This window comes from Dendrobates tinctorius, unplaced genomic scaffold (genome assembly GCF_039654945.1).
Source record: "Dendrobates tinctorius isolate UK_male_01 unplaced genomic scaffold, ASM3965494v1 ptg000073l, whole genome shotgun sequence".
Taxonomy (NCBI): domain Eukaryota; kingdom Metazoa; phylum Chordata; class Amphibia; order Anura; family Dendrobatidae; genus Dendrobates; species Dendrobates tinctorius.
In genome coordinates, this window is record NW_027361741.1 from 22,732,300 (window position 1) to 22,804,388 (window position 72,089).

Genomic DNA, 72,089 nt, shown 5'->3' on the forward strand with positions numbered 1-72,089 from the left:
TAAGCTTTACATCTTCATTAATTTTTGCATAGATTTAATGGAGAAATAAAGACAATTAAAAAAGAGAAAAAAATACATCAGCTCACCCTGCTTGAAGATTCAATAGCACGGATCCCACGGTGCTGCAGGGAAATTGACAAAGAGAAACAAGGTCCATCATACTGAAGATCTTTCTTAAGGCTATGTGCCCACGGTGCGTGTTAAAACGCACACCAAAAACCGGACTCCTTCCCAGAAATCGTGCATTTTTTTCAGATTGTGATCGCGATTTTGCCGCGATTTTCGTGTGCGATATTCAAGCACTTTCCAAGCGATTTGAAGCATCGCTTGGAAAGTGATTGACAGGTTGGTCACACTCGTCAAACATAGTGTTTGACAAGTGTGATCAGGTTTCTACTATTGAGACTGCCTATGCGGCATCAATAGTTAAAGATAGAATGTTAAAATGCTAAAAAAAATTAAAAAGTCGGTGTATATTTACCTTCCGGCGTCCCGCGCTGCATTCCCTGGCCACAGCGCTCCCAGTAATGCCTTGCGAGACCTGTGATGATGTAGTTTCGCGTTGCTATAGCGATCTCGCGAGACCGCTAGAGTCACGCGAGACTACGTCATCACTGGGCCATGCCGCAAGGCATTACTGGGAACGCTTAGGCCGGGAATGCAGCGCGGGACGCCGGAAGGTAAATATACCCCGATTTTTTATTTTTTATTCTTTTTTTTACAGGGGTATGGTACCCAGGGCCTGGAGGACAGTCTCCTCTCCTCCACACCGTGGCTACCAACCGCACATGAGACGCTTAACTTCCCGCATGGTGGGCATAGCCACATGCGGGAAGTAAGCGATTCTCATGCCTTCCTATGGGTGCGGAATCACGGTAATTCTTTGCGATTCCGCACAAAAGAATGAGCATGCTGCGATTTTTTCCGCGATGCGATTCCGCCGCGGAAAAAAGCGCAGCATTAGCACAGTATGTGCGGAATGCCATAGGAATGCATGGGGGGGCGTTCTGTACATGATTTGTAAAAGTTTTCGCTGCGTTTTCGCGCCGAAAATCGCGGCAAAAACGCTTAAAAAATGCTACGTGGGCACACAGCCTAAAAGTCCATGTTTGTTAGCAAAAGATTAAAAGGATGCATAATCCATGTGAATGAAATGATATGATAAAAAGTGGAATAAAATTTTAATAAAATGATTTATCATATGATTTCATTCACATGAATTATATATCCTTTTAATGTTTTGCTAATAAACATGGACTTTTAACAAAAATGTTCAGTGTACTAGACATTGTTTCTCTTTCTTACATAAAAACAATTAATCCATTTTTTACAATAATTTTGAAGATGGGTAGATAAATAATCTAATCACTGTTTTGCACTGGCTTTTGTTTTGATACAGGAATGTTAAATATGTCTTGGTTATTTACTAGTTTGCCACATTTACTTTTAAAAAATGTGTTAAAATGTGATTATTTTAAATGTTGTTTGTCAATTTTTCGTAATTTTATAGGAAAACAACATCCTGACTTTTATTTCACCTTAATTTGTATAGAGATATACTAGTATATTTAAATATATCTCTATATACTATACAATATGCCTGTAATGGAGAATACCATTTAGATCAGTGTTTCCCAAACTCCAGTCCTCACGGCCCCCAAACATAACATGTTTTCAGAATTTCCTTAGTATTGCACAGGTGATCGAATGATTAAGGCATCAGAAATTGTCACAGGTTTTCTCTTCTGTGCAAAACTAAGGAAGTCATGAAAACATGATCTGTTGAGGGGCCCTCAGGACTGGAGTTGGGAAACACTGACTTAGATCTTTAGGCTATGTGCACACATCCGGAATTTCCGCGGATTTTATGCATTTTTGCCGAAAACGCTGCAAAAACACATAAAATAAGCAACCCATTGATTTCAACGGCATTACGCACATGCTGTGCTAATGCTGCATATTTTTCCGCAGCATAATTGCATCACGGAAAAATACACAGCAGGCTCATTCTTTGTGCGAAATCGCAAGGATTCTGCACACATAGGAATGCATTGTTCCGCTTACTTTCCGCATGTGGCTATGCCCACCATGCGCAAAGTAAGTGGAAAATGTGCGGATGGTACCCAGGGTCTGGAGGAGAAGAGACTCTCCTCCAGGCCCTGGGTACCATATCCCTGTAAAAAACAGAAGTATAATAAAAAGTTGTGTTATTCTCACCTTCCGGCGTCCCACGCAGCGTCCCCAGGCCTCAGCGATGCTCCCGGTAAGTCCCGTTCCCAGTGATGCCAATGACCTTTGATGACGTAGCGGTCTCACGAGACCGCTACAGTATCGCGAGACCGCTATGTCAGCAAAGGTCATTGCCACAAGGCATTGCTGGGAACGGGACTTACCGGGAGCATCGCTGAAGCCTGGGGACGCTGCGTGGGACGCCGGAAGGTGAGAATAGCACAACTTTTTATTTTTTTATTATTTTAAACTTTATATCTTTTTACTACTGATGCTGCATAGGCGGCCTCAATAGTAAAAAGTTGGTCACACTCGTCAAACACTATGTTCGACGAGTGTGACCAACTTGTCAATCAGTTTTCCAAGCAATGCTACAGATCGCTTGGAAAACGCTAGAATTCTACAAGCTAATTACGCTTGCAAAATGCTAGTTTTTCACGGGAAATATGTGGGAATTACGCATGCGGATTTCTCGCGGATTTCTCACGTATTTCCCGTGGCAGGGAGTTGCGGAATTACTGTGGAAAACTCCTCGAAAAATCCGCACGTGTGCACATAGCCTTAAGCAGAAAAAATTCCTCCCATGGCTCACTGCTAAAGCTGTTGTTTTCCATAATAGAATTTCTAAATTTTAATCTCGGAAAGATCACAATTCAAGAAAGTAACAAGATATGAAGGTGTCTAATAAACACATACAAGTGCAGAGACCGCTCCTTCCTATTTCCTGAATCAGAGTGGGAGAGGAGAAAAAGGGAAGGAACATATAAGTGTTCTGACTGAATAACATGCAGTGCATCTGGGCCTATGGGCTGCACATGCAGTATGTCTGCTCCTTCTCAAAAGTTATAAAAGGCTATGAAAATTTATAAAGAAATATCCATTACTTATATTTTGTCTCCCTTACACACGTGGTCAAAGTTGCTGGTACCACTCGTTTAATGACAGAAAAACCCACAATAATGACAGAAATAATTTGAATCTGACAAAAGTAATAATAAATCAAAAAACTATGAAAATTAACAAATGAAAGGCAGACATTGATTTTTAACCATGCTTCCACAGATATTTTTAAAAAATAAAACTCATGACATAGGCCTGGACAGAAATGATGGTACCCTTAGCTTAATATTTTGTTGCACAACGTTTTCATCCAATTGCTACAATCAAACGATTCCTGTAACTGTCAATCAGACCTCTGCACCTCTCGACAGGTATTTTGGCCCACTCCTCAAGAGCAAACTGCTCCAGTTGTCTCGTATATGAAGGTTGCCTTTTCCAGACGGCATGTTTCAGCTCTTTCCAAAGATGCTCAATAGGATTTAGGTCAGGGCTCATAGAAGGCCACTTCAGAATAGTCCAATGTTTTCCTCTTGCGTTTTCATTGTTTTCCTCTACTTTTTCCAAGAGTCATAACGTTTTTTTATTATTCCATCAAAATATCTATTGAGGGCTTACTTAGTGCTGTAGAAGTTGAATTTTTGTATTACACTATTCATTTTACTAAGTAATGTACTAGAAATCGCTAAAAAAAATTCAAGTGCTGCGAAACTGAGAAGAAAGTGCAATTTCACGATTGTTTTTTGTTTTATTTATTTATTATGTTCAATATATCGTAAAAATAGCCTAGCAATATGTTTCTCCAGGTAAGCATGATTGCGTAGATACCAAAAATGCATATTTTTTTAATATAAAAAACATTCAGAAATTTGTAGAAAACAATATTTTGTGTTCCATTTAACAAGACCTTTCATGTTTTCATTTTTTGCCAATAGAGCCATAGTATAAGGGATTTTTTTTGCACCCTGACTGGATGTCTTTATTAATACCATTTGGGATAGATACGATGCTTTGATCACTTTACATTGCATTCTTTGCAGTACTGCAGAGTACAAGAAGCCATAATTTAGATTTTTATTCTGTTTACACCATTTAAGGGGCAAGTTAATTAATTATATATTTTTATAGATTGGACTTTTACAGACATAGCATACCAAATATGAGTATTGTATGTACAGTATATGTATTGTTTTATTTCTTTATTTTAAAGCATGAAAGGGGGGTTACTTGAACTTTAATTTTTTTTATTTTTTTACCTTTTCAAAACTTTTTCACTCTTTTTTTACTGTCTTTGTTAGTCCCCTTAGAGGACTTGAACCAGCGATCATCCAATTACTTGTTCTATACACAGAAATTCTATAGCACTGCTGTGTAAAGCAAAAATCACGGTCTCTTATAAGACGGGCTGGCTTTCGCAGAAGAACTGTTATGCCAGGTACAGGGTACTTCTTGCATCATGGCAATCCATTGGTACTTTGTGATTGCGTCACAGGTAATGTGATTATGCATAGAGTGACATGCCCACTGTCAGCGAATAGTAAATGCTGCTGTCAGAGATAGACAGAGGCGCTTAACAGGTTTCCAGCTGCAATCAGAGCTCTAATCCACCCATGGCTGTTAGAGGCAGATAATGGCTGATTATCTCAACCATCATTTACTGGGCAAGATACGGACTCAGCTTGAGAGCCTGCATAAAATTCAGGGAGTCTGCATATGATGTAAGTGGCAGCGCATGCGCAGTGTGAGTCGGAGTCCTATGTGCAGGACTTCAATAAAATGGAGGAGATTTCGGCTCAGTACATTTTTATCAAGCTGAAATCTTAATCTGCACATGTGCCTCATCCGGCTCCACAATGATGGTGGCGGCACTGAATAGTCAGTGACCTGTACAAGAAGCAGAGGAGGCTGGTGGGGGGCTGAGATTCAGAAGAAGACCCTGCCACCACGTCTTGCCACAAAGCACACATGACACCATTTTATGAAAACTTCAGAAGATGAGCATTCAACAGCCACTGAGTGGATCACTTTTCATCAGGTATCAGATTAATCAGCATCACAGCGCCGTTATGGCCATGTCTTTAGTTTATAGGGCAAAATCCTGCTGACCGGTTCTCTAAGTAATTCAAAGAATTTTGGCTTAATAATTTTAAACAATGTTGTTTTTCTGTACTCTGTGCAGAGAAGTGTTGCCTCTATTTATAGCATATTGTGATCACCTGTAGAGATGAGCCAATATGTTCGGGAATATATTTTTGGTAACACATGCATTTTTCTTAAAATCTGAAAAAGTTGATAAGTACATTTGGTGAAAGATAGAATAAAAGCCAGCAAATCATATGCTGCAAACATTAAAATCACAGAGTGACAGGCTAGAATAGAAGAGATAGAATATACAGTGTCTTGCGAAAGTATTTGGCCCCCTGGAACTTTTCAGCCTTTTCCCACATATAATGCTTCAAACATAAAGATACCATATGTAAATTTTTGATGAAGAATCAACAACAAGTGGGACACAATTGTGAAGTTGAACAAAATTTATTGGCTATTTCAAATTTTTGAGGCAAGTCAAAAACTTAAAAGTGGGGCGTGCAATATTATTCGGCCCCTTTACTTTCAGTGCAGCAAACTCACTCCAGAAGTTCATTGTGGATCTCTGAATGATCCAATGTTGTCCTAAATGACTAATGATGATAAATATAATCCACCTGTGTGTAATCAAGTCTCCGTATAAATGCACCTGCTCTGTGATAGTCTCAGGGTTCTGTTTGAAGCACAGAGAGCATCACTTTGCAACAAGCCACCTGGGAGACACACCAAACATGTGAAAGAAGGTGCTCTGGTCAGGAAGAAGGTGCTCTGGTCAGAGGAAACCAAAATCAAACTTTTTGGCAACAATGCCAAATGATATGTTTGGCGTAAAGGCAACACAGCTCATCACCCTGAACACACCATCCCCACTGTCAAACATTGTGGTGGCAGCATCATGGTTTGGGGCTGCTTTTCTTCAGCAGGGACAGGGAAGATGGTTAAAATTGATGGGAAGATGGATGGAGCCAAATACAGGACCATTCTTAAAAAACACCTGTTGGAGTATGCAAAAGACCTGAGACTGGGACGGAGATTTGTCTTCCAACAAGACAATGATCCCAAACATAAAGCAAAACCTACAATGGAATGGTTTACAAATAAATGTATCCAGGTGTTAGAATGGCCAAGGCAAAGTCCAGACCTGAATCCATTCGAGAATCTGTGGAAAGAGCTGAAAACTGCTGTTCACAAAAGATCTCCATCAAACCTCACTGAGCTCGAGCTGTTTGCCAAGGAAAAATGGGCAAGAATTTCAGTCTCTCGATGTAGAAAACTGATAGAGACATACCCCAAGTGACTTGCAGCTGTAATCGCAGCAAAAGGTGGTGCAACAAAGTATTAAGTTAAAGGGGCCGAATAATATTGCACGCCCCACTTTTCAGTTTTTGACTTTCCACAAAAATTTTAAATAACCAATAAATTTCGTTAAACTTCAGAATTGTGTCCCACTTGTTGTTGATTCTTCACCAAAAATTTACATTTGGTATCTTTATGTTTGAAGCATGATATGTGAGAAAAGGTTGAAAAGTTCCAGGGGGCCGAATACTTTCGCAAGGCACTGTATATACACATAGAATACATAGATACTGTATATAGATGTCAGTGACACTCACATATATATAAGTATATATATATATTACATAGACAGAAGAAAAAAAAGGCAATACAGCAGCTGTGTAGTGTAAAATCACAGCAGGAGCCGACATGATAGAAAAGATGGATTGCATACAGTAAATACGCAAAGAATAGGTAGATATAAAGATGTTAGTGCCAAACACGATTAGTACAGTGTGTGGGTAGCTTATTGTATATGTATTTAATTAATAAAAAACTATTTTTGGGAAAAAAATGGTGCGGACACCTGCATAATTTTAGTAACCAGCGGAGTGAAAGCCAACGGCTGGGGGCCGGATGTTTATAGCCTGGGAAGGGGTAATATCCATGGAGCTTCCCAGGCTATTATTATCAGCTCACAACTGCATTCTTAGCCTTTACTGGCTATTAAAATGAGGGACCCTAAAAAAAGTGACGTAGGGTCTCCCTATTATTAATAACCAGCAAAGGCTATGCAGACAGTTACGTGCTGATCTTGATAGCCTAGGAAGGGGCCATGAATACTGCCCCTCAGGCTAAAAACATCAGCTCTCAGCCACCCCAGAAAAGGTGCATTTTTAAGATGCGCCAATTCTAGCACTTTGCCTTGCTCTTCCTACTTGCCCTGTAGCGGTGGCAAAGTGGGGTAATAAGTGGGGAGGGTTGATGCCACCTTTGTATTGTCAGGTGACATAAAGCCCTGAGGTTAGTATTGGAGAGGTGTCAATAAGGTGCCCCCATTACTAACGCCATAGTCACATTGAATAAAAAAACACATTCAGAAAAAAGTTCTTTATTTGAAAGAAAGATACAGACTCCTTGAATAATCTTAAATAAGCCATACTTACGAGTTTGCCAATTCACTCAACACCCTTGTCATCCACAAAAGAGGTAAAAAACAAACAGCAATATTCCTCATCTTTCCACAGAAATGTTATTAATCCATTTTTTCCATTTGGCCCCTTACCAGCATTTGAATAGCAGCCTCCACCTGTCTGTTTCAGCAAGGCTGGTTGTCAAAAAATGGGTGGAACCCACACTGTTTTTTAAAATTATTTATTTAAATAATTAAAAATATGGCATGGGGACACTTCTATTCTTGATAACCAACCTTGCTGAACCTGACAGCTGTGAGTTTTGCCTGGCTGGTTATCAAAAATACAGTGGAACTCATGCAGGTTTTTTTATTTTTTATTTACAGCGCAGGAGCGGCTGATGAACATTCCCATCCACCTCTCCTGCTCTCACTTTTATTAGCAGCAGCAGGTGTCCAGGTAATGGGAGCTGTGGTCACATCAGCTGACACCAGTGACCGGATGAAAACTTTACACCTCCGATCACAGCTGAGCACTCACGCTGTCTTCTGACAGTGTGGGAACCACAGCTCTCTGACTGGTGAGGATAATTTCACCACAGATCAGAAGCGCCACGCCGGTGTTTCCCATGCTTTCATACAGCATGGGAAACACCAGCTTTTGTGCTGTGTATGTTTGGCTATATTCAAGGATTAAATTGATGATTAAATTAGCAAATATTGCAAATTCGGCGATCATGAGCCAAAATGAACATTAAAATATTTGCTCCTATCTAGTCATCTGGTCATACATGCTGTTGACAAACATTGCTTGTGCAAAATAGTCACCGATTAAGTAGCACAGATTTCCCTGCAAATACGTTAATTCAATTGCCTTAAACATTTCTAATCAATTTTGTAAAAATATATAATTTTGGTAAAAAAGATTTCAGTTAATTTAGTCAAATAATTTTGATTTGATAATTTTCAAAAAATTTGCTATTTCTGATAATTCTTTCTCCTTGCCCCCTCCCCTTCCTTATACCCACCTCGAGGTATGCCCTGCCACAGATTGCTACTGTCATGGACAGTGTCCCTATCACCTCAGTTTCCAGAGCCCGTTACATAGATTGGCATTAGAATCATTTTCCATCTCCTCTGGCAGATTTTTTCTGAGACCAAAGGCTGGCTGTTCATGTCTTCCAAAATATCAACTGGTGGAAGTTTTTCTGGTGTGGTATATTTCTTAGCCCCCAGGGTACTGTGAGTTAGGGGACTTTTAGGCAGAAAAGAAACAGGAGGCCAAATGTAGCTAGTGATTGGTATCATTACTGCCAGGATGAAAGCTGCCAACACTATTAGTGTTGGAAGAGCTACTGCTAGCAGCAACCACATTCTTATCCATCATATTATTGTTTTTTTCATCTATCACCCTGCCATATCTGTTGACCATGCCATGTTTGGGTTTACAATACATATTGGACGAAAGCAGAAAATCCTTTACGCCCCAAGGTGATTTGCATGTTAATGACCAAGCCCCATTTTTTATAATTCTGACCAGTGTCACTTTATGAGGTCATAACTCTTGATCTCTTTAACAGATCCCACTGATTCTTAGATCATTTTTTCGTGACATATTGTAGTTCATGATAGGGGCAAAAATTTCTTTGATATACATAACATGCATTTATTTGTGAAAAAAATGGAAAATTGGTAAAAAATTTCAAACTTTGATCCCCTTAAATCAGAGAAATGTGTCACACAAAAAGTTAATAAATAACATTTCCAACATGAATTTACATCAGTACAACGTTTGAAACTTTTTTCATAGAAAGTTATAAGGGTTAAAATTTGACCAGGGATTTCTCCTTTATTCAACAAAATTAATAGAACCATTTTTTTAGGGACCACCTCACATTTGAAGAGCCTTTGAGGCATCTATATGATAGACAATACCCAGAAGTGACACCATACTAAAAACTATACCCCTCAAGCTGCTCAAAACCACATTCAAGAAGCTTATTAACTCTCCAGGTGCTTCACAGGAATTTTTGGAATGTGGAAAAAAATTAACATTTAACTTTTTTTCACAAAAAAATTAATTTAGACAGGAATTTTTATTTTCACAAGGATATCAGGTAAAAATGGATAATAAACTTTATTTTGCAATTTCTCCTGAACATACCTATATCTCATACATTGGGGAAAACTACTGTTTGGGCACACGGTAGAGTTCAGAAGGGAAGGAGTGCCATTTGACTTTTTGAATGCACAATTTGCTGGAACAATTAGCGGATGCCATGTTGCATTTGGAGAGCCCCTGATGTGCTTAAACAGTGAAAATCCACCACAACTGTCACCATTTTAGAAACTAGACCCCTGATGGAACTGATATAGATGTGTCCATAACCCCATCTGTGGACGTCGGGCCCTCAGACCATACTCATGGAGTCGGTTTCTAACTGTTTGTGCAGACACTTGCACATTTGTGGCCTGCTGGAGGTCATTTTGCAGGGCTCTGGCAGTGCTACTCTTGTTCCTCCTTGCACAAAAGCTGAGGTAGCGATCCTGCTTTTGGGTTGTTGCCCACCTATGGCCCCCTCTACATATCCTGGTGTGCTGGCCTGTCTCCTGGTAGCGCCTCCAGCTTCTGGGCACTATGCTGACAGACACAGCAAACCTTCTTGCCACAGCTTGCATTGATGTGCCATCCTGGATGAGCTGCACTACCTGAGCCACTTGTGTGGGTTGTAGCGTCTGTCTCATGCTACCACGAGTGTGAAAGCACAACCAACATTCAAAAGTGACCAAAACATCAGGCAGAAAGCATTGGTACTGAGATGTGGTCTGTGGTCCCCACCTGCCGAACCACTCCTTTATTGAGGGTGTTCTGATAATTGGCAATAATTTCCATCTGTTGTCTATTCCATTTGCACAACAGCATGTGAAATTGATTGTCAATCAGTGTTGTTTCCTAAGTGAACAGTTTGATTTCACAGAAGTTTGATTTACTTGGAGTTATATTCTGTTGTCTAAATGTTCCCTTTTTTTAGCAGTGTATATATATACATACCTGTAGCTTTGTCTCCATAAAAGGAGAGGGGCCCAAACACATTTCTTGCACAGGGGCACCAAGCTGTCAGTGTCCACCCATGGATTAGCTTGTTGATAACTTAGATCATTTTGGGTCTGCCTACTCAGGAACAGACATGGGAGGGAGGGATGTGTGTAGCGCTGAGAAGCAAAGTGGTGTGGAAAATAAAGTTTTAGAAATGTAAGAAAGCAATCGCCTATTCATCTATAAGAAGTTGGAAGCACTGAGGGCAGATATGGATGAAAAAAGACACAAAGGTACAAGAAAGAAAATTTGTTATCTGTATGCATTGTAAATGCATACATTAAGTATGCATTTACAATGCCTTGTGAAAAATAATACAATTGTGGAATTAACCCTTTAAGAACTAGTTACACTCTCGAATCCCTCTCTAGCAGTCACAAGATAATGTAAAGATATAAAACTGTAATGTGCAAAAAGTTGAACATTGCTATGTTGCTACATTCCATAGATCATTCATTCTTTATGATCTTTGCCATTGCTGTTTTAGAGTGAACGTGGGAGATTTCTTTCCCTACCATGTACTCCTGATGATAAGACATGATATACTATCAGAAAGCATTGTTCTTCAGTTCTAGTTTTAAAAACTTTACAGGAAACCTAATAGACACACATTCCTTTATACAGTATATCCTCTGAGAAAAACAATAAATCAAACAATTCAGCATTCTCTTGCTACCATGGCTTTAAATAAATCCAAATGTGTTTTGTCTACTTCTGTCAGTAGTCTGCTTCAGTTTGACTACAAAAGCAAGTATATTTCAATGAGGCATCACATTTTTTGCATGCCGAATTAAACACAGATGAAGTATGGAATGCTCACTGTTTTCTATGTCAGATTTTGGCAAAATCCATAGGCCAAAGTAATTTCTAGCAATCACTTTGTATATAGTTGTTCGTTATTACATTATAGCAAAAGTCATAGGTTTTTCATGCACACATTTATGCATGTAAATTACACGGCAAAAGGAAAATTTATTTGTCCCAAATTACTCAAATCTGAAATACAACTGTACTGTATATTGTAAATTAGAATAGCTATATAAGAATAGTCATCTTTTAACAATGTTATTAAAGAAATGTATATGAAATCCCATGCTTACTCCGTATGAAAAAGAAGTGGAAAGATACTTAACAAGTTTGTTAACCGTGGAAATCTACTTTATAAAAGGAGAAAATAAGCTTAATCTAAATAGCGATCTTTATCCTGCATAATATTTAGAATTGAACTGCTGGATTATTTTTTTCTTGTCTGCTCTGTTCCTCTTTCACTTTACTTTTTCAGTCCAGAGGATCATTTTTCAGACAGCCCTAGTTCTCTACCCTGCAGTCAGACTGTTTAGTCTGGCTTTGGTGACCCTGTCTGACAGTCAGAAAATATGCTCTCTGGTTACTTTACTTCTGCAGTCACCATTCTGTTTTATCAATATAATAATGTCTTTTTTTTATTATAGGGGCATTCTGTGAATCAGAAAAGTTGTAGGAAGTGGGGGCTTGTGATAGAAAAGCCATGTGTTGTCACAACCAGAGAAATGTTTGCTGCCTAGCAATAAACAGAAGTTCTCGTGATTGGAGTGCTGTCACTTTGTAGACATGGTGCTGCCTTAAATACGACAAGGTGTAAATGTTTAGATTCAAGCTTGATCAGTAGCTCAAAGCGTTGGCACAGCTCCCAAGAGATTCTAACCATTCAATACGCAGCATAAACTTTCAAAGATAACTACCCTCAAAGAAATCCTGGTCAACTAAAATGAGTAACTGGAACTAATAATGTAATATGCAGGTTTTACTGTGTCCTGATAATGTGAAAATTGTACTGTATATGACACTGCTAAACTGTAGAAATTACGGTAAATGACATCTAGTGTAAATGCCACTGCATTTAATACAAAATAATAATTCACCTATTACTAGAGATGAGAGGATCAGGCAAAATTCTAATTCATTTGTTGCCATGTTTTTTCTGAGAGGAACCTGCAGATGTGTCAGTTGTAAACATACAAAGCTCTGCAAAGAGATAAGGAGAGCAGACAGCGGCCTTTACACATCACACTGCTAAATCCCCCTTCATGTAAAATAAGCTCTGGAGGCAGAGTTATCTTCCTAGGCAGTGCTCCAGCCAGGGGAGGACACTGACAGGCCCTGTGCAAGAAATATATAGCTAAACACATACAGTGGATACAGAAAGTATTCAGACCCATTTAAATTTTTCACTCTTTGTTTCATTGCAGCCATTTGGTAAATTCAAAAAAGTTCATTTTTTCTCATTAATGCACACTCTGCACCCCATCTTGACTGAAAAAAAAACAGAAATTTAGAAATGTTTGCATAGTTATTAAGACAGAAAAACTAAAATATCACATGGTCATAAGTATTCAGACCCTTTGCTCAGTATTGAGTAGAAGAACCCTTTTGAGCTAGTACAGCCATGAGTCTTCTTGGGAATGATGCAACAAGTTTTTAAGACCTGGATTTGGGGATCCTCTGCCATTTTTCCTTGCAGATCCTCTCCAGTTTCATCAGGTTGGATAGTGAACATTGGTAGACAGCCATTTCAGGTCTCTCCAGAGAATCTCAATTGGATTTAGGTCAGGGTTCTGGCTGGGCCAGTCAAGAATGTTCACAGAGTTGTTCTGAAGCCACTCCTTTGCTATTTTAGCTGTGTGCTTAGGGTCTTTGCCTTGTTGGAAGGTGAACCTTCAGCCAAGTCTGAGGTCCAGAGCATTCTGGAAAAGGTTTTCATCCAGGATATTTCTGTACTTGGGCGCATTCATGTTTTCTTCAGTTGCAACCAGTTGTCCTGTCCCTGCAGCTGAAAACACCCCCATAGCAAGATGTTGTCACCACCATGCTTCACTGTTGGGATTGTATTGGGCTGGTGATGAGCAGTGGCTGGTTTTCTCCACTCATACCACTTAGAATTTTTTGGTAATAATTCTATCTTTGTCTCATCAGACAAGAGAATCTTATTTCTCATAGACCGGGAGTCTTTCATGTGTTTTTTAGCAAACTCTATGCGGGCTTTAATATGTGTGGCACTAAGTAGAGGCTTCCATCAGGCCTCTCTGCCATATGGACCCAACTTGTCTAGGGTTGCAGTGATAGTTGACTTTGTGGAACTTTCTCCCATCTTCCTACTGCATCTGTGGAGCTCAACCACAGTGATCTTGGGGTTCTTCTTTACCTCTCTCACCAGGGCTGTTCTCTCATGATTGCGCAGTTTGACTGGATGCCAGGTCTAGGAAGACTTCTGGTGGTCCCAAACGTCTTCTATTTAAGGATTATGGAGGCCACTGTGCTTTTAGGAACCTTTAGTACTGCAGAAATTCTTTTGTGACCTTGGTCAGATTTGTGCCTTGTCACAATTCTGTCTGTGAGCTCCTTGACCAGTTCCTTTGACCTCATGATTCTCATTTGGTCTGACATGCACTGTGATCTGTGAGGTCTTATATAGACAGGTGTGTGCCTTTACAAATCAAGTCATATCAGTTTCATTAAACAGCTGGACTCCAATGAAGGAGTAGAACCATCTCAAGGAGGATCACAAGGAAATGGACAGCATGTGACTTAGAGTGTCTTGCGAAAGTATTCGGCCCCCTGGAACATTTCAACCTTTTCCCACATATCATGCTTCAAACATAAAGATACCAAATGTAAATATTTGGTGAAGAATCAACAAGTGGGACACAATTGAAAAGTTGAATGAAATTTATTGGTTATTTTAAATTTTTGTTGAAATTCAAAAACTGAAAAGTGGGGCGTGCAATATTATTTGGCCCCTTTAACTTAATACTTTGTTGCGCCACCTTTTGCTGCGATTACAGCTGCAAGTCGCTTGGGGTATGTCTCTATCAGTTTTTTACATCATGAGAAATTCTTGCCCATTCTTCCATGGCAAACAGCTTGAGCTCAGTGAGGTTTGATGGAGATCGATTGTGAACAGTAGTTTTCAGCTCTTTCCACAGATTCTCGATTGAATTCAGGTCTGGACTTTGACTTGGCCATTATAACACCTGGATACATTTATTTGTGAACCATTCCATTGTAGATTTTGCTGTATGTTTGCCATCATTGTCTTGTTTGAAGACAAATCTCCGTCCCAGTCTCAGGTCTTTTGCAGACTCCAACAGGTGTTTTTTAAGAATGGTCCTGTATTTGGCTCCATCCATCTTCCCATCAATTTTAACCATCTTCCCTGTCCCTGCTGAAGAAAATCAGGCCCAATCCATGATGCTGCCACCACAATGTTTGACAGTGGGGAAGGTGTGTTCAGGGTGATGAGCTGTGTTGCCTTTACGCCAAACATATCGTTTGTCATTGTTGCCAAAAAAGTTTGATTTTGGTTTCATCTGACCAGAGCACCTTCTTCCACATGTTTGGTGTGTCTCCCAGGTGGCTTATTGCAAACTTTAAATGACACTTTTTATGGATATCTTTGAGAAATGGCTTTCTTCTTGCCACTCTTCCATAAAGGCCAGATTTGTGCAGTGAATAACTTATTGTTGTCCTATGGACAGACTGTCCCACCTCAGCTGTAGATCTCTTCAGTTTATCCAAAGTGATCATGGGCCTCATGGCTGCATCTCTAATCAGTCTTCTCCTTGTTTGAGATGAAAGTTTAGAGGGACGGCCAGGTCTTGGGAGATTTGCAGTGTTATGATACTCCTTCCATTTCAATATAATCGCTTGCACAGTGCTCCTTGGGATGTTTAAAGTTTTGGAAATCATTTTGTATCCAAATCCAGCTTTAAACTTCTCCACAACAGTATCACGGACCTGCCTGTTGTGTTCCTTGGTCTTCATGATGCTATCTGTGCTTCAAACAGAACCCTAAGACTATCACAGAGCAGGTGCATTTATACGGAGACTTGATTACACACAGATGGAATATATTTATCATCATTAGACATTTAGGACAACAGATCATTCTGAGATCCACAATGAACTTCTGGAGTGAGTTTGCTGCACTGAATGTAAAGGGGCCGAATAATATTGCACGCCCCACTTTTCAGTTTTTGACTTTCCACAAAAATTTAAAATAACCAATAAATTCTGTTCGACTTCACAATTGTGTTCCACTTGTTGTTGATTCTTCACCAAAAATTTACATTTGGTATCTTTATGTTTGATGCATGATATGTGGGAAAAGGTTGAAAAGTTCCAGGGGGCCGAATACTTTTGCAAGGCACTGTAAATATGACTGTCTAAGCAAAGGGTCTGAATACTTATGACCATGTGCTATTTCAGTTTTTCTTTTTTAATAAATTTGCAAAAATTTCTGCGTTTCTGTTTTTCAGGCAAGATGGGGTGCAGAGTGTACATTAAGGAGAAAAAAATGAACTTTTTTGAATAAACGAAATGGCTGCAAAGAAACAATGGCTGCTTGAAAAAGGTTCACTCCCTTTGAACTGAAACGTTGCTGCATGGGCACATAGCCATATGGGCTATTAAAAAAACACTTTATTGAAAACCAACATGGTGTGCTACCTTCTTTTTTGATGGACTATTTGGAGGTTTGGTATGTACCTGGAGGGCCTGCACCCGAATCTTTTTCCTATTTTGTGCTGTTTTTTCAATTTTGGTCTATGCAAAGAAACAAAGAGAGAACAATTTAAAGGGGTCTGAATACTTTCCGTACCCACGCTACATGTATATATATATATATATTACATAGTCTCCTTTATTATGTATATTGCTGTCTCTTATTGCACTTGCACAGAGCCCTCTCTTGTTATGTACAGTACCATCCCTTACACATCAGATTATATGGAGCCTTGTCTTTATTACATACTGTCCGATCTTGTAAGACCTGGTCACCAGCTGCTCCATCAGCTGTCATTTTTTTTCTAATAAGAGAGGGAACTATAGTAAGGTCCATATATATTTGGACAGAGACAATATTTTTCTAATTTTGGTTCTAGACATTACCACAATGAATTTTAAACAAAGCAATTCAGATGCAGTTGAAGTTCAGACTTTCAGCTTTCATTTGAGGGTATCCACATTAAAATTGGATGAAGGGTTTAGGAGTTTCAGCTCCTTAACATGTGCCACCCTGTTTTTAAAGGGACCAAAAGTAATTGTACAGATTAAATAATTGAAATTAAAATGTTCATTTCTAGTACTTGGTTGAAAAGTACTTGGTTGAAGTCTTGAACTCATGGACATCACCAGACGCTGTGTTTCCTCCTTTTTGATGCTCTGCCAGGCCTTCACTGCGGTGGTTTTCAGTTGCTGTTGTTTGTGGGCCTTTCTGTCTGAAGTTTAGTCTTTAACAAGTGAAATGCATGTTCAATTGGTTTGAGATCAGGTGACTGACTTGGCCATTCAAGAATATTCCACTTCTTTGCTTTAATAAACTCCTGGGTTGCTTTGGCTTTATGTTTTGGGTCATTGTCCATCTGTAGTATGAAACAATGACCAATCAGTTTGGCTGCATTTTGCTGCATCTGAGCACACAGTATGGCTCTGAATACCTCAGAATTCATTCGGCTGCTTCTGTCCTGTGTCACATCATCAATAAACACTAGTGACCCAGTGCCACTCACAGCCATGCATGCCCAAGCCATCACACTGCCTCTGCCGTGTTTTACATATGATGTGATATGCTTTGGATCTTGAGTTGTACCATGCCTTTGACATACTTTTCTCTTTCCATCATTCTGGTAGAGGTTGATCTTGGTTTCATCTGTCCAAAGAATGTTCTTCCAGAACTGTGCTGGCTTGGCTATTGTGAAGGGGTTTCTCATCCACCACTGTTGTCTTCCGTGGGTGCCCAGGTCTTTTTGCATTGATGAGTTCACCAGTGCTTTCTTTCTTTCTTTCTCAGGATGTACCAAACTGTAGATTTTGCCACTCCTAATGTTGTAGCAATTTCTCGGATGGGTTTTTTTCTGTTTTTGCAGCTTAAGGATGGCTTGTTTCACCTGCATGGAGAGCTCCTTTGACCGCATGTTTCCTTCACAGCAAAACCTTCCTAATGCAAGCACCACACCTCAAATCAACTCCAGGCCTTTTATCTGCATAATTGAGAATGACATAACGAAGGGATTGCCCTCACCTGTCCATGAAATAGCCTTGGAGTCAATTACTTTTGGTCCCTTTAAAAACAGGGTGGCACATGTTAAGGAGCTGAAACTCCTAAACCCTTCATCCAATTTTAATGTGGATACCCTCAAATGAAAGCTGAAAGTCTAAACTTCAACTGCATATGAATTATTTTGTTTAAAATTCATTGTGGTAATGTCTAGAACCAAAATTAGAAAAATGTTGTCTCTGTCCAAATATATATGGACCTAACTGTATGTTATAAAAGAGGGTGATGTGAGTAGCAAAAATAACAAGAATAAACTATGTAAGAGACAGCACTGTACATAACAGCAGAGGAAGCTACATAATAAGGGACAGCACCTTATTTAACTAGAGAGGATGGTAAAAAGGACGGTGTTATATATAGTAAAAGAGGAAACTATGTAACTAAAGACAGTGCTATACATAATATTTGAGTACACTATATACTAAGGGACTCTGCTATACATAAGTGAGTACACTATATACTGAGGGACTGTGCTATACATAAAAGGCTACATTCCTGTATCCGTGTGCACTATCGGTGTGCTGTGAGCTTTTACAGACACATTGAGCTTGTCTTATTCTGATCCTCAAAATCAGATCAGAACAGAACATTTTCTGACCCTCATGGATCTCATTCATAGATCTGAGATTTTCATTTATGTGTGAATGGACCTATAAAACTCTACGAGCCCATGTGCCAATAAAAAAAACCTGGAAGCGCACGGACATTTCACGCAATTGTAAAAATGTAGAATAAGGGATTTTACAAATTACATTATCACTTCAAATCAAACTTCAGATACAGAATAATATTTACATCCAGGCACTTACTGCTGATGAGAAAAGGAAAATATCCAGCTCAACGATATAGTGAAACCAAAATTTTTTTCACCATGCAGCGTCATGATTAAGGGTGCTAATCCACCAGAAACGCATTGATATCGCACTTCCATCTTGATTTATGCTGATGCTTTTATCCTCAATCTGTCACTTTGCATGGTGAATAAAATATTGGTTTCACTATATCGTTGAGCTGGATATTTTACTTTCTGCATTGCTGCATGTCTAACACAATGGATCCGTGCTCAGATCATCAAGATGCCTGTAACGGTGAGCTGAATTTTTTCTACTTACTGCTGATGCCTGTTGATTAGAGCTACTTTCTCCTGTTACTTCTCCATCTGGTTAGACCTTCATATCAACATCTCCCAGCCACTACTCATCTTCTCACAATGATCTTTGCAGCACTGAAAATAACAAGGTCACACACGTGTCTACCCCTGAATACAGTTATGTACCTCACCATTAGGCTAAGTGCACCCATAGCAGAAAATTTCTGTTCAAAAACCTGACTCCCTTCCCAGAAATCGCGCCTTTTTTGTCTTTGCGTTTTCCACGCATTTTCATCACGGTTTTTGCGCGTTTTTTGCATGGTTTTGATGCGTTTTTTTCCGCGCGTTTTCAAAACGCATTGAACAAGCCAGAAACGTGGAAAAATCCGCGAAATTAATGAGCATGCTGCGTTTTCTACCGCGATGCATTTTTTTCGTGGTAAAAAACGCATCAATGTGCACAAAAAGTGTAAAATGCATAGAAATGAATGGGAAGCTTCTTTTTCACGTTTTTCCCATGGATTTTTTGGCAAATCCACGGGAAAAACCGCGAAAAAAACGCTGTGTGTGAACACAGCCTTAAAAATATAAAGTGATAAGCAGCACTGTTCCCTCCATTAACTATAATCTCTGACTCCTAATAGTATAAATTATTCAATCTGTGACTCTTCCAATTACGTGCACATGGAATGTACGCAAGGTATTATTTACAGTACATGCGAAGTGAATGAGATCCCTGAAGTCTCATGCACACGTTGCTGATTTTTTCCTAGCAGATCTGCAGCAGATTAAAATCTGCATAATGTAAAATCTTTCAGCATATTTCACCCATTTTAAAGGGGAAAAATGCGTAACAAAATCATGGTAAAAATGTGGAAAAAAATTAATGTAATTTATGCAAAATTGTTCCTGCCAACACAATAGGATATGCAGCAGAATTTTCTCCTGCAAATCTTGAACATGTGCACATAGCCTTGATCCCTGTCCTGTGTCCCCATCATTCATTATAAGTACTTCATAGCATCATAATGAATCTGGAAGAAGTTATCAGGTACTGAATATCTTCCGCAACCTCCCAATACATTACAAGTTCATGACAGCGTCTTCTCCCACCTTTCAATTCATTACAAAGGGTCCTATGCACCTTATCGCCTCCTCTACCACTCTCCAATAAATTTTAAGCCCCCAATAGCATCATAATGAATTGTGAGATGGAGGAGGAGCTACAAGAGAATTATCACCCTCCTCCTCCACCCAGTTTATTTTACATCTATATTTAACATCTCCCCCAAGTCCATTATAAGTCCCCCTACCCTCCCATCCCAATCCACGACATCACTCATTGTCCTCCTCCCTCCCTCACCCCATCATTGTCCTCTCCCCACCTCCATCATTGCTCTATCATCACCTCCATCATTGCCTTCTCCACCACCCCATCATTTCCCTCTCCACCACCCTCATCATTGCCCTCTCCACCACCCAATCATTACCCTCCCCATCACCATTATCAATGCCTTCAGCACTTCCATCGTTGCCCTCCCCACCACAACAATAATTGCCCTCTCCAACCACTTCCATCATTGTCCCCTCCATCACCAAAATCATTGTTTTCCCCACTACACCATCATTGCTCTCTCTCCCACCACCTGCATCATTACCCTCTCCACCAACTCCATTATTTTTCTCCTCCACCACCTCCATGATTGCCCTCTCCCCCATCACCTTCATCATTGTCCTCTCCACCACCTCCATCATTGTTCTCCCCACTACCTCCATCATTGCCCTCTCCACCAACTTCTTCATTGTTGTCCCCCAGCAACTCCATCATTTACCTCTACACCACCTCCATATACACATAGAACCACACACACACATCACCACTCACCTCTGCACACGTTCACAAACACACACCATCGTTCACTTCGCACGTTCCCCCACAGCCGCTGCATCATCGTCGCCGGCAGCGTTCTCTTTGACACAGATGCGTGCTGAATGCTGATGTCATCCAGCCACGTGCTGTGTCAGATAGGAAGTGTGAGCAGGATGCAGAGGAAGGATTCCTGCAGCATTGCTGCCATTTTCTCCTGAAGGCAGCGGGGCTGCGAGGATCATGTAAGTGCCCGCAAAAGTAATGGCACAAAATGTGGGCAGCAACCTTTACACGTGCATGCACTGAACCCTTTTAGGCCTATAAAAAATGTAAACCTCAGCCTAGCAAACAAGACATCAGGGATTTCTGCTATATATCATTCAGCTCCATGTTACTGATTGCTTTTAATTCCATTTACCATTACATTAGCATGAACACTAGTGCTGAACTAATCCTTTGTGATTGAAATGCACTGGCTTTGCCATTTTTTTATTCAGTTACAATTCCTCTGAAAATACATGTGGGTTAGAGAAGAGAAAGTGAAACCTGCTGACCAAAAGAACTTCCATCCTATAGGAGAAAGAGGACCCTGCTGATCATAAGAGGTACACACTATAGGAAAGACAGGACCATGCTGACCATGAAAGCTTACACATTACAGAAGAGACAAAGAAGACATGCTAATCATAAGAGCTTATATTTTACAGAAGAGAGAGAGAACCTTGATGACGTTAAGAGCCTTTACTGCACAGAAGAGATTTACCCAGAAACTCTGCATTGGAAAACAACTCTGCCATACAAACTGTGCTTCACTGGGAACAACTGATCTGTTTTGGCCCTGGTTTTAACTAATAATATACAAGGTATGATAATCATATAGGTGCCACCCATAGCTACTATGGGGAAGCCTATGTGACCACCCAGAAAGACATTAACCCATTCTCTAACTGGCAAGCTTTATTTTTTTGAAAATGGTGAATCTCAAGGTTGTTGAATGCACTTGAAAACTAATATTTTAGGAAATTCAACTTAAACTTGATCTGCTTTTCTCTAATAGAGGGCCATTTTGAATGCTGTCATTACTACCTTTCAGGGCAAGCAACAAAAAAGTTTAAAGAGATTTACCAAGATAGGTGTTGCTTTCACCTATCCTCCTTGCTGGTCTTTTGTTTACCTTGGCTGCAGCAGTAATGTCCTGCATAACTCAGGCTGGTTTCACATTTGCGTTTTTTAGCGCCGGAAAAAAACGCACACCTGCGCATGCGTTTTTTCCCCTATATTTAACATGGGTGCGCATACCTGCGCGCTGGTAAGCGCATGTATGCGATTTTCATGCGCTGCGTTTTTTTGGGGTGTGCGTTGGGATTTTCCAGACGCAGCATGTTGCATTTTTTGGCCCTGCAAAAAAGCGCATGCGCACATATGCGCACGTTTTGCGCTAAAAATGGCCATTATAGCCTATGGATGCGCATATGTGCGCACTGGCATGCTCATGTATGCGTTTTTTTGCATATGCGTTTTTTTTTTTAAACCATGGAATTTAGGGGTTTGGGTTAGAGTTAGGGTTAGTTAAGGGGGTTTAGGGTTAGGGTTATGGTCAGGGTCAGGGTTAGGGTTGGGGTTTGGGTCAGGGTTAGGGTTAAGTATGGTTTTGTTAAGGATTAGGGTCATGGTTAGGGTCAGGATTAGGGTTAAGTATGGTTTTGTTAAGGGTTAGGGTCAGGGTTAGGGTTAGGGTTAGGGTCAGGGTTAGGGTTAGGGTTAGGGTTAGGGTCAGGGTTAGGGTCAGGATTAGGGTTAAGTATGGTTTTGTTAAGGATTAGGGTCATGGTTAGGGTCAGGATTAGGGTTAAGTATGGTTTTGTTAAGGGTTAGGGTCAGGGTTAGGGTTAGGGTTAGGGTTAGGGTCAGGGTTAGGGTTAGGGTCAGGGTTAGGGTCAGGATTAGGGTTAAGTATGGTTTTGTTAAGGATTAGGGTCAGGGTTAGGGTCAGGATTAGGGTTAGTATGGTTTTGTTAAGGGTTAGGGTCAGGGTTAGGGTTAGGGTTAGGGTTAGGGTCAGGGTTAGGGTTAGGGTTAGGGTTAGGGTCAGGGTTAGGGTCAGGATTAGGGTTAAGTATGGTTTTGTTAAGGATTAGGGTCAGGGTTAGGGTCAGGATTAGGGTTAGTATGGTTTTGTTAAGGGTTAGGGTCAGGGTTAGGGTTAGGGTTAGGGTTAGGGTCAGGGTTAGGGTCAGGATTAGGGTTAAGTATGGTTTGGTTAAGGGTTAGGGTCAGGGTCAGGGTTAGGGTTAGGGTTAGGGTTAGGGTCAGGGTTAGGGTTAAGTATGGTTTTGTTAAGGGTTAGGGTCAGGGTTAGGGTTAGGGTTAGGGTCAGGGTTAGGGTTAGGGTTAGGGTTAGGGTCAGGGTTAGGGTTAGGGTTAGGGTTAGTTAGGGTTTAGGGTTTGGGTTAGGGTTAAGTATGATTTGGTTAAGGGTTAGGGTCAGGGTTAGGGTTAGGGTTAGGGTCAGGGTTAGGGTTAGGGTTAGGGTCAGGGTTAGGGTTAGTAAAGTCATGGTTTGGGTAGTGTGAGGGGCCACCTAAAAATGTTGGAAAAAAACGCAAACGCGGTAAAAACGCGCTAAAAACGCATACAAACGCATAAAAACGCTGCGTTTTTTTCATGCATGCTCATAAAAATGCTTGAAAAAAATGCAGCAGTTGTATGCTTATGTATGCGTTTTTTCAATGCGTTTTTTTGCGGGAAAAACGCGCTGCAAAAAAAAGCAAGTGTGAAACTAGCCTCATATGGCCGATTCAACCAATTACAGTCCTCAGAAGTAATTGTTAGGTATTGGACTGTATGTACCAGATTTTATATTACAAGTATTCATAAATCCATAATAATTTCACAAAATAAGTTTCATAAAATGATATCCTTATATATTTAAATATAATATGCTTATGTATTTTATATATATGTAGTGGTATGAAAAAGTGTTTGCTCCTTCCTGATTCCCAATTCTTTTTCATGTTTATCACACCAAACAAATTTAAATATTAGACAAAGATGACACAAGTAAGCACAAAATGCAGTTGTTAAATTAAGGTCTTTATTAAGGTAAAAAGAAATCCAAATCTACAGGGCCCTGTTTTAAAAAGTGATTGCCCCCTTACCTAATAACTGTTTTGGCCACCCTTAGCAGCATCAACTGCAATAGTATTTGTGATGATTGGCAATGAGTCTTTTACAATGCTCTGGAGAAATTTTGGCCCACTTATCTTTGCAGAATTGTTGTAATTCAGCCACATTGGAGGATTTCTGAACATAGACCATCTTTTAAGGTCATGCCAAAGCATCTCAATCAGATTAAGGTCAGGACTTTGTCAAGGCCACTCCATAATCTTAATTTTGTTTTATTTTAAGCCATTCAGAGGTGGATGTGCTGGTGTGTTTTGGATCATTGTCCTGCTGCATAACACAAATGCATTTCAGCTTGAGGTCACGAACAGATGACCGGACATTCTCCTTCAGGATTTTTTGACAGACAGCAGAATTCGTTGTTACATTTACAACAGCAAGTCTTTCAGGTCCTAAAGCAGCAAAACAGCCCCAGACTATGACACTACCAACACCATATTTTACTGTTGTTATGATGTTCCTTTTTGGAAATGCTGTGTCAGATGTAATAGGACAAATGTTCTTACTGCTCAGCAGTGGTTTTCATCTTGGAACTCTGCCTTACATGCCATCTTTAGCCAGTTTCTATCTTAAGGTGGAGTCATGAACACTGACTTTAACTAAGGCAAATGAGACCTGCAGTTTTTTGAATGTTGCTATGGGTTCTTTTGTGACCTCTTGGATGAGTCATTGATGCACTCTTGAGGTAATTTTGGTCGGGCGGCCACTCCTGGGAAGGATCCCCACTGTTCCCTGTTTTCATCATTTGTGGATAATGGCTCTCACTGTGGGTCACTGGAGTACCAAAGCTTTAGAAGTGGCTATATAACCTTTTACAGACTGATACATCTCAATTACTTTGTTTCTCTTTTTTTCCAGAGTGTCTTTGGATTGCGGCATAATCTCTAGCTTTTGAGGATCTTTTGATCTACTTTACTTTGTCAGACAGGTCCTATTTAAGTGATTTCTTGATTGAGAACAGATGTTGCAGTAATCAGGAATGGGTGTGGCTCGTGAACTTGTACTCAGCTGCCCAAAGATGTGATAAACCACAGTTGATTTATGTTTAATGGGGGGTGGGAATTACTTTTTCACACAGGGCCCTGAAGATTTGGATTTATTTTTCACTTAATAATAAAGACTTTAATTTATAAACTGCACTTTTTGTTTACTTGTGTTATCTTTGTCTAATATTTAACTTTGATTGGTGATCTGAAACATGTAAGTATGACAATAATGCAAAAGAAAAGAAAATCTGGAAAGGGCAAACACTTTTTGACACCACTGTAGAGTCATTAGAGTCACTTGAGGAACGAAGTTACATGAGCCTAAAACCCAGATATATTAAAGGTTGATAAACATATACTTACATGCAAAAGTTAATTTAACATGGTGATTTTCAATTTTTCCGCTATATGTGATCAAAAAGCAATAAAATTTTCCAGAACCTTGCACAAAGGTAAGACTGATAACACTAGAAAACAAATTCCTATTTTAGCCAATAAAATAAAATGAGAACTTAAAATATAAGCAAAATAATGATCCATTATTTAGTACTATTCTCAATGTCATATAAATCAGTGCAATATGTCAGCATGTTCCTTGTATTTGAAATTTATGTACCAGAAACTAAGGTTGTTATTTGATCTGATTAAGCCATTAAACCAAAAAGAAAATGTTTGTGATTTCTTAAGTGATTCAATGAAATATAATCTCTTCATCTTTCTACAACCACCTTGAAATCTTTTCAAGTGGAGGTGCCTGAAGCTAAAACAATAAACACCTCAACCACAACCTGTGCCTCATTTGCATAGCAGCAGCTTTAATTTTGATGAAATATGCAAATATATGCAAAATGAAATTCATCTTCTAATGACACAAGACGATTAAACAATTTTTATGCTTAAATATTCTGTTTAATGAAATCAAACAGACCTGTGCGTGTGTGACAAATTTGCCTCAGTGTGGCTGAAATTAAGGGAAATCAAAAACTAAAGCAGAATCACAAGCACTTTTACTGATGTGATAGGCATTTAAATGCATTTGCCTTGTAAAAATAAACCTAATTTTGTTAATTAAATGATCTCAGTTTGCATTATTAAATATATAATTTCATGTTAGTATATCTATATGTGTTATCTCACAAGCCTGATGTGTACTATGCCAACATAATATCATTTCACCAAGTTTTGTTTTCTATTTTATGCACATACTGTATATACATAGCAAAATACTTGAAAATAAGTTTAGGCTAAAAATTCTATATTTCTAAATATTTTATTTGAATTTAGATAGCTGTTCCCTTTTTTGTAAAATTGACCTCAATATTTTTTCTTTTTAGCACATACGCTGGTCAGCCATGACATGTAAGCCACTTGCCTAATATTGTGCACTTTACTCTTGCGTCATGAAAACAGCACTGACCCATTGGAGCATGGACTCTACAAAAATGCTGAATGAAAATTTCATAGGTATCTTCCATTAAGAATTTAGAAGTAGGCCCTTTAAATCTTGTATATTGTGAAGTGGGCCTTTCATGGATTGCACTTGTTTTTTCAAGCACATCCCAATTATGCTTGTTAAATTAAGGTCTTATCAATTTGAAGGCTATTCCAACACATTGAATATTTGCTATGTTCCTCAAATAATTCCTGAATAACTTTTTGTCTTGAGGTAGGATGCAATATTTTTCAATACACTACAAATGAGGAAAACCAGTCTGAAACTCTGCTTAAGTAAGGTGGTTTCACATTAGCGTTTCAGGCCACAGCGTTGGCCTGTGCACGGCCGCCGCTAAGCCCTGTCCCCTGCCGGGCCTCTTCCGGTAGCTCCTCCTATGGGTGCATGGCGCTGCATGCGACCTACGTCCCGTAATTTTAGCACTGGGGACGCAGGCCGTGCGCAGGTATGCGTTTGGAGGCGCATGCGTCCTTTTGATGGTTGCACCGGGCGCACCAAATTGCAACATGCGCACGGCCTGGGTCCCCAGTGCTAAAGATAGGGGATGCAGGTCGCATGCAGCGTCATGCGCCCATAGGCGGAGCTATCGAAGGAGGCACGGCAGAGGCGGGGCTTAGCGGCGGCCGTGCGCAGGCCGACACTGCGGCCTGAAATGCTAATGTGAAACCACCCTTACTGGTACATGTAAGAAAGATTCCAGTAGATTATTGGCCTTAGCCTTAAACTGCCTTCACCAGTTTGTCTTTTTTGCATGGACTATCCTGGTGCCCTCAATTCTTGCAATATACTGTGATGACTGTACACCCATCAATTCTTGGTTGTACAGCATTTTTACGCCATGGCCCATGTTTCTACTTCCTGGCATTTGTTATTACATGATACTTTTTTGCAACAGGAATTAATCTCCACATAAATTTATTACACTAAATTGAGACCTTTAACTGCATATGTTTGTTTTGGCACACCTGTTTCTTTTGTCATATTGGAGACACATACACACCACACCAATATTACAGGAAGGCTGGTGTAGAAGCCTTTTTGACTTTCACGTGAACCCTGTCTAGCATCTTTGATTGATTGAATAGTTTTCTAGAATTGGCTAAGGAAGGTAAACATTTTTTTGTAAATGATTTATTATTATTATTTATTTATATGGCGCCATTAATTCCATGGTGCTGAACATGGGAAGGGGGGTTACATACAAAGTTATAGATATCGTTACATGCAAAGTTATAGATATCGTTAACAGTAAACAAATTTACAATGATGGACTGGTATAGAGGGAAGAGGACCCTGTCTTTGCGGACTTACATTCTACGGGATAGTGGGGAAGAGACAGAAGGTCGGGGGTGCAGCAGCTCAGGCGGTGGTGAGGTGGCAGAATGGTTATTGCAGGCTGTAAGCTTTCCTGAAAAGATGGGTTTTCAGGTTCCGTTTGAAGGATCCGAGGGTGGTGGATAATCGGACGCGTTGAGGCATGGTATTCCAGAGGATAGGGGAGAAATCTTGGACACGGTTGTGTGAGGACCAAATAAGTGTGGAGGAGAGAAGGAGGTCTTGAGAGGATCGAAGATTATGGGAGGGAAGATATTGGGAGATTAGTTCAGAGATATAGGGAGGGGAAAGGTTGTGGATGGTTTTGTAGGTCAGTGTTAGTAGTTTGAACTGGATTCATTGGGGAATTGGGAGTCAATGGAGGGATTTGCAGAGGGGAGAGACAGGGGAGTAGTGAGGAGAGAGGTGGATTAGTCGGGCAGCAGAATTGAGGACAGACTGGAGTGGTGCAAGAGAGTTGGCAGGGAGGCCACAGAGGAGAGTGTTGCAGTAGTCAAGCGGGAGATGATGAGGGCATGTACAAGAGTTTTAGTAGATTGAGAACTGAGGAAGGGACGGATTCTGGAAATGATTTAAAAGTTATTCCTGGGTGTGAGAAGTAAGATAAAGGTTAAACCAAAAAATGGCATTTGCAATGGGCATAGTAGTGACACAGTGAATGAAATATACCATGGCAAAAAATGTGGGATTCTCTGGAAATAAAACTCCCAGAAATGCTGCCAGCAACCATTCCAACAGTAGTATCAAAAACACAGGAAAAACTTGGCATCCTTTGTATGTGGCAAATATATTATTGGGGAGGAAGCAGAAGGCATAATGGGCTATATGTCACATCACTTGTCTCAGCCACAACAAAATCATTAAACCTCTGACAGCGACACCATCAGATTGAGTGTGTGTTATGTTCAGTCCACCTCCTCTGTTGCCATAATGCTGTCATCAATGACATCTGTTTCTGTTCTGTCTCTTGGTCCCCAAACCCAAATCCAACTGGGGCATAAGGAAATCATTTCACCAGAATAACTTCTTCCAATTGATTTATTGTAACAACTGATCGATCAGTCAGCTTTTGCAGTCAGGTAATATTGGGAAAGAGGAGATATAAGTTTCTATTCTAATTGCAAGCTGTGTTCTTCACTCTGCAAGTCTCACAGGAGAACATCAGTGGCAGTGACAATCTGAGTCAGTATAAATATCAAATTAGGAGGAGAGAAAAGAGCTCAAGTAAAATCTCACACAGGCAACTGTCAGCTGATTCAGACATGACAATGATGATGATGTTTCTGTGGTGAACAAGAACTAGGAATCAGACATTGGTGACAAGGAGTTTATGTCATCAGAGGAGGAGTATTCTTGCCTAAGTTATACACCATTCCTGTGATATGTGGCTAACAAAATCATTTGGGTTAAATTCTGCTTATTCTGTAGTTAGCTACAGAGACGGTGATATATGACAGTTGTTGGTGTTTGAGGCTCAGCAGTGCCTTAAAGCTGTGGTGGTGGCAATTCCCAAGTGTGGGGATCTTGGGTGTTGAATTATTTTCCATGATGATGGAGTACCAATTTATTGCAGTATGCAGGCCAGGCTGCTTGAAAATGATCCATGTACGTACTGGCACACATCAACAAGGAACTATATCACTCCATCAGCACAAGTAACAGCTTCATCTGCTCATTTCAGGAAAGCAAGCTGACCTGCAAGATATGTAAGGCTCAAGTTGTCCTCTATCGTTGTTACGGGGCTGGCGGAACGCACCAAATAATAGAGATGAAATAATATATAAGGTGCGTTCGCAGCCCAGGGCTCACCATTCAGAGGTGACCAACTGCTGCTAAACAATGAGGGAAAGGCGTGTAGGAGTAAAGCTGGACACCAGTGCATAACCACAGCACTGGTGCTAACAGACACGTGCGTCGTTACTTCACGTAGCACGTGCCTGCCGGCGAACAACCGCAACCTGTTAACATCACAGGTCACAGGGTGTGAACCACTGCTGCAACGTGTGCAGTATCCAGCCTGACGGACGCCACTAATCAGCCTAATAACCGGGCTGGAAAGCGCTACTAAAGCGCATGGCGTAACTAGTGGACCCTGCAATAGTAGTTGCCAAGAAAGCCTTTAATGGCCGACGCCCTAGGCACTAGCGGTGAATGTGGAGCAACACTGCGGCGCTATGCAGTGTAGAGCTAATGTGCTGACTCTAATCCCTCACCCTAACACATACGATATATCCAAGGAGGATATTATAATGCGTCAGTCACCAGGCTCATTCATCCATCATCACACATACACTAAATGCATTAGCCTCAGAGTCTATCATAGCGCATGGCGGGGTGGCCATGCGTGCCTTTTATAGCCATGCCCTTCCGGGACCTTGCTGATCCTCCAGATGGACCAATCAGAACTGGAGAAGGACTTGAGCATGTAACTCCTGATCCCCAATGGGAGATCATCTCCTGAGCATGCTCAGTGGTGCGAAGGGAGAACTTAGACTCTGGAGTCTTTTGGTGCTGGACAGGCTGCATTGCCATAACTGGACCAAAGGTGACAGCAACAACCAAACCCACGATGCTGGTGTGGGCAGAACGCCGGGATCGTGGAGTCTGCTGAGCAGGCTCCACTGCGGCCGGAGGGAAATGGGAGACCGCAGATGGCAAGGATCGGGATTCCCGCTGTGCAGCGCCTGGAACCTGACGCCTAACATTACCCTCCTCCTAGGGCCCACTCTCCTCTGAGCCTCGCTGTGCTCAAATGGATATTCTCCACTGGCTCCCAGGTCCGAGCCTCTGGACCATGACCCTTCCAGTCCACCAAATAACATTTTTTTACCACGCACCACCCTGCATCCCTCGATAGCATTGACCTCGAACTCGTCCGAAGACAGGATGGATGTCCTGGCAGATGACCCGTAAAACCGGGACAAGTGGGCAGGCTTAAGGAGGGACACGTGAAAGGTGTCAGAAATGGCCAAGTGGGGATGAAGAGCCAGGCGATAAACCACAGGGTTGACCTGCTCCAGGACCTTGAAGGGACCGATGTATCACGGCGCATACTTGGTGGACTCGGCCCGCAGCCTGATATTTCAGGCAGAGAGCCACACCAAGTCGCCAGGGGCAAAAGTTGGAGCGGGATGCCGATGAGTGTTGGCGGACGCCCTCATTCTCTCCTTAGAGGCCCAAATGGCATCCTGAGTGCGATCCCAGATGTCGCGAGCCTCCACTGCCCAGTCTGCCACCCTGGAATCAGTGGAAGATACTGGCATCGGAACGGGAACGCGCGGATGCTGGCCGTAATTAAGGAGGAATGGGGTCTGACCGGTGGAATCAGCCACTGCATTATTCAGAGCAAATTCTGCCCACGGTAGTAAGGAAGCCCAGTCATCCTGCCTGGCTGAGACAAAATGTCGCAGGTATGTGACCAGAGTTTGGTTAGCTCTCTCAACCAACTCGTTTGTCTCGGGGTGATAGGTGGAAGACAAATTTAGCTCAATGCTGAGCAGACTGCAGAGCTCCCTCCAAAACCGAGACACAAATTGGGGACCCCCGTCACTATCTTGTCCGGCATACGGTGCAGACGAAATATGTGCTTTATGAACAGCGTGGCGAGACCACGAGCAGAAGGCAGCCGCGCGAGTGGCAGCAGATGCTCCATTTTAGAAAAATGATCGGTGACCACCCAGATGACCGTGCTGCCACTGGATTTGGGCAGTCCGACCTCAAAATCCATGTCGACCATCTCACAGGGTCTGTCTGCCACCAGCAAGGGGTACAGTAACCTAGCCAGCCTCTGCCTAGAGGACCTGTTCATGCCCGAATGTACTCTCTCATGTCCCGAGCCATGTGCGGCCACCAATAGGTCCTTGACCACCCAATCTGGAGGCGTGAGCCCGCGCAAGAACCTCTGGCCGCAGGCGGCCAGGGGCAAAGGTCTTGCCCGGCAGCACTGACTCAAGAGCAACCGGGGCAATGGTCCTCAGACTCTCATAGGGGATGAATAGCAGAGGCTCAGCCTCCTCCTCCTCCACTGACACCACCGAGCAAGAGAGAGCATCAGCCCAGACGTTCTTCTCACCGGAAAGATAGTGCAGGGTGAAGCGGAAGAAGAAAAGTGACCACCTGGCTTGACCAGAGTTTAACCGCTGGGCCATTGGTAAGTACACCAGGTTTTTATGGTCGGTGTATACCTGGAACGGAAACCGGGCTCCCTCCAGGAGATGTCTCCATTCAGAGAAGGCCAACTTCATTTCCAGCAACTCCCTGTCCCCAATGGAGTAGTTTCTCTCCACAGGTAAGAAGGTCTTGGAGAAAAAGAAGCAGGAATGCTTCCGACCTTGGGCATCCTTCTGGAAAAGGACTGCCCCTGCACCGACGGAGGAGGCATCCACCTCTAGAATAAAGGGTTTATCCACATCGGGACGATGGAGGATAGGGGTGCCAGCAAAATGCATCTTAAGAGACGAGCAGGCCACGGAGACCTGTTCAGACCAAACCTTTGGATTGGCTCCCATTTTGGTGAGGGCGACCAAAGTAGCCACCAGTGTGGAGAAGTGGGGAATGAACTGGCGGTAATAAATAATGAAGCCCAAAAAATGCTGCACCGCTTTAAGAGAGTGGGGCTCCTGCCAGTCCATTACTGCCTACAATTTGGCAGGATCCATAGCCAACCCCTGGGCCGAGATGATATAGCCCAAGAATGGCAAGGACTCCTGCTCAAATTGACACTTCTCCAACTTGGCGAAGAGAGAATTCGCCCACAAACGGTCGAAGACCTTACAGACATCTCTCCGGTGACAGGCCAAATCTGGAGAGAAGATGAGGATGTCATCCAGATAGACCACCACAGAGGTGGAGAGCATATCACGAAAGACATCATTCTCGAAGTCCTGGAAGACAGCAGGTGCGTTACAGAGGCCGAAGGGCATGACCAGATACTCATAGTGGCCATCCCTGGTATTAAAGGCTGTCTTCCCCTTGTCCCCTTCCCGTATGTGGATCAAGTTGTTAGCCCCACTTAGATCTAGCCTAGTGAAGATCCGGGCCCCCCGCAACCTGTCAAACAACTCAGAGAACAGGGGAAGAGGGTACTTGTTTTTCACAGTATAGCATTGAGACCTCTGAAATCAATGCAAGGACGCAGTTCTCCACTCTTCTTCTGTACGAAGAAGAACCCTGCCCCTGCTGGTGACACAGACTTCCTAATAAACCCTTTTGCCAGGATCTCCCGGATATATTGTGACATGGCCTCCATCTCCGGGAGGGATAGAGGGTGCACGTGGCCTCGAGGAGGCTCCGCGCCTGGCAAAAGGTCTATTGGACAGTCGTAGGGGCGATGAGGCGGAAGCGTCTCAGCAGATTTTTAAGAAAAGACGTCCGCATACTGCTTGTAGTGTCTGGGAAGTGCGGAGAGATCCTCAGGCACTTCGGTAGAGGCTACTTGAATGCTGCCCCTAATGCACCTTCCCTCACAGTCCTTGCTCCAACCCAGTATTCTTCCTGAGGACCACTCAATATGAGGAGATTGGCAATGGAGCCAGGGAACTCCTAAGAGAACCTGGTCGATGCCCTCGGGCATAATGAGCAAAGACAACGTCTCGTGGTGGGATGGCGAGATTGAGAGCCCCAAGGGTGCTGTCTGGTGTGTAATCTGGGACGGTAGGGTTGAACCGTTGACCACCCTGATGATCACGGGGTGAGGAGGTGGCACCAAAGGAATTGCATGCTGTTGGGCGAAGGCAGAGGACATAAAGTTTCCCTCTGCCCTGGAGTCCATGCAGACCTCTACCTCCCAGGTGGAAGCACTGCTATCTAACGTCCCTCGGAAGGACAGCTTGGAGGAGAAAGTTCCTTTGTCAAGTATACCTCCTCCAACTACCACTGGAAGCGATCGTTTTTCCCACCGCTGAGGGCACCTGTTAGCCAGGTGACCAGACTGTCGACACCGGAAACAGTGAGCAGGGATTCACACCAGGCGTGACTTGGGACCGGTGCGAGGCACCTCCATAGGCTCTGGAGGCATGACACCCATAGCGGGGGGTTCAAGAGGTTTAGAGAAGGCGGGAGCCAGCCTAACCCTCTTTCTGAATTGTGCACGCTCCAACCCGCGCTCTGTAAAATGGAGATCTATGCAGGTGGAAAGGGTAATCATCTCCTCCAGACTAACGGGAACCTCCCTGGTAGCTAGAGCATCTTTAACCCCTTTACTCCCAAGGGTGGTTTGCATGTTAATGCCCGGGCCAATTTTTACAATTCTGACCACTGTCGCCTTATGAGGTAATAACTCTGGAACGCTTCTATGGATCCTGGTGATTCTGACATTGTTTTCTCGGGACACATTGTACTTCATGTTAGTGGTAAAATTTCATTCATATAACTTGAGTTTATTTGTGAAAAAAACAGAAATTTGGCGAAAATTTTGAAAATTTCGCAAATTTCAATTTTTATGCTCTTAAATCTCAGTGATATGGCACTCAAAAAACTTAACAAGTAATATTTCCCACATGTTTACTTTACATCAGCACAATTTTGGAACCAATTTTTTTTGTTAGGAAGTTATAAGGGTTAAAAGTTGACCAGCGATTTCTCATTTTTCCAACACCATTTTATTTGTATCGACCACATCACATTTGAAGTCACTTTGAGGGGTCTATATGACAGAAAGTACCCAAATGTGACACCATTCTAAAAACTGCACCCCTCAAGGTGCTCAAAACCAGATTCAAGAAGTTTATTAACCCTTCAAGTGCTTCACAGGAATTTTTTGAATGTTTAAAAAAAATGAAAAATTTAACTTTTTTTCACAAAAAAAATTACTTCAGGTTCAATTTTTTTATTTTACCAATGGTAATAGGAGAAATTGGACTGGAAAAGTTATTGTGCAATTTGTCCTGAGTATGCCAATACCTGATATGTGGAGGGGTACCACTGTTTGGGCGCATGCCTGAGCTCGGTAGGGAAGGAGCGCCGTTTGACTTTTTCAATGCAAAATTGGCTGGAATTCAGATCAGATGCCATGTCAAGTTTGGAGAGCTCCTGATGTGCCTAAACAGTGGAAACCACCCACAAGTGACCCCATTTTGGAAACTAGACCACCCAAGGAACTTATCTAGATATGTGGTGAGCACTTTGAACCCCCAAGGGCTTCACAGAAGTTTATAACGTACAGCCGTACAATTGAAAAATCATATTTTTTCCACAAAAATGATCTTCTCACCCCCAATTTTTATTTTCCGAAGAGTAACAGGACCCCAAAAGTTTTTGTGCAATTTGTCATGAGTACGCTGATACCCCATATGTGGGGGTAAACCACTATTTGGGCACGTGGCAGAGCTCAGAAGGGAAGCAGCGCCATTTGACGTTTTTGGCTGGAATTGAGATCGGACGCCATGTCGCGTTTGGAAAGCCCCTGATGTGCCAAAACAGAGAAAAAACCCCAATTCTAACTCCAACCCTAACCCCAACACACTCCTAACCCTAACCCTAACCCTAGCTGTAACCCTAGCCCTAACCCTAGCCCTAATCCTAGCACTAAGGCTGTGTTCACACGTAGTGTTTTTTTCGCGTTTTTTTCACGGATTTACCAAATAAACCGTGTCAAAAACGCTTAAAAGAAGCTTACCATTCATTTGAATGAATATCGCAATTTTTGTGCAGCATGCTCATTAATTCGTGGAAAATTCCGCATTTTTAGCTATTTTCTATGGGTCTGGAACTGCGCGGAAATAAACCGCAAAAAAAGCGCGTTTTTAGAGCAAAAAAAGTGCAAAAACCACACATTAGGATTCAGGATTTTATGCAGAAATTTTCTGCATATGTGTGCACATAGCCTAATGGGAAAATGGAAATAAATACTTTTTTTATTTTATTATTTTTCCCTAACTAAGGGGGTGATAACGGGGGTTTGATTTACTATTTATGGCGGGTTTTTATGTTTGGCAGCTGTCATACGCTAAAAGACACTTTTTATTGTAAAAATAGTTTATGCATCACCACATTTTGAGAGCTATAATTTTTCCATATTTAGAGCTACCGAGTTATGTGAGGTCTTTTTTTTTGCTGGACGAGTTGATGTTTTTATTGGTACCATTTTCGGGCACGTGACTTTTTGATCGCTTTTTATTCCGATTTTTGGGGCACAGAATGAACAAAAACCAGCATTTCATGAATTTCATTTGAGGGGTGCGTTTACACCGTTCTGCGTGCAGTAAAATTGATAAAGCAGTTTTATTCTTTGTGTCACTACGGTTACAGCGATACCTTATTTATGTCTTTTTTTATGTTTTGGCTCTTTTATGCAATGAAAACAATTTTATATAGAAAATTATTATTTTTGCATCGATTTATTCTGCGAGCTATCACTTTTTTATTTTTTCGCTGATGATGCTGTATGGCAGCTTGTTTTTTGCGGGACAAGATGACGTTTTCAGCGGTACCATGATTATTTATATCCGTCTTTTTGATCGCGCGTTATTGCACTTTTTTGTTCGGCGGTATGATAAAGCATTATTTTTTGCTTTTTTTTTTATTTTTATTTTTTAAGGGGTTCAATAAAGGGGTTAACTAATGGGACAGTTTTATAGGGCGGGTCTTTATGGATGCGGCATTTCCAAATATGTGTACTTTTATTGTTTTTATTGAATTTATTAGGGAATTTTTTTTTAACTTATTTAGCGATTTTTTATAAATTAATTTTACACTTTTTTTTTAACTTTATTACATTGCCCCAGGGGGGACACCACTGTCATATGACAGATCGCTGATGCAGTGCTGGAGGCTTCCTCATGCCGGCGCTTTGCAGGCATGAGGAAGCCGGCTTCCTGCAGGCTCTCGAAGGTCCCTGCTGCCATATTGGATCCGAGGACCTGCAGGGAAGGAGACCTCTCAGGAAAGCATGGAGGGAGCCCCCTCCCTGCGCGCTTCTCTCCTATGCTGACGGTACACTGCGATCATGTTTGATCGCAGTGTGCCGGGGGTTAATGTGTTGGGGGCGGTCCATGACCGCCCCCGACACATAGTGCTGGTTGTCAGCTGTGATAGTCAGCTGACACCCGGCCGCGATCAGCTGCGCTCCCCCCGTGAGTGCAGCTGATCACACAAGATGTACTATTCCATCCTTGGGACTTAGGTCCCAGGTCACATGGACGGAATAGTACGTCTTAATGTAGGAAAGCGGTTAACATGCTCCACCAAACCTCTCCAGAACACAGGGATGAGTGTCTTATCAGGCCATTCCACCTCGGAAGCCAGTGTCCGGAAGTGGATGGCATAATGGCTGACCAAGAGGGATACATGTGTTAGTGCTAATAACTAGAGAGAGAGGTGTCGTGAGTGACCCATGGCCCCCAAAAGACCTGCTTTAGGGACATTAGAAACTGAGCAGTGCTCAGAACTACGGGGTCACCACGCTCCCACAGTGGAGTAGCCCATTCTAATGCCCTGCCTGACAGGAGGGAGATGATAAACCCCACCTTAGCCACTTGGAAAGGGAATCGCGTGGCCAGTAACACAAGCTGGATAGAGCACTGACTCACGAATCCCCTACAGGTGGCGCTGTTGCCCGAGAACTTGTCGGGCAATGGGAGACGGGATAATGTCGGGGCAGGAATGGACGTAGAGGCGCGGGAGACCACCTCTGTTGCCGCCTGGACGGCGACTGCAGTGATGTCCGCAGCTGAGGCTGAGCGCTCGAGAGTGGACAATCTGCCCTCCAGCTGCTGGATGTCATGATCCAGGATGGGGTTTCACTTTGGCCCGTCCTGGTCAGACTGGGGGTTAATTGTTCTGCCTCTCTCTGGCAGAGGGCGGCTATTTAACGCTCACTGGACCTAGGTCCGGTGTCAGTTATACTCCTGCCCTTGGCTGAGTTAGTTGACCTCTTGTATACGTGTGCCTTGTGCCTGATTACTTGTTGCTTGTTTGGTTGTGATCCGGTTCTGTCCCTGTTACGAGTTCTGCCTGCCCCTCTTGTACCGCACCGCTCTCTCGTGTATGACTCTCTGCTTGTGACTCGACTGCTCTCTGCCTGTCCCTTTGGTACCGCACCGCCCTCTTGTGTATGATCTTTGGCTTTGTCTGACCTTCCGTCTGTTTATCCCTCCTGTACCTCATTTGCCTGTACTGTGTATGACCTCCATTTTGCCCGACTCTGAGTTTTCTACCTTCTCTGGAAGCAGGATGCTAAGCCCCACCCCCTTGCAGTCACATGACCGTAGGTCCCTTGCTGGCTTGCTAAACTTCAGCGTTCAGGGCCAGTGCATCTGTATTTTCCGACTGTTCTTGTCCCCAGGGGTCCCTACAGTACGGGTGAGTCCCTGCTTAGCGGAAGCTGTACGCCGGCGCTGTCAGGATCCTGATACTGGACATATCGCTGCAGGCACTGCTCGTCAGTCATTGTTAGCCAGGCCCTGGCGTTATGATAAAGTTATGGGGCTGGCGGAACGCACCAAATAATAAAGATGAAATAATATATAAGGTGCGTTCGCAGCCCAGGGCCCACAGTGCAGAGGTGACCAACTGCTGCTAAACAATGAGGGAACGGCATGTAGGAGTAAAGCTGGATATCAGTGCGTAACCACTGCAGCAGTGCTAACAGACATGTGCGCCGTTACTTCATGTAACACGTGCCTGCCGGCGAACAACCACAAGAAACATTATCAATTCTTGCTTTTACCTACATAGTGGTCTCCCCCACATAGAGGAGGTCACATGGGCAACTCAGAACATAAACAACAAAACTGCTAGTGCAGGTATATCGTTTCCGGATCTCATACTTCTTTCCTGTTTGAGGATGATAAAAATAGGCCCCTTTCAGCAAATTGTTGCAACAAGCACACCAAAGACAAGGGAAATTACCAAGGCTTGGGCAGCTCAAGTTAGTTTGTAAATTAAGAATTAGTAAACACAAGAGCATGATCAGGACTGGGCTGATAGAACTTCCTGTACCGAGACATTTTCGTGATATGGGTCACTCTGTTAATCAATTAAGGTACAGGGTAATTGATGATGTGCCTGTACTGAGGCGGGGTGGGGATCGGATCATCCTCCTGAAAAAGAAGGAACTGATGTGGATCTTTGAGTTGGATACCCATCAACCAAAGGGCATGAATATCGAATATAATCAGAGTTGCTTTTTGTATAGGAATGTGGCATTGGTGGTTCAGTGGTAGAATTCTCACCTACCACGTGGGAGGCCTGGGTTCGATTCCTGGCAAATGGGCTTCTGGGATGATTGTGGTACTTCATCAGGATGCTGTTTTTAACCTCTTACTTTGTGTACTTTCCTTGTTTCCTGTCTGAGCTTCAATGGTTTTTTGAAGATTGTATTTATATTGCTACATTGCTCTTGTAGGTATATATATCATGGGATGGTTTTATATGGACTTTTTTATGGTAGTATTTTTCTGTGGGATATATATGGATTGGAGGTTTCTGCGGTATTGGGGACCACTTGTGAAATTTGTAAATTTATAAATATTGTTTGGAATCTTAGATTCCTTAATTTGCTTGAAATCTTGTCCATATGGGATTATTCGAGATGTATTGTTTTTTGGTACTGTACCTTTAAGAGATTTTGTCTATATAATGTCATTGGTAGAGCTTGATATATTTATGCTTGTCTTAATGATATGTTCCAGATTTATATCCCTCTAGGTATCCCAATAATATATGTGATTGTGCTACTGGATACCGTTATCTCCCATAATATATGCGGGTTTGCTGCTTTGTATATATTTGTTACTATTATGATGGACGTTTTTTTGACCAATCATATTGAAACATCTGAAACATTGCTGGAAAAGGACGCTGTGACATACGCAATGGAGAAAGGCACAACAACATGAGATTAACTGATGTCGGACGTCATGACATGCGCAGTGCTGTGGAGCAACATGAAGCAGGAACAATGTGTGATGCCTGGATTTGTAAAACACTGTGGGAGATTGAGACATTCACAGTGTTCTGGGTTAATGAAACGCCAAGCTATGAGCCTACTGTGCTTAGCTATAATTGGATTGGGAGCTGTGAGATCACATCTGAGGAGTGGCTGCAACCATGACAATGGGGGATGCTATGCATTGATTGGTGGGGGAGTGTCTGTTTACATTTTACCATCAGGAAGTTATTTGTGCAAACTCTGCTCTACCTTACAGGTATAATACCGATCAGAGCTAGTGATCTGATGTTAGATTAGCTAGTAATGCAATGGATGCTCAGTGGGATTGTTTTAACCCCTTTCTGCCATATGACATACTATCCCGTCCATGTGCCCTGGGACTTAATTCCCAGAGATGGGATAGTACATCATAGCGATCAGCGGTGCTCACGTGGTGAGCGCCGCTGATCGCGGCTAGGTGTCAGCTGATTATCACAGCTGGCACTATGTGTCATGGGTGGTCACGGACCACCCCCGACACGTTAACCCTTGGCACACTGTGATCAAACACGATCGCAGTGTACCGGGGGTTTAGGGAAGCATCGACAGGGAGGGGGCTCCCTCTGTGCTTCCCTGAGCCCCCCGAAGCAGCGCAATGTGGCTGGGACCTTCAGGGGCCTGCAGGGAGACAGCTTCCTCACTGCCTGCATAGCCCAGGCATGAGGAAGCCTGTGAAGTGCCTATGTCAGATCACTGATCTGTCACCGCGATCTGTGATGTGACAGATCAGCGATCTGTCACAAGACAGTGATGTCCCCCTGGGACAATATAATAAAGTTAATAAAAAAAGTGTAAAAATAATTTATAAAAAAATCGCTAATTAATTAAAAAAAAAATATTCCCTAATAAGTTCATAATTTGGAAATGAAAAAAAACAATGAAAGTACACATATTTGGTATCGCCGCGTCTGTAACGACCCGCCCTATAAAACTGTCCCATTAGTACTGTCCCATTAGTTAAACCCCTAAGTTAACCCCCTTAGCGAACCCCTTAAAAAATAAAAATAAAGAAACAAAGCAAAAAATAATGCTTTATTATCATATCGCCGAACAAATAGTGCAATAACGCGCGATCAAAAAGACGGATATAAATAACCATGGTACCGCTGAAAACATCATCTTGTCCCGCAAAAAATGAGCCACCATACAGCATCATCAGTGAAAAAATAAAAAAGTAATAGCTCGCAGAATAAAGCGATGCAAAAATAATTATTTTTTTATAAAATTGTTTTCATTGCATAAAAGCATAAAACCATAAAAAAATACATAAATGAGGTATCGCTGTAATCGTACTGACCCGAAGAATAAAACCGCCTTATCAATTTTACCGCACACGGAACGGTGTAAACGCACCCCCCAAAAGAAATTCTTGAAATGCTGGTGTTTGTTCATTCTGCATTCCAGAAATCAGAATAAAAAGCGATCAAAAAATGTCATGTGCCCGAAAATGGTACCAGTAAAAACACCAACTCGTCACGCAAAAAATAAGACCTCACATGACTTGGTGGGTCAAAATACGGAAAAATTATAGCTCTCAAAATGTGATGATGCAAAAACTATTTTTACAATAAAAAGCATCTTTTAGTGTGTGACAGCTGCCAAACATAAAAACCGCTATAAATAGTAAATCAAACCCCCCTTTATTACCCCCTTAGTTAGGGAAAAATAATAAAATTAAAAAAATGTATTAATTTCCATTTTCCCATTAGGGTTATGGCTAGGTTTAGGGCTAGGGTTAGGGTTAGGGCTAGGGTTAGGGCTGAGATTAGGGTTAGGGGTGTGTTGGGGTAAGGTCTGGAGTTAGAAATGGGGGTTTCCACTGTTTGGGCACATCAGATGCTCTCCCAACGCAACATGGCTTCTGATCTCAATTCCAGCCAATTCTGCATTGAAAAAGTCAAATGGTGCTCCTTCCCTTCCAAGCTCTGCCATGCCCCCAAACAGTGTTTTACACCCACATATGGAGTGTCAGCCTACTCAGGACAAATTGCAAAACAACTTTTCAGGTCCAATTTCTCCTGTTACCCTTAGGAAAATAAAAAATTGGGGGCAAAAATATTATTTTTGTGGAAAAAAAATATGATTTTTTTATTTTCACGCCCGGGCGTTATAAACTTTTGTGAAACACTTGGGGGTTCAAAGTGCTCACCACACATCTAGATAAGTTCCGTGGGGGGGTCTAGTTTCCAAAATGGGGTCACTTGTGGGGAGTTTTCACAGTTTAGGCACATCAGAGGCTCTCCAAAAGCGACATGACACCCGCAGACCATTCCATCAAAGTCTGCATTCCAAAATTCCTTCTGAGCCCTGACATGTGCCCATACAGTAGTTTTCTCCCACATATGGGGTATCAACACACTCAGGACAAATTGGACAACAACTTTTGGGGTCCAATTTCTCCTGTCGCCATTGGGAAAATAAAAAAATTGGGGACTAAAAGACCATGTTAGTGGAAAAAATATGATTTTTTTTATTTTCACGCCCGGGCATTATAAACTTCTGTGAAGCACTTGGGGGTTCAAAGTGCTCACCACACATCTAGATAAGTTCCTTGGGAGGTCTAGTTTCCAAAATGGTGTGAGTTGTGGGGGGTTTCCACTGTTTAGGCACATCAGGGGCTTTCCAAAAGCGGCATGGCGTCCAATCTCAATTCCAGACAAAAAAGTCAACTGGCACTGCTTCCCTTCCGAGCTCTGCCATGCGCCCAAATAGTGGTTTACCCCCACATATGGGATATCAGCGTACTCAGGACAAATTGCTCAATAACTTTGGAGTCCTGTTACCCTTGGAAAAATAAAAATTGAGGGTGAAAAGATTATTTTTGTGGAAAAAATATGATTTTTTAATTGTACGGCTGTATGTTATAAACTTCTGTGAAGCCCTTGGGGGTTCAAAGTGCTCACCACATATCTATATAAGTTCCATGGGGGGTATAGTTTCCAAAATGGGGTTACTTGTGGGGAGTTTCCACTGTTTAGGTACATCAGGGGCTCTCCAAACAAGACATGGCATCCGATCTGAATTCCAGCCAATTTTGCACTGAAAAAGTCAAACGGTGCTCCTTCCCTTCTGAGCTCTGCCATGCGCCGAAACAGTGGTTCCCCCCCACATATCAGGTATCAGCGTACTCAGGACAAGTTGCACAATAACTTTTGCAGTCCACAATGACTTTTGGTGTCACTTTTTGGGTATTTTCTATCATATAGACCCTTCAAAGAGCAAATTTTCTTTATATTTCATGACTCTCATCTTCTTCATACTTTTCATTAATATTAAATGTTATTCTGCCTACATATGGGGTGACTCTTCAGTAGCACCCTGTTTAAGAATGGGCCTTTGTGCAGAGTCATATAAATGAAACAAAGAAAGGCACTCCATGTGTGGGTCAATCAGACTGATAAATTGCGTAGAGAAGAAAGGTGCTCAGCTGGAGAAATTGAGCCCACTATATACAACACTAGTATGTGCTTGGGAGCTATCCCTGAGCTATAGCTGCATCAACCACAGGCTCACAATGCTGTTCACAAAGAGAAGAGGAAATGGAAAACAAAGAAGCAGGAAGCGGTATAGTCTGGGCACTGCACAGGAAAACACACCGATAAGCCAGCTCCAGGCAGTGAAACTGAATAATTCTCTATGCATTTCAAGGATGGTCCATCCTCTTTATCAGGGACATTCACACAATAGAAAACCCATGACCTTTATAAAAGCCTATATTGATGTCACAATTAGATACATTATGATTTAAAAACATATAAAATTTATATATTTTAATAAATTTATCTGCTGTTTACTTATAAGATTCCCCACTCCATTTGCAGCAAAATTATTCACCAGAGCAATCACTTGTAACAATGCACCCCAGATTTTTGTTGGTCTATATAAACCCAACTGCACAACTCAATATTCAATCACATATCACATGCAATTTACTTGTATTTAGATTATGTAAGCCCTGCATTCCCTGTGTGAACACTGCCACATGCGGATTATTTTTTCTGCACTGGTGTACGACACGGCCAATCCCTGATTGTAGGCTGGCTGTTTCATTTGGTATTTATGCACCTGTGCAGCTGCCATTTTACTTGGGTCCGCTGCACCCTGGATTAGTGCAGTTGCATTTGTCTGGTTTGTAACTGAATTTTTTGGAGGATTTTTTTTTCCTCTTTTTGAGGTTTTCATGCTAGAAACTGACTCCAAGAAGATGGTCTGAGTGCCCGACATCCACAGATGGGGGTGGTGCTCACAGCCCAAAGCCGTACGGCCCTCCAAAGAAATGGCACCCCACACCATTACTGACCCACTGCCAATCCGGTCATGCTGAAGGATGTTGCAGGCAGCAGATCGCTCTCCACGGCATCTTCAGGCTGTCACATCTGTCACATGTGCTCAGTGTAAACCTGCTTTCATCTGTGAAGAGCACAGGGTGCCAGTGGCAAATTTGCCAATCCTTGTGTCCTGTGGCAAATGCCAAGCATCCTGCACGGTGTTGTAGAGCAGAGCGCCTGCGCAGGAGCCACAATGGGAAGCAAAGAAGAGGACGTCACCATTAGAACATGGGAGGCGCCGGACTGGACAGCGACACCCATCGGGTGAAAACTGGACCCGGACTGCCCCTTGGTGAGTATAATATAACTTGTTTTTCTTATGTTACATCTGGGGCTTATCTACAACATTGCAGAATGCTGTAGATAAGCCCCTGATGGCGGTGCTGGCAGCTGATACTCGAAAAATGAGGTGACAGATTCTCTTTAAATACAGTTAGGTCCATATATATTTGGACAGAGGCAACATTTTACTAATTTTGGTTCTAGACATTACCACAATGAATTTTAAACAAAACAATTCAGATGCAGTTGAAGTTCAGACTTTCAGCTTTCATTTGAGGGTATCCAGATTAAAACTGGATGAACGGTTTAGGAGTTTCAGGTCCTTAACATGAGCCACCCTGTTTTTAAAGGGACCAAAAGTAATTTAACAATTGACTCCAAGGCTAATTCATGGACAGGTGTGGGCAATCCCTTTGTTATGTAATTCTCAATTAAGCAGATAAAATGCAAGGAGTTGATTTGAGGTGTTGTGCTTGCATTTGGATGGTTTTGCTGTGAAGGAAACATGCGGTCATGTAGGTGAAACAAGCCATCCTTAAGCTGCAAAAACAGAAAGAACCCATCCGAGAAATTGCTACAACATTAGGAGTGGCAAAATCTACGGTTATTACATCCTGAGAAAGAAAGAAAGCACTGTTGAACTCATCAATGCAAAAAGACCTGGGCACCCACGGAAGACAACAGTGGAGGATGATCGCAGAATAATCTCCATGGTGAAGAGAAACCCCTTCACAATAGCCAACCAAGTGAACAACACTCTCCAGGAGGTAGGCGCATCAATATCCAAATCAACCAGAAAGAGAAGACTGCATGAAAGTAAATACAGAGGGTTCACTGCACGGTGCAAGCCACTCATAAGCATCAAGAATAAAAAGGTTAGACTGGACTTTGCTAAAAAACAACTAAAAAAGCCAGCACAGTTCTGGAAGAACATTCTTTGGACGGATGAAACCAAGATCAACCTCTACCAGAATGATGGAAAGAGAAAAGTATGGCAAAGGCGTGGTACAACTCATGATCCAAAGCATTCCACATCATCTGTAAAACACGGCGGAGGCAGTGTGATGGCTTGGGCATGCATGGCTGCCAGTGGCACTGGGTCACTAGTGTTTATTGATGATATGACACAGGACAGAAGCAGCCGAATGAATTCTGTGGTTTTCAGAGCCATAATGTGTGCTCAGATCCAGCCAAATGCAGCCAAACTGATTGGCCGTCGTTTCATACTACAGATGGACAATGACCCAAAACATAAAGCCAAAGCAACCCAGGAGTTTATTAAAGCAAAGAAGTGGAATATTCTTGAATGGCCTAGTCAGTCACCTGATCTCAACCCAATTGAGCATGCATTTCACTTGTTAAAGACTAAGCTTCAGACAGAAAGGCCCACAAACAAAACAGCAAATGAAAACCACCGCAGTGAAGGCCTGGCAGAGCATCAAAAAGGAGGAAACACAGCATCTGGTGATGTCCATGAGTTCAAGACTTCAGGCAGTCATTGCCAACAAAGGGTTTTCAACCAAGTACTAGAAATCAACATTTTATTTACAATTATTTAATCTGTCCAATTACTTTTGGTCCCATTAAAAACAGGGTGGCATATGTTAAGGTGCTGAAACTCCTAAACCCTTCATCCAATTTTAATCTGGATACCCTCAAATGAAAGCTGAAAGTCTGAACTTCAACTGCATCTGAATTGTTTTGCTTAAAATTCATTGTGGTAATGTCTAGAGCCAAAATTAGAAAAATGTTGTCTCTGTCTTAATATATATGGACCTAACTGTAAGTGACATTTAGCATACGTCATTTTACGTCACAAGATGGAAAAATTCTGACGTAATGCCATGCTAAAAAAACCACGAGAGCAAAAAGAATTTGACCCTAAAAATTAACTTTTATTCCAATATTAAAAACCTGGATAGTACCAATATAGGGAGCAGGGTACATAATATTTTGAACATACAAATTGTGCAATATATCAGGGCACTACACTCGCCCTAATAGGCCCTAGTGCGTCCCTTCCTTGCCGCGGAGGTTGGCACCCTAATATATGCGATATGGCGTCCCCGCTCAACGTCGGTGACCCTAATAGCACCCTGTACAACCCTAGTCGATGAAGAGGATACACAAAAAAACACAAACACACACAAATCCCGAAAAAATGACCCCTAGTGGAGAGACCATGTACTGTCTCTAGGAGTACACCTAATCTTAACACAGAGTGGAGGGTATATATCCACCCTAATATCTCGTAGTAAAAAATGCTTATGGTTGCAGCTCAATTAGAACCTTATCTCGTAGGAAAAAATGCCAAATGCTGCATAGATGACAGACTGTAGCTTTCTAAAAAAGCGTTTACACATAGCAATAATGCATAGATCATTCGGCTGGGGTGATGAGACCCCTTGCGCTCTTTTGCCCCTGATGAACCCTCAACATCTAAGAGGGGGAAACGCGTTGGGCTGGGCTCGTTATCATCTGTTGGCTGATAAGTATTTTTTGATTTTTTTATGCTGACAGACTGATGGATGGCAATTTGTTTATTGGGTAATTGGGTCATCCCATGAATGAATTTAATGGTGCTTTTTGCCATACTTGTTTATAAAAGAGATTATTGTGTCTATTGTGATTTTTGAGGACTATTATGTCCCTTGGACACGCTAGATCAGCAAATATGTTTTCCTGATGAACTCCTGTTGGATTTAATCTATGCATTATTGCTATGTGCCTAAATACCCATCACACATCCTCCATCCCATAGGTACATCTTCCCTCTTAAAGGGATCATTGGTATAGAAGTCAGTGCAAATCAATCCAGCGCTTTGGTTCTGACCCCATGCCTCTCTTAAAGGGATCCCCGGTACGGAAGTCAGGACAGTTGCCTTCAAATGCTGGTACTGACCCCGGGCTCTCTTAAAGGGATCTCCTGTATGGAAGTTAGGGCAAGTCCCTCAGTGCTCTGTTTCTGACCCCAGGGTTCTATTAAAGGGAAAATTGGTATGCATGTCAGAGCAAATCCACTCAATGCTCTGGTTCTGATCACAGGCTCTCTTAAAGGGATCCCCGGTATGGAAGTTAGGGCAAATCTACTCAGCACTCTGGTTCTGACCCAAGGCCCCTTTTAAAAGGATCCACGGTATGGAAGTAAGGGCAAATCAACTCTGCTCTTTGGTTCTGCCCTCAGGCCTCTCTTAAAGGAATCTCCTGTATGGAAGTTAGGATAAATCCCTCAGCACTCTGATTATCACCCCAGGCTTCTATTAAAGGGATCATTGGTATGGAAGTCAGGGCAAATCCACTCAGCGCTCTGGTTTTGATGCCAGGCCTCTATTAAAGTGATCCCTGGTATGGAAGTTAGGACTGTTCCACTCAGCGCTCTGGTTCTGACCCCAGACTGAAGGGATGATGTGGGATATTAGGGGAAGTAGTCTGGTGGCCCTGGCTGATGGGATGATGTGGGATATTAGCGGGAGTAGTCCGGTGGCTCTGGCTGCCGGGATGATATGGGATATTAGTGGTAATTGTCCCGTGACTCTTGCTGATGGGATGATGTGGGATATTAGAGGTAGTAGTCCGGTGGCTCTGGCTGATGGGATGATGTGGGATATTAGGGGTAGTAGTCCGGTAGCTCTGGCTGATGGGATGATATGGGATATTGTACTGAATGTGGCTATGCTTAGTGGGTGGGGCTCTACACTCAGCTTTATATATATTGTCTGCATTTCTCTAGTTGATTGGTATTAACAAATGTTGACTACAATTAATAAAGTTCTATCCATACTGCAGCAAGTGATTGTCATAATGTACAGTGTGTCAGCTCTCGCTAGTGCTGCACAATACATAAAACTCCAACTGCAAAGTGTCAAGGCCAGTTGGAAGTTGTCACCACAACATTTTCCACCAAGTACACCCATATGTACTTACCTTTTCATTGTAGAAAACAATTTTTTTACGAACTATTATAATGGCTTCATCATAAAATATAGGTTAGAATATTTAAAAATATTTCTTGAAATATGAACTACTATATTTTATAAATGTCATCTCAAATAAATTGATATGTTGGTATATGTTATTGCTAATGTTACAATTGCAATGTATAAATTCCATATCCATCACTAAAATAATATTTATCATGCAGCAAACTGGCCTAACTTGGAATCAATTCAAATATTTTAGAATTCTGTAATTGGACATTAGCTACTATTTGGCTTTTTGCTGTTCTAAAATCTAAACTATGTTATGATGTCCATATACAGTGGTAATAGAGTAGTCCTTACAAGTGGAAAGAGCGTGGAAAGAAACACAATAAGGGCTCAGTCCATGGAAAAAGTCTATATAAGGTTTTCTTGGAAATAGCAGAGCAAAATAACATTCTCACACTAATGTTATTGTTGTTGTGTATGATTTTGATTCTGTTTAAAGCCAAAAGACATGGTGCAGAAAATCATTTTTCACAGTTTTCCCATGACTTACTAAGATGTATCATTCAAGCATCAAAACATAAGTGAAGTTTAAACTGCCAAAGGTGTTCACTCACCCTTTGTGTCCCAGCATCATAAAGAATGCCTTGCCAGTTCTTGGCATTTCCCCAAATGAGAATGGGATCTCTAATGTTTCAGGAGACAGTAAAAAGTGGTGAAAGGCAAAGATGCAGCAGAGCGAATGGGATTTTTCTTCTTGAGAGCGAGAAGGTCACAGCTCTTTAAATCAAGTTGCACGGTTGGCAAATTCCTTTATTAATATGTGCCTCAGTCTGGATTTAAGGGGGTACCATCAAGTATTCATTTGAAATCTTGACATCAGAAATAGCATTACTGGCCACATGCTGTGTAACCACAGGATAATGTTTTTTGTTGTCAGCCAGTTTCTTATACTGAACATTTATACTGTAATTCCACAGACCTTTTTGTTCCCAAACTGTGACAAGTTAGAGGATGAGTTGCTTATTAGAAAAACTAAAGATTTATATTTATGATTAGGTTTTCCAGTGGATATTGTGGAAAATACATGATTTTTGGTGTTTGTTATCTAAAGTTTGATAAAAGCTTTTTGTCACTGTATACAAGAAGTTCATGCAATTACAGTAAAGATTTCATTTGTAGCAACATTACTTTATACTGTATGGGTTTGCTAATTACACTTCCCAATGATATATTATGGTTACTACTAGATTTTACAAACTTCCAATGTGCACTTGACTGCAAATTCTTCATAAGTTTCTGAGTGTTAATGGCACATATATTTCTATTATTGTGAAAAGCGGAGGAGTCCTGATCGGTGTGACAGCTCTTGACAGAGAATGAAAGGAGGCTGTGGTCAAAGAGTGGAAGAGAGGAGTTAGTAAAATAACGCACTGAGCAGAGTCGGGAGAAGACCAGGTCCAGCGTATTCTCGTCTGAATGTGTAGGAGTTAGTAAGTTGTGAAGGGTCGAAGGAGAAGGATAGAGATAAAAGGTTAGTAGCCGATAGGGAGAGGGGATCACCAATTGGGATGTTAAAGTCTCCCATGATGAGGGTGGGGATGTCACAGGATAGAAAATGTGGAAGCCAGGTGACAAAGTGATCCAGGAACTGACAGGAGGTGCCCAGAGGAATATACACAACCGCTACTCCAAGGGAGAAGGGGCTGTAGAGTATGACAGCGTGGATCTCAAATGAAGGGAAGATGACTGAGGGTACTTGGGGGATAACCTGAAAATTACATTTGGTTGATAGGAGCAGACCAACACATTCATCTGATCTATTGTCAAATTTCAGTATGTGAGAGAAATGTTGGCCACCATATAAAAAAACAGCAGCGGTGGTGGTGTCATACTTCTGAATCCAGGTTTTAGAAAGAGGCAGAAGGCTAAGAGAATCATAAAGGAAGTGTAATGACACCGATGGTGTCACTGGGCAGCCTGGGGGGTGCTATCAGGGGGCATGTGAATGAGCGCAGGGAGTGGAGTAGCCAGGCACACAGTGTGCACGGACCTGAGACTAAGCAGTGAGCACAGGACCCGGAACTAAGCAGTCACGTGACCAGGGGGAGGAGTCACCATGCATGAGGACAGGAAAGGCAGCTGATTGCGAGGAGTACATGGCACACAAAGTTAACATGGGCAAAGGAGAGCCCAGTGTCAAAAACCAGATGAGAGTGTGGTACCTAGGGATAAGACAGAGAGTAAACAGAGATGAGCCAAGGGGTCAGATAACCAGGAGGGAAAGGGAAGTACAAAGCAGGATACAGAGGCAAAAGTAAGGGGACAAACCGGGTCATACACAGCAAACCACACACGCACAGAGGCACAATGTTTACAGACGAGTAACCTGTGTCAGCAACCACAAACTGAGCCTACGGAAGTATCACCGACACCAAATACAGGAACTGCCGACATTAAATAGCTGCCACAGAACCAAAGAGAGGCGAACTAGAATTAACCCTGACCTGACCAAAATGGAGGCAGAACCATCCTGTCCAGAGTCATGACAGGAAGAAGTCATGTATGTAGGAGAGTTTGCTACAGGCTCTATTTCAGAGGGCACAATTAAAAGAGACAGAAGGTATACAGGGAATGTTAATGAAATTTGCTGGATTTCTGAGTGTAGTAGGGGAGGGGTTCAATTTACTATTACAAGAAGGGCCAGAGTTGGGAGAGATACAGTGGGTATAGAAAGTATTCAGACCCCTTTAAATTTCTCACTCTTTGTTTCATTACAGCCATTTCGTAAATTCAAAAAAGTTAATTTTTTTCTCAATAATATACATCCCATCTTGACTGAAATAAAACACAAATGTAGAAATTTTTGTAAATTTATAAAAAAAGAAAAACTGAAATATCACATGGTCATAAGTATTCATACCCTTTTCAGACACACATATTTAAGTCACATCCTGTTTCCTTGTGATCCTCCTTGTGATGGTTCTACTCCTTCATTTGAGTCCAGCTGTGTTTAATTAAACTGATAGGACTTGATTTGTAAAGTCACACACCTGTTTACATAAGACTTCACAGCTCACAGTGCATGTCATGTCAGACCAAATGAGAATTATGAGTTCAAAGGAACTGGCCAAGGAGCTCAGAGACAGACTTGTGGCAAGGCACAGATATGGCCAAGGTTACAAAAGAATTTTTGCAGTACTCAAGAATCCTAAGAGCACAGTGGCCTCCATGATCCTTAAATGGAAAAAGTTTGGGACCACTAGAAGTCTTACTACCTGGCCATCCAGCCAAACTGAGCAATCGTGGGAGAAGAGCCTAGGTGAGAGGTAAATAAGAACCCCAAGAGCACTGTGCTAAGATCCACAGACGCAGTAGGGAGATGGGAGAAAGTTCCACAAAGTCAACTATCACTGCAGCCCTCCACCAGTCGGGCCTTTATGGCAGAGTGGCCCAATGGAAGCCTCTCCTCAGTGTCAGACATATGAAAGCTCGCATAGAGTTTGCTAAAAAACACATGAAGGATTCCCAGACTATGAGAATTAAGATTTTCTGGTTTGTTGAGATGAAGATAGAACTTTTGTGTGATAATTCTAAGCAGTATGTGTGGCGAAAACCAGGCACTGCTCATCACCTGCCCAATACAAACCCAGCAGTGAAACATGATGGTGGCAGCATCATGTTATGGGGGAGTTTTTCAGCTGCAGGGACAGGATGATTGGTTGCAATTGAAGGAAACATGAATGCAGCCAAGTACAGAGATATCCTGGATGAAAACCTCTTCCAGAGTGCTCTGGACTAGTGATGAGCGAGCATGCTCATGACTACTCAGTACAAACTCGAGCATCTCGGCTCAAGATGCTCAGAGCTCCCTGAGTATTTCCGGAGTTGTTCAACGGGAGTTTGGGTCAACCTTCTCCTGCATGTTTGGCGCTCTTAAGAGTACCAATGAACATGCAGGGATTGTTTGGCACATACTGTAAAGCCACAGCCATGTTGGTTGTGGCATTACAGTGATTGGTTGGCTACACAGCATCATCAGGTGTATATCAGACCTGGCACCGCCATGCTCGTCACAGTCTACTCCGGAATCAGGCAGTGTAAGGTGAGTTGCTACTGAACTAGGGAGAGATTTGCTTGTTTCTTAGCGTAGGTATACCACAATATATTCTACACATATTCATCTCAATTAACAGTCCTTATGAGGACTAATCCAGCTGCATAGTTATCAGTGTTAGGCAGGCAGGCAGTGTATGTGATAAACACACCAAGTTTGACATGGACACATGGTTTAAATTATTACTCAATATCCCATACATTCCATGTGTCCGTTAGGATTACTACACCTATCATCACTATCTGATAGAGCCATAAACAAAAAAAGGATGACCAGAAGGCTGTGTTTTTTATCAATAACCATACAAATGTTATCATTTAAAGAAAATTGCTTTCTTTTAAAACTTACACAATATTAATAGGTGAAAATAGGAAGATTGTACAGTACATCTGTAGAATGTGTTTATACTGACGCATTCATTCAGATACACAGCATGTATATACTCTTTCATAGGGATACATATGCACTCATTTCATTTCTGTCTATAAATATATATGCATAGATAGTTAACATATATGGCTCATGTATATTATCATGCCGCTATCCTTGATTCAGAACTCTACCCATAATTACAGAGCAAAGTGGCCCATGCATAGAGATCATACCTCCTATCAGCCACTCAGATCTACTATAATAGGCATCACAATAGAACAGAGATGCACTTTTCGGACCTCACCTTTCTCAAGGGGCCCTGTTATGAGCTCATTTTCTGCTCCACCAGTTGAGAGTTCTCCTTCCGCTCTCCCTCTGGTGGTGACAGGAGGTAGTGAGGTTGGTTTAAGTGGTAATGATCTGCCACCTGATGAGGAGGATAACGATTGGATCTCTGGAGTATCAGACTGGATATAAGACAGCTGACGCCCTATCCTGGTTCTGGTGATTCAGTCTGCTTCTCAGGTCTTGGACTTCAGCTCTCTTCCAGTCTTCTCAAGTTAATTTTGTTTTTTGCTAATGTTCACACTTGCGCTTGTTGGTCAATTCAGTATCTTGTGTGGTCAGCTTGCCCCTGCTGGGGCTATGCTGAACTTTCACTCCTATTTATCTGTATTTGCCAATTTGCCTTTTTGTCTCTTATTAGATTGGCCTTTTTTTGCTCTGTTTCAGAATATTTCAGAGTGCTGATATAGTGGGAGAAGTCTAGTGACTTCAGGGTTAATTTTGTTATCAGACGTGTTGGACATTATTTTGGTAGGGTTTTTTGGATTGCAGACAGTGGCTTTCCTTTCCTGTCCTTTCTAGTTAGTCGGGCCCCATCGTTTGCTCAGCCTATTTTCCTGCCTGTGTTTGTGTTTTCATCTTGCTTCGCTGTCAATACATGTGTGGGGGCTGTCTATTCCTTTGGGGTCTGCTCTGGGGCAGTTAGTTTTCCCTTTTCTTGCTTTAGGTTTATGTAGTCCTCCGGCGGTGACGAGGCGTCTAGGAACATCGTAGGAACGCTCCACTGCTACTGTTAGTTGTGTGGTTAAGATCAGGGATCTGCAATCTGCATAGTTACCAACCTCTCTGGTGTTCTGGGACTTAGCTTTTTGTTGTTCCTCCTCGGTGACCCATTAATAACAGGGCCCCTGGAGAAAGGTGAGGTCCGAAACGCACGTCGTGGCAGACTCGCTCATCCGGCAGCAGCACAACTTCCCTCTCTGACAGCCATTCACAGGTAAATTTTAGTGATTTCTTTTGGAGCCGTGTCTCTGTTCTATTATGATGCCTATTATAGAATAAAAGCAATTTTCTATGAATAATAAAATTTGTATGGTTTTTGATAAAAAAGCACAGCCTTCTGATCATCCTTTTTTTTGTTTAAGGCAGTGTATGTGGCAGAGTAAAACGAAGAAAAAAAATCTCACCTGCTGCACCATGTGGTGTGAGGAGGCACGGAACTCATGTAGGCACAAATGCAACAAATCCAAAAAAGAAATGAACCAGCTTCCAAAAAATTCCAAGATTTATTTGTTCCCAGATAAAAATAGGATAGGACAGGACATAGTTCACATCATCAAGTGTAGCAGCAACGATTTTCAAACACGCTGGGTGCTCTTTCTAAAAGTTATTGACACCAGTTTGCTGTTAAAAATAGTTACCTACAGGACAGCTATTTAAAACTGTGGTTTGTCCATCACACGGACCACATATAAGTGTGCTCAAAATTCTGCCATTTCTGGCCTCCATTTAAATTTTGTTTCAGTGGGTTAGCGAAGTTTTTGACATCAGTTCACTGCTAAAATTAGTTACCTACAGGCCAGCTATTTAAAACTGTGGTTTTCCATCATACAGATCACATATAAGTTCGCTCCAAATTCAGCCATTTGTAGTGAACGTGGAAAATATTGTCCTCCATTTAATATGGGTAAGGTGCGTGGCAAGGCATGTGGCAAGGGACGGGGAACTGGACATGATGGTGATCGTGATGGTGTATGTAGAGGCCAAGGCTGTGGGCAAGCTGAAAATTGTGCCACAACAACCCATATCTTCTCACCCGACCTTCCTGTCCCAATTGCTAGGGGACTGCAGCACACCACTATTGACCCCAGAGCAGTGTTAAAGGGTTGTTGGTTGGATAGCGGATAATGCATCCTGATAATATGCCACCACCACCCTGCCTTCCACATGGTCAAGTCTCAGTAACTGTGAGTCTGGACCGCATATTCCTCACCCTGATCCTCCTTCTAGACAGAAGACGGGCAACCGTTCCCTGTAACACCAACACAACAGAAGTTGCCAGTACAACTGTTAGGTCTTCCCGAGTCTGGTTGTTTTTTAAAGACTCTGCTGATAAACACAAAAAGGCCATTTGCACCACCTGCCAGGCCAGCATCAGCAGGGTTAGCAAAACTACCAGCCTGACCACCACCAGCATGATTAGGCACTTGGCAGCAAAGCACCCAAATTTGTGGGCCGAACCCAAGGGTCCAAGAACAGTGTCTGTGGGTGACACAACTGCTTCTTTCGCTGTTGTGCATGTAAACCAATCCCCTGTCCATGGAGCAAGCGAAGATGCTTCCTGCCCTGCACCTATCATTGCACATAATTTACTAGCACCATCAGCAAGCATGTCCTGTCCTTGTCACAACACAGCATTCAGTTGTCCATACCCCAGTCCTTGGAATTCAAGCGCAAATACGCAGTCAACGCCCCACATGCCAAACTACTAAATTCCCACATTTTGCCACTGCTTGCGCTTGAAATGTTGCCTTTTAGGCTTGTGGAGATGTAAGCTTTCCGCAACCTGATGGCGGCAGCCGTCCCTCGGTACTCAGTACCCAGCCACCACTATTTCTCCCGGTGTGCCGTCCCCGCATTACACAAGCACGTGTCTCACACCATTAGCTATGTCCTCAACCATGCAGTTACTGGGGAAGTCCACCTAACCACAGACACATGGATAAGTTTTTGTGGGCAGGAACAGTACCTCCCACTGATGGCACACTGGGTTAATATAGTGGAAGCCGGGACCCAGTCAGATCTTAGGATGGAACATGCCGAGGATTGTGGGCCCTAGGTCAATCAGGGTTGCTCCCACAGTCTAGTGTTCCTGCACTTCATCCTCCTCTTCAGCCTACATCTCCAAAATAATCACATTATTCACAAGCTGGAAGCACTGCAGCACTGCCTAAGCTAAGCGGCAACAGGCTGTGCTGAAGCTAATATGCTTAGGTGACAAACCGCACAATGCTGAAGAGTTGTGGACAGCTTTGAAAAAGCAGACAGATCTGTGGCTGACACCGCTGAACCTACAGTCAGGCATGGTCATGTGTGACAATTGCTGGAACCTGGTGGGGGCTCTGAGGCGAGGCGAGCTCACACACGTTTCATGCCTAGCCCATGTGCTTAACTTCGTAGTTCAGTGGTTCCTCAAAACCTACCCGGAACTGCAGGATCTGTTTGTCAAAGTGCACCACCTGTGTGCCCATTTTAGAAAGTCAGCTACAACTTCTGCCGCCTTTGCCATGCTTCAGCAGTGTTTGCAGCTTCTGGCTCATCAACTGGTGTGTGATGTCCCCATGCATTGGAACTCTACACTGCAGATGTTGCGAAGGATTTGTGTGCAGAGGAAGGCAGTTGTTGACTATCAGCATCAACAAGGCCATCAGTATTCAGTTCAAATTCCACACATAAGACCTCTCGAGTGGACATGGATGTCAGACATATGTACTATCCTACAAAACTTTGAGGACTCCACCAAGATGGTGAACGGCGATGACCCCATAATTAGCACCACCATCCCGCTTCTCTATGTTCTGAAATGCTCTCAGCTCACAATCAAAGCGGATGCATTGCAGGCAGAGCACGATGAGATGGAGCAAGGAGCCACACAGTGTGATTACACACTGCCAGCCTCATCTCATCCCAACGTGGATTGGGTGACAATGAGGAAGAGAAGGAGGAGGAAGAACAGGAACTAGTTTCATGCACTATAGACGGTACTACCTGCACAACTGTCATACCGTCTGTTCAGCGTGGATAGCCTGAGTCCAGGGAGTAGTAGAAGGAGAGCATGGTCAGTCGTCCTCTTGGTGAGGACACGGAAGTCTTGCCTGTTAGCAGCCTGGCACGCATGGCTGAGATTATGTTACGCTGCCTTTTCCGTGACCATTGCATTCTCAAAATTTTGGGTGACAGTGATTACTGTTATGAATGGGTCACCGAGGAGGATGGCAGGAACAGGCCAAGCCACCAGAAAACCAAAGAGGTTAGTACCTAAGCAGATTGCAGACCTCTGATCCTATCCACACAACTAGCAGTAGCCGTGGAGCGTACCTACGATGCCCTAGATGCCTCGGCACAGCCGGAGAGCTAACTAAGCCTAAAGCAAGAAAGGTGAAATCTAAACTGCCCCGGAGCAGACCCCAAAAGGAATAGATAGCCCCCAAACATATATTGTTGGTGAGACAAGATGAAACACAAACGCAGGCAGAAAAATAGACTGAGCAAATGATGGGGCCCAAACTGACTAGATAGGATAGGAAAGGAAAGACACTGTCTGCAATAATGCAAAAACCCTGAAAAATCCAACACGTTTGATGTACAAAAAAACACTGAAGTCACACGACTTCACCCCCACTATATCAGCACTCCGGTATGAACTGGAAGCAAAGCAAAAGAGACCAATATAACAAGGGACTAAACAAACTGACACAGGCTGTAACATATGGAGCGGTGGTCCAGCACAGCTCCCAGAGGAGCAAGTTGAACCCGCAACAAGCAGAGAGAGACAAAACCAAATCAGATGCAAAGAATTAGCAAATGAACCACTTAGCTGAACAATGCAGGATCAGGGCAGGTGACATCAGTGTTATGAATGGGACACCGAGGAGGAAAACAAGACCAAGCCAAGTCACAGAAAACTAGAGAGGTTGGTAACTACGCGGATTGCAGACCCCTGATCCTAACGACACAACTAACAGCAGCCGTGGAGCGTACCTATGATGATTCTAGATGCCTCGTCACAGCTGGAGGACTAAATCAGCCTAAAGCAAGTAAAGGGGAAATTTAAAACTGCCCCAGAGCAGACCCCAAAGGAATAGACAACCCCCACACATGTATTCACGGTGAAACAAGATGAAAACACGAACACAGGTAGGAAAATAGGCTGAGCAAACGATGGGGCCCACACTAACTAGAAAGGACAGGAAAGGAAAGATACTGTCTGCAATCACGCTAAAAAACCCTGCAAAAATGTCCAACACTTCTGATAGCAAAAAATACCCTCAAGTCACTAGACTTCTCACACTATATCAGCACTCTGGCATATTCTGAGAGCAGAGCAAAAAGAGGTCAATCTAATAAGGGACAAAAAGAAAACTGGCACATAAGACATAAGAATGGAAATTCAGCACAGCCCTAGCCGGGGCTGGCTGACCACACAAAAAACTGAATAGACCAAACCAAATCAAATGTGAACATTAGCAAACACAACTTAGCTTGAGATGGCAGGAACTGAGCTGGAAACTAAGACCTCAGGAGGCAGGAAAAAATCACCAACATGGGAATAGGGAGTCAGCTGTCTTAAATCCAGTCTGAGACTCCAGATGTCCACTCCTCTTCCTCATTATCAAGTGGCATGTCTCTGTTAATTAGATCAGCTTCACTACCTCCTGCCACCACCAGTGGGAGCCCGGAAAGAGAACTCACAATTCCTCTGTCAGCACAACCAGCTCCCTCACCAGAAACCATAGGCAGGCCAGAAAATGAGTTCACAACACATCAGACCTCAGAATGCACAGGAAAGCAATCACCAGCAGGGATTGCAGGAAGTCTGCAGACATAAATACTCCAATCAGTAACCCCAGATCTCCGTCATCATCATCAGGTGGCAGACCTCTGTCAATTTGGCCAGCTCCAATACCTCCAGTAACCACCGGAAGGAGCAGGGGGAGCTTCGGCTCAGAAGTCTGAGCCAAGGAATTCACAACAGTACCTCCGCTTGAGGAGGGGTCACTGAACCCACATCCATGCCACTGGGCCGATCAAGATGGGCCCGGTGAAAGGCACAAATCAATCTCTTGGCATGGATGTCAGCAGCAGAGACCCAAGAATTATCCTCCTGGCCATAACCCTTCCACTTGACCAAGTACTGAAGTCTCCGTCTAGCCAGACGAGAATCCAATATCTTCTCTACCTCATACTCCAAATTACCCTTAACCAGTACAGGGTGTGAGGTAGCGCTGTCATTTAAGTAGGGGATCACTCGCTTAGCAGCCACAAAACCAGATCCGGCACAGGTTTTCCATAAAATCATAACAGTCCATGTGGTTTATTCAGCAGCATAAACCCACAGCATCAACATAAAGTTCATATCAGCATAGCGTCCATAACAGAGTTCAGCTCTGTAATCCCTGTGGTCACATAGGTTATGCATTCACAGGCTCTTCAGCCTCAGTTATCTCACCCACGTCAGGGTTTCCTCATGGTTCCTTCATCACGCTGCAGACGTCCATTCCCTCCAGGGAATCATCAGGCACGTGCAGCCATTCAACACAGCGTTCACTTGCTGTCAGAAAGGCAGCCCCATCTCACTCAGATGGGATCTTCCAAAATGGACCAACCAGGTCCCTGCATTAACCTCATGTGACCTACCCTGGCCACCTTATATGGTCTGTAGCCACGCCCACCGGGTCACATGGCAATGACCTCATCACAGGTCCTTCAACCACTCATACACTTTACAATAACATTCTTAAACACACCCCCTGGGTGGGTTTGTAGGTAACTAGTCCTGCCCGACTCCCCAGCTTCATGGAGACTTCTCCCTGACACATTGAAACAGCACCTCAGCAGCATCACTGCTTATCAACACGCACATAAGTCTCCATCTCAAGGACACCCACCTTGAGATACATAACGGTCATTCAGTATCCTTCCACTCATCCTCTCTCCTGGGACATCCACACAGCACCCCCTAGTGGACACAGTGGTCACTACACCACATGGGACAGGGGGCGCCGTCATGGGAACTACTGGCTCCACAAACCTTTTCAACAAAGATTTATGAAAAAGCTATGAATCTTAAACTGGAAGAGCCAAAAGGAAAGAAACGGAGTTAAGGATTTCCAAAATCTTATAAGGTCCAATAAACCTTGGCTTGAATTTTGGAGATCCAACCTTCATGGGAATATTTTTTGAGGACAACCAAACCATATCACCCACTTTAAACTGGGGACCAATGGTCCTATGCCGGTTGGAAAACTGTTGGGCCTTTTACTGAGAGTGGGACAACTTATCCACTACTTGGTCCCAAATCTGCTGCATTCTCTCTACCACACAATCTACACCTGGGCAGGCAGAAGCTTCCACCTGCCCCGAAGAAAATCGAGGATGAAACCCAAAGTTACAAAAGAAAGGAGACATCAAAGTGGCAGAAATAGCCCTATTGTTTAGTGTGAATTCGGCCAATGGCAAAAATGAGAACCAATCATTCTGATCAGCAGATATGAAACATCTCAAATAGGACTCCAAAGTCTGGTTTGTTCTCTCAGTCTGCCCATTGGTCTGAGGATGAAATGCAGAGGAGAAAGACAACTGAATTCCCAGTTTGGAACAAAAAGCTCTCCAAAATCTGGAAACAAACTGGACTCCTCTGTCCGACACAATGCTCTCAGGAATCCCGTGCAGACGAACCACTTGTTGTAAAAGCACGTGCACCAACTCAGAAGAAGATGGCAACTTTGGGAGTGGTACAAGATGGACCATCTTAGAAAATCTATCACAGATAACCCAAATAACAGTCATTCTCTGAGAGACAGGGAGATCAGAGATAAAATCCATTGAGATATGGGTCCACGGCCTCCTGGGCTCTGGCAGGGGCATCAACAAACCACTAGCACGAGAACAGGGCTTGGACCGAGAACAAGTCCCACAGGACTGCTCAAAATTCCTGACATCAAGAGATAAGGCAGGCCACCAAAAAGACTGACTCACCAAATCTCTGGTACCAAAGATACCTGGATGACCAGCCAACGCGGAGCAATGAATTTCAGACATTACTCTTTACCTCCATTGGTCAGGGACATACAATTTTCCCAAAGGGCATCGTTCAGGTTTATCCTCCTGAAATTCCTCCAGGGCAGGTCTCAAATCAGGAGAGATGGCGGAAAGAACTACACCCTCATTTAGATTGGTAGTAGGCTCGGTCACATCAAGAGAATCCGCAAAGAAACTCCTGATAAGGGCATCCGCCTTAACATTCTTAGTGCCCGGAAGAAAGGAGACCACAAAATTAAAACACGTGAAAAACAAGGCCCACCTAGCCTGTCTAGGATTCAAGCGTTTGGCTTATTCAAGATAAATCAAATTCTTGTGGTCGGTGAGGACCACAACTTGATGTCTAGCTCCCTCCAACCAATGTCTCCACTCTTCAAATGCCCATTTCATGGCCAACAATTCCCGATTCCCCATGTCATAGTTACGTTCAGATGGGGAAAATTTTTGAGACAAGAAGGCACAGGGAATCATCTTAGGGACGGATCTCTTTGGGACAAAACGACTCCTGCACCAATCTCAGAAGCAGCTATCTCCACCTGAAATGGAAGTGAGACATCAGGTTACAGTAGAACCGGAGCAGAAGTGAATCACCGCTTAAACTCCTGAAATGCCGAGACTGCCTCTGGAGACCAAATCACCACATCGGCGCCCTTTTTGGTCAAGTCAGTCAGTGGTTTAACAATACCTGAAAAATTACTTATAAATTTACAGTAGAAATTAGCAAAACCCAAAAACTTCTGGAGAGCCTTCAGAGAAGTGGGCTGAACCCAATCATGAATGGCCTGTACCTTGGCTGGGTCCATTTCAATTGCAGACGGGGACAAAAAAAACCCAAAAGCAAAATTCTCTGCACACCAAAGAGACACTTCGATCCCTTAACATACAGAGTATTTTCCCTCAAAATCCAGAACACAGTCTGGACATGTTCCACAAGAGAATCCCAATCACTGGAAAAGATCAAAATTTCATCCAGATAAATGATCAAAAACTTCTCCACAAAGTCCCGGAAAATATCGCTCATAAAAGATTGGAAGACGGAAAGGGCATTAGTGATCCCAAAAGGCATCACCAGGTACTCAAAATGTGCCTCCGGGGTATTAAACGCCATCTTGTATTCATCCCCGTGATTGATGCAAATAAAAATATGCCCCCTTAGGTCAAGTTTGGTAAAACAACAGGCACTTTTAACTCTGGAAAATAAATCAGAAATCAGGGGTAACAGGTAGAGTTGAGCGAAACGGGTCGAAAAAATTCAAAAGTCGCCGACTTTTGGCAAAGTCGGGTTTCATGAAACGAAACCCGACCCTAGGATGAGGTCGGCCACGAGGTCGGCGACTTACGCGCCAAAGTCGCGTTTCAAAAGTTTGTTTTGCGCTCTTTTTCAGCCAATCAGGATCCACGGACACTGTGGGCAACGTGATGACATAGGCACGGGTCACCACCATCTTTCAGAAGGGCATGCAAGTGATTGGCTTGCTTTGGTGGGCGTCACAGGGGGTATAAAAGGGCGTGCACGCCGACCGCCATCTTACTTCTGCCGATCTTAGTATAGGGAGAGGTTGCTGCTGATTCTGTAGGGAGAGCGTTAGGCAGGGAAGAAGACAAAAAAACTGCTTTTGCTGCTAGCGATTTGGCCTGCACAACACACAAGTCACTGTGTGTGCAGTGCAAGGGGAGGCTATATTGTGGTGTATCAGTGGTGTTGGTTGTTGGGCTGCCTTTTAAGGCTTCCTGACACGCTGGCATTGCTGTTTACCCACTGCTCCGCAAACTGCTTTTTTAAAAGCAATCCAATCTCCCTTATCCTCTCGTCACTTTGGTCACAGGCAGCTGTGCCATCGAGCGTGTCACATAGCGCTCAGATATCAGTGGGCCGCACACAATCCACAAGTGTCCAGTGTCCAAAAGTGTACGCAGAGATTCAAAATCTCCATTATCCTCTCGTCACTTTGGTCACAGGCAGCTGTGCCATCGAGCGTGTCACATAGCGCTCAGATATCAGTGGGCCGCACACAATCCACAAGTGTCCAGTGTCCAAAAGTGTACGCAGAGATTCAAAATCTCCATTATCCTCTCGTCACTTTGGTCACAGGCAGCTGTGCCATCGAGCGTGTCACATAGCGCTCAGATATCAGTGGGCCGCACACAATCCACAAGTGTCCAGTGTCCAAAAGTGTACGCAGAGATTCAAAATCTCCATTATCCTCTCGTCACTTTGGTCACAGGCAGCTGTGCCATCGAGCGTGTCACATAGCGCTCAGATATCAGTGGGTCGCACACAATCCACAAGTGTCCAGTGTCCAAAAGTGTACGCAGAGATTCAAAATCTCCATTATCCTCTCGTCACTTTGGTCACAGGCAGCTGTGCCATCGAGCGTGTCACATAGCGCTCAGATATCAGTGGGCCGCACACAATCCACAAGTGTCCAGTGTCCAAAAGTGTACGCAGAGATTCAAAATCTCCATTATCCTCTCGTCACTTTGGTCACAGGCAGCTGTGCCATCGAGCATGTCACATAGCGCTCAGATATCAGTGGGCCGCACACAATCCACAAGTGTCCAGTGTCCAAAAGTGTACGCAGAGATTCAAAATCTCCATTATCCTCTCGTCACTTTGGTCACAGGCAGCTGTGCCATCGAGCGTGTCAAATAGCGCTCAGATATCAGTGGGCCGCACACAATCCACAAGTGTCCAGTGTCCAAAAGTGTACGCAGAGATTCAAAATCTCCATTATCCTCTCGTCACTTTGGTCACAGGCAGCTGTGCCATCAAGCGTGTCACATAGCGCTCAGATATCAGTGGGCCTCACACAATCCACAAGTGTCCAGTGTCCAAAAGTGTACGCAGAGATTCAAAATCTCCATTATCCTCTCGTCACTTTGGTCACAGGCAGCTGTGCCATCGAGCGTGTCACATAGCGCTCAGATATCAGTGGGCCGCACACAATCCACAAGTGTCCAGTGTCCAAAAGTGTACGCAGAGATTCAAAATCTCCATTATCCTCTCGTCACTTTGGTCACAGGCAGCTGTGCCATCGAGCGTGTCACATAGCGCTCAGATATCAGTGGGCCGCACACAATCCACAAGTGTCCAGTGTCCAAAAGTGTACGCAGAGATTCAAAATCTCCATTATCCTCTCGTCACTTTGGTCACAGGCAGCTGTGCCATCGAGCGTGTCACATAGCACTCAGATATCAGTGGGCCGCACACAATCCACAAGTGTCCAGTGTCCAAAAGTGTACGCAGAGATTCAAAATCTCCATTATCCTCTCGTCACTTTGGTCACAGGCAGCTGTGCCATCGAGCGTGTCACATAGCGCTCAGATATCAGTGGGCCACACACAATCCACAAGTGTCCAGTGTCCAAAAGTGTACGCAGAGATTCAAAATCTCCATTATCCTCTCGTCACTTTGGTCACAGGCAGCTGTGCCATCGAGCGTGTCACATAGCGCTCAGATATCAGTGGGCCACACACAATCCACAAGTGTCCAGTGTCCAAAAGTGTACGCAGAGATTCAAAATCTCCATTATCCTCTCGTCACTTTGGTCACAGGCAGCTGTGCCATCGAGCGTGTCACATAGCGCTCAGATATCAGTGGGCCGCACACAATCCACAAGTGTCCAGTGTCCAAAAGTGTACGCAGAGATTCAAAATCTCCATTATCCTCTCGTCACTTTGGTCACAGGCAGCTGTGCCATCGAGCGTGTCACATAGCGCTCAGATATCAGTGGGCCGCACACAATCCACAAGTGTCCAGTGTCCAAAAGTGTACGCAGAGATTCAAAATCTCCATTATCCTCTCGTCACTTTGGTCACAGGCAGCTGTGCCATCGAGCGTGTCACATAGTGCTCAGATATCAGTGGGCCGCACACAATCCACAAGTGTCCAGTGTCCAAAAGTGTACGCAGAGATTCAAAATCTCCATTATCCTCTCGTCACTTTGGTCACAGGCAGCTGTGACATCGAGCGTGTCACATAGCGCTCAGATATCAGTGGGCCGCACACAATCCACAAGTGTCCAGTGTCCAAAAGTGTACTCAGAGATTCAAAATCTCCATTATCCTCTCGTCACTTTGGTCACAGGCAGCTGTGCCATCGAGCGTGTCACATAGCGCTCAGATATCAGTGGGCCTCACACAATCCACAAGTGTCCACTGTCCACAAGTGTGTGCAGAAATTCTAAAACTCCCCTGTCCTATAGACACCTTGTACCTTGTTTTACATTACTATATAGTTTGTTGGATTTTGTCTACATTTCTACCAAAAATGAGGAAGGCTGGTGGAAGAGGCCGTGGAATTGGGCGGGGGGTTGGCAGCTGGTAATGATGGTGTTGGTGGTGGATCTGATGGTAGTGGCAAGAGCAAAATAGGACCGAATGCAGGAGGTGCTGACCCTGCGTCATCGTCTGGCTACATAAGGCCTCGAACGCTTAGTTTTCTAGGAGTTGGCAAACCGCTTTTAAAGGCAGAGCATCAGGAAAAAGTTTTGTCTTACATTGCTGACTCAGCCTCCAGCTCTATCGCCTCCTCTTCTTCAGTTGTAAAAAGTAAAAGCACTGAGTCGTCATTGGAGGCTCATGTTCATGAACCACACCTTTCCTTGTGTCCTTCACCCCAACCAAGATTGAAGGATGATGCAGGCCATACTACTGATTACTCCATGGAGCTGTTTTCACATACCATGCCTGGATTATCAAGTGAAATGGTGAATTACCCAGGCCAAGATGAATCTGACATGGAGTGCACTGATGCACAGCCGCTGATGGATGATTCTGCTGGTACATTCACTCAGAGCACTACATTGTCCTCGCAGTGTACAGAGCCAGATTTTGACCCTGATGAGGCTCAGGTGCCCCTTCCCGCACACTATACCACCATACACGGTGACACAGAGAAAGGTGCACATGACATAGAAGAGGAGGTGATGGATGACCCAGTTGTTGACCCAGATTGGCATCCATTGGGGGGAAGAGGGTGCTGCTTCCAATAGCTCAGATGAGGAGCATCCACAGCAGACATCGACATCGCAACAGCTGTTATCTGGCAGGCCCGGAGCACTCCAAAGACAGGTTCCAAACATCAAAAGAGTTGCTGGACAGCTTGTCCAGAGGGTCAAAAGATCACAGCGTGCTAGGCCGCAAAATGTCTGCCAAAGTAGGAAGAGTGCAGTGTGGCAGTTTTTTGAACAAAATCCTCATGATCAGGCCAAGGTTATCTGTAAGAAGTGCGCAAAGACCTTTAGCCGAGGGACAAATCTGAAAAATTTGAATACCAGTTGCATGCTTAGACATTTAACCAGCATGCACTTGCAAGCGTGGACACAACACCAAACCTCAAGTGCCACATGTACAACTGATCACAACGAAGGTAGTCAGCAACGCTACATTGTTTCCCCCACTGTAAGCCCACCGGTTAGCACAGCAGCAAATGTTGAGGTGTCGTTGCAAGGCCACAGCAGTCAGGGAATCCCACTGTTATATCAACGAAAGACTGATTCTAGGCCATCAGAAAGAACACCAACTCCATCACCATCATCAACCCTCTCTCAGTCCGCCCTGTCCACCGCTACTTCCACCATATGCAGCTCTCAAGTCCAGCTCACCCTCCCAGACACTATGAGTAGGTCAAGAAAGTACTCAGTCTCTCATCCGCGTACACTGGGTTTGAACGTCCACATTGCCAAACTAATCTCGTTTGAGATGATGCCCTTTCGGTTGGTGGAAAGCACAGCTTTCCGCGAACTCATGGCCTATGCAGTACCACGCTATGACCTACCCAGTCGCCACTTCTTCTCTCGCAAAGCCATCCCAGCCCTCCACCATCATGTGAAAGACCGCATTGTCCATGCACTCAAGCAGTCAGTGAGCGGAAAGGTGCACCTCACAACTGATGCATGGTCCAGTCGGCATGGCCAGGGTCGTTACGTGTCCATCACTGCGCACTGGGTTAATGTGATGGATGCAGGGTCCACAGGGGACATCGGTGGTGGGACAGTGCTGCCTAGCCCACGGTATAGGAAACAGTTGGCTGTAGGCGTTCGACCCTCCTCCTCCTCCTCCAGAAGCGAAAGCTCGTCCACAGAGCGCAGTCGTACGAGCACTCCATCTGCAGCTGCCACTGTTGCACACGATGTGTCCCCCTATCGAGCAGCTAGTGGAAAGCATCAGCAGGTTGTGTTGCAGATGATGTGTTTGGGCGACAGACACACCGCCGAGGTGCTGGCCGAGTACTTGAAGCGACAAACTGAGTCATGGCTGGGCAGTGTACATCTTGAGGCAGGCGCAGTGCTTCCTCAAAAATTATCCGGAGTTAACAGCCCTGCTCCAGAAGGTGCGAAGACTGTGCGCGCACATCCGCCGGTCGCCTGTACACTCCGTTCGTATGCAGAAGCTGCAGCGATTGCTCCACCTTCCCAACCACCGCCTCATTATCGACATTGCAACAAGGTGGAACTCCAACCTGCACATGGTGGAGCGGCTGTGCGAGCAGAGGCAGGCCATAATGCATTTGTGGGAGGATACACGGCCAGGCACTTTGAGAGCAGACATGGAGTTGACAGGCGTGCAGTGGTCGAAGCTGAAAGACCTTTGTAAAGTCCTTCAGTGTTTTGAGGAATGCACACGGCTGGTAAGCGCAGACGACGCCATCCTAAGCATGAGCATCCCACTTATGCGTCTGCTCATGCAAACTTTGACGCACCTTAAGGAGCAGGCGTCTGCAGCCAATGTTGATGAGGAGGAAGAGGAGGAGGGAATCCTTGATGACATTCAGCCATTGTCTGCTCAGGGACCTCTCCTGGACGAGGTGGAGGAAGAAGAGGAGGAGGAGGAGGAGGATGATGGGGATGATTACTTAGGGGAGGAGGATGCATCTCGTGGGGCAAGTGAAAATGTTGGCGTGGCAAGGTCTGGTACAGGGTTTGTGCGTGACTGGAGGGATGTGGATTTGCCAGAAAGTGCTCCTCCACCCAGCACTCGCAGTGCATCATTGACACCGGGAACATTGGCCCACATGTCAGATTATGCCTTGCGGATCCTAAAAAGGGACCCCCGCATTGCCAAAATGATGAACGATGACGACTACTGGTTGGCCAGCATCCTGGATCCACGCTATAAAGGCAAATTACAAAACATCATGCCACAGGAGAACCTTGACCTAATATTGGCTAATAAACAAGCAACTCTGGTAAATCGGTTGCTTGAGGCATTCCCAGCACACAGCAGCAGTGATGGTTCTCACACGAGCCGTACGGGCCAGGGGCAGCTTGGCAGAGGTGTTCGTGGTGCACACAGCAGAAGTGGCGTTGGAGACAGGGGTTTCATGACAATGTTGTGGACTGATTTTTCAAATACCGCTCACACAACTGGTAATACTGCATCGATGAAAAGTGACAGGAGACAGCAGTTGTCAACTATGGTTACAAACTACTTTTCCTCCCATATCGATGTTCTCCCACACAGGTCATTCCCCTTTGACTATTGGGCCGCTAAACTGGACACCTAGCCTGAATTGGCCCAATATGCCTTACAGGAGCTCGCTTGCCCAGCTGCAAGTGTGCTATCGGAAAGAGTCTTCAGTGCAGCTGGATCAATCCTGACAGAAAAAAGGACCCGTCTGTCAACCCAAAATGTGGATGATCTAACCTTCATTAAAATGAACCACGCATGGGTTTCCAAGGATTTTGTCCCACCTTCCCCTGATGACACATAGGGTGACAGAAAAATGGCTTGCTTTGGTCCACCTCTTCCTGGTACTTCACCTATTTCGCCTTTTGCATCAGCTGAATGTCCAACATCAACATATGCCACTTTCTAAAACTCCCTAACTGTGCTGCCTCCCCCCCCATGGCCGGGGTCACCACCTACCGCACGACACCGTGCGAGTGCCGTTGCCCTGGACAGGTGGGTAGGCCGACTCTTGGGCGCGGGCACTGGCACAGGGTCCCTCATAGTGCAATCAAGTGTCTCTGACGGTGGTGGTGCACACCCGCCGTCAGACACACCGCTGTACTATGAGGGGCCCAGTGCCAGTACCGACGCCCACGAGTGGGCCCCCCTTGCTTGGCCAGGGCCCCAGCATTTGCAATCTTTACCTCTCCCTGCTCCTCCGCTGTGTAATCTGGGCCGTCAAATCCATACTGTGCCTGACACCGTCTGAGCCTGCCTCCTGAGACATATATTTTGAATGTGTATGCTATCCATACATGTTATCCAGGGATACAGTACCCTTTCTAACCTTTGTGCAATGACGTGCAATCCATACTGGGCCTAACACCGTCTGAGCCTGCCTCATGCTGTATAGACATATATTTTGAATGTGTACGCTATCCATACATGTTATCCGGGGATATGGTACCCTTTCTAACCTTTGTGCAATGACGTGCAATCCATACTGGGCCTAACACCGTCTGAGCCTACCTCATGCTGTATAGACATATATTTTGAATGTGTACGCTATCCATACATGTTATCCGGGGATACGGTACCCCTTCTAACCTTTGTGCAATGACGTGCAATCCATACTGGGCCTAACACCGTCTGAGCCTGCCTCATGCTGTATAGACATATATTTTGAATGTGTACGCTATCCATACATGTTATCCGGGGATACGGTACCCCTTCTAACCTTTGTGCAATGACGTGCAATCCATACTGGGCCTAACACCGTCTGAGCCTGCCTCATGCTGTATAGACATATATTTTGAATGTGTACGCTATCCATACATGTTATCCGGGGATACGGTACCCCTTCTAACCTTTGTGCAATGACGTGCAATCCATACTGGGCCTAACACCGTCTGAGCCTGCCTCATGCTGTATAGACATATATTTTGAATGTGTACGCTATCCATACATGTTATCCGGGGATACGGTACCCTTTCTAACCTTTGTGCAATCACGTGCAATCCATACTGGGCCTAACACCGTCTGAGCCTGCCTCATGCTGTATAGACATATATTTTGAATGTGTACACTATCCATACATGTTATCCGGGGATACGGTACCCTTTCTAACCTTTGTGCAATGACGTGCAATCCATATTGGGCCTAACACCGTCTGAGCCTGCCTCATGCTGTATAGACATATATTTTGAATGTGTACGCTATCCATACATGTTATCCAGGGATACGGTACCCTTTCTAACCTTTGTGCAATCACGTGCAATCCATACTCCATACTGGGCGTGAGAACGGCTGGCGAGCTTTTAAGCAAGCTACAGCACCTGTCCAGACAAGTACAGGGATTCCCTAGCGAGGAGACTTATTTGATTGTTTTCAATGTTGGGACAGCAATTTTTGGGGAGCACTATACTCTGGAGAATGATAGATGGGGCCCACCATACACTGGAACATTCCAAAGGTGGACATCAGACACTGGAGCAGCATTTACAGGGCCCATTATACACTAGAGCATTAGAAATGGGGCCCATTATGTTTGGAGCATTATTTGGGCCCATAAGACAGTGGAGCTTCATCCATGGGGACCAACATATACTGTAGCATTATGTGGAGCTCATCATATACTGTTTCAAACATTATATGGGACCAATGATTTTCTATGGAGAAATAGATGGGCCTCGTCATGAGATGTAAAAAGTGAGGTATTTTTCATTGTACTATACCGCTATTTCTCTGCCGTATCGGAGCATGATGAGTTGTGGTATGTGTTAAAGGGGCGCTCTTTCGCCCAGGGCACATGAAAACCTGCAGCCAGCCCTCCCCCCCCACAAATTTAGCCAAATAACCACCATTTTTCAGTGCGTAACTTGTATTATGAAGTTAATTAAGGTTGACAAGCTTAAGTAAGAAGAATTGATGCTTTTGGCATTCAAATGGGCACTGTAGGTGTGTTTCCTGTCCTCCTCTCTCTGCCGACTTTCATTCCCCATTGACTTACATTGGGTTTCGTGTTTCGGGACGACCCCGACTTTTCCCTATAATCGGACGATCTTGCTCGACCCGACTTTTGAAAAAGTCGGGTTTCACGAAACGAAACGCGACCCTAAAAAACCAAAAGTCGCTCAACTCTAGTAACGGGTACTGATATTTAACAGTGATTTTGTTAAAGGAATGATAGTCAATGCATGGCCTTAATGAGCCATCTTTCTTGGCTACAAAAAAAACAGCACCTAAAGGTGAAGAGGATGGTCTGTGGTCTGATATGACCCTTCTCCAACAACTCCTTGATATAAGATCGCATAGCATCATGTTCGTGTACCGATAAGTTGAGAAGCCGACCCTTGGGAAATTTACACCCGGGCATTAACAATTGCACAGTCATAACTCCTACGAGGAGGCAAAGATGCAGACTTACTCTCCCTAAATACATCAGAAAAATCAGCCAAATAGTCAGGAATATCATGAGACTGGGGAGAGGTGGAGAAAACAGGAGTGTCGATAAGAACACATTGACAACCCCAACTCACCACAGACACAGATTTCCAATCCAAAACAGGATTATGGGTTTGCAACCAAGGAAAATCCAGAACAATAGTATCATGCAAATTGTGCAACGCCAAAAATTTACAATTCTCTTGGTGGTCCGGGGCGACTCGCATTATCACCTGGGTTCAAAACTGGGGTTTATTCTCTGCCAAAGGAGTAGCATCAATACCCCTCAAAGGGATCGGAGTCCACATGGGTATCATGGGAAAACCACAGCGCTTGGCAAAGTCAAAATCCATCAGATTCAAAGCTGCTCCTGAATCAACAAAAGCCTTAGCGGAAAATGTAGACAAGGAGCAGATCAAGGAAATCGCCAAAAGGAACTTAGGCTGTACACTGCCCACCGCAAATGTGTGAGCATAATGTTTTTCTCGTTTAGGGCAGACAGAAATAGTATGAGAGGTGTCCCCACAAAAAAAAACACAGCTTTTTATGCCTTCTAAACTCCTGACATTGTGCCCTAGACAAAACCCTATCACATTGCATGGGTTAAGAAGTTCTTTCGAAAGGTGGCAACGCCTCTCGTGTAGTTTTACGTTCATGTAAACGCTGATTAACTTGAATCACCAATGACATAGAGTCAAGACCAGAGGAGCCAGGAAATCCCAATCTTTTACATTTTCTGCCTGACCCTTACGAAAGATAGCTGCTGGGGCATCATCATTCCATTTAGTAAGGACCGCCCACTTTCAGAATTTTTGACAGTATAACTCTGCAGAATCCTGACCCTGGTTCAGTGCCAATAAGGTTTTCTCAGCTTGATCAATAGTATTAGGTCCATCATACAACAACCCCAGGGCTTGAAAAAATGCATTCATATTAGCCAGAATAGGATCTCCGAGTGTCAAAGAAAAAGCCCAATCTTGGGGATCGCCGTGCAGCAGGGAGATGACAATTTTAACCTGCTGCACAGAG